The sequence below is a fragment of the Poromitra crassiceps genome (assembly GCF_964638095.1).
Source record: "Poromitra crassiceps genome assembly, chromosome: 7".
NCBI lineage: Eukaryota > Metazoa > Chordata > Actinopteri > Beryciformes > Melamphaidae > Poromitra > Poromitra crassiceps.
In genome coordinates, this window is record NC_139628.1 from 16,026,075 (window position 1) to 16,098,163 (window position 72,089).

The 72,089-nt window shown below is 43.3% G+C and overlaps 2 protein-coding genes across 2 annotated transcripts in view; both read right to left on the bottom strand.

Moving 5' to 3' along the window:
• Positions 1-20,478, bottom strand: part of rnf175 (ring finger protein 175) — a gene marked incomplete at its 5' end in the record, with an annotated part of 22,339 nt that extends 1,861 nt beyond the window's left edge. Inside the window, 7 exons of the mRNA XM_083639833.1 lie at positions 2,867-3,000; positions 9,465-9,585; positions 13,654-13,761; positions 16,680-16,834; positions 18,334-18,475; positions 20,064-20,101; positions 20,458-20,478. Of these exons, the coding sequence (XP_083495959.1) occupies positions 2,867-3,000; positions 9,465-9,585; positions 13,654-13,761; positions 16,680-16,834; positions 18,334-18,475; positions 20,064-20,101; positions 20,458-20,478 (719 nt within the window). The remainder of the gene's footprint in view (positions 1-2,866; positions 3,001-9,464; positions 9,586-13,653; positions 13,762-16,679; positions 16,835-18,333; positions 18,476-20,063; positions 20,102-20,457) is intronic.
• A 1,884-nt stretch (positions 20,479-22,362) lies between these two features.
• LOC310779438 (uncharacterized protein) lies at positions 22,363-59,060 on the bottom strand (the record flags this gene model as incomplete). The annotated part of the gene is made up of 19 exons (XM_083639971.1): positions 22,363-24,972; positions 25,262-25,351; positions 25,613-25,736; positions 28,059-28,183; positions 31,910-32,056; positions 36,549-36,679; positions 37,384-37,463; positions 39,957-40,097; positions 40,341-40,490; positions 40,700-40,820; positions 42,710-42,733; positions 43,334-43,471; positions 49,398-49,529; positions 49,786-49,874; positions 50,164-50,311; positions 53,092-53,180; positions 56,552-56,640; positions 56,882-56,945; positions 58,976-59,060. The coding sequence occupies 16 exons, from the start codon at positions 59,058-59,060 to the stop codon at positions 28,129-28,131; spliced, it is 1,683 nt and encodes a 560-aa protein (XP_083496097.1). The 3' UTR covers positions 22,363-24,972; positions 25,262-25,351; positions 25,613-25,736; positions 28,059-28,128.
• Positions 59,061-72,089: the final 13,029 nt, after the last annotated feature.

Below are 72,089 nucleotides of genomic sequence, written 5' to 3' on the forward strand. Positions count from 1 at the left end.
GGGGGGGGGGGGGGTAGTTTAAGCCAGATTATCTGACTGGTCAGACTCATTCATAACATGCAGAATTTGTGAATAACATTTTTCAGACAATACACATTCTGCCAACTATTTTATAAATGCTGTAACACCCCTGATGACAGTAAAGAACGACCCCCAGGGCAGTACTGTATAAAAGCCAGGTCACACACTCTGTATTTAGAAATGTGTTACACAGCCCGTCACCAGAGGGGGCAGAGTGCTAATAGAGTTTACAGATGATGACTAATGGCAGGCCTGCCTCTATAAACCCATTGCTCTTTCACAGCACTGCTCTACTGTGGGTAACTAGGGCTTTGTTCCCACGGTGATGCAGCGACCTGGATTCTCCTCCTGGGGGAGACAGAGGCATGGACAGAAATGGCACCCCAGGCAATTTGTCTCCTCCTCCTCCTCTCCATTTAAAAAACATGCATCTCTCCGTTACCCTCTCTTCACATCTGAGGCCTGTACTACAAAGCAAGATTTAGGTTGATCCTGATAAGTTTGGGTTTAAACCTGGTTTAGCCGTACTACAAAGCAAGTTAACTTCTTACCGACATATATTTCCATAGCAACTTATGCTTCACACTTAACCTGGTCCGCAGCAGGTTAAGTTGCAAGGATAAGATTAGACCTTAAATACACCGCCCACGAACCAATCGAATCAGCAGTTTGGAAAAATGGCCAACCCCTTTCTGGACGAGTTTCCCATCTAGGAAGGAGCACGAATTGTAATGTTGAATTAATCAAGGACTAAAGCCTTGCACTTGTTGCAGGCTACATTTTAATTAAGCCCTACTTACCACTTTGGAATATGTTTTTATATATTCATTTTTGTGCTCTCAAGTAGCCTAGATACGTTGTTTGACCCCGCTGATCGATTGCAGCTGAATAGTGAGTGGAGAAATATCACTAAACCGGCATAAAAAGGTTACATAAACGTCTCCAAAGTGCACGGTGCCGTGTGCGCAACGGAGCTGAGACTGACGTTGGGTGGGAATTGAAATGGTCATAGCCTACATGCTAGAATAGCCTACTACATCTAAGCAATTTAATATGGGATCACCTGCACACAGGCGATCCCATATTAAGATGATTCATATCTAGGCTACTCCTGCATTTTGCAGCTGCAACTGTGTTGCTTTTGGCCTGTATGATGTGATTCAACTTCATATTTCCAGCATCATTATATGAAATATGGAGATATGCGACTCTGCTGACAATAGCCTATAGCAGGGGCACTCAATTAAAATTCTAAGAGGTCCAGATAGAGAAAATGTCCTCAAGCGAAGGTCCGGAACATTGAGCTTGCGTTATGATTCAGTGCCATTGAACTTAGGCTACTTCAATGATTGCAGTAGCCAATGGTATAACGTCTGTATGTAGTCAGTAACTGACTATTAAACAGCTGTTTACAGCTGGTCAGGATCGCATCACACTTCACGAGACATACTGGTTTTGAACTGCTCGTGAGTCCAATGAATGAACATGAGTCTGCCTGCTCTGGATTAAAACTAAAGCTTTGTTTTCGCGGTCTACTCGTTTCTTTTCAGCACGCGATGTGAAATACCTCTCGCATTTCTCTGAGTCTCGCCTCTCCTCCGTCCGTGTGTCAACTCTCCCGCAGTAGCAGCAGGCAGAATCGATTCGCTTGTTGATTGGCTGAGTAGCATCACGTGTGATGATTTACAGCACATGCATTCGTCTGTGAGCTTCCTGACAGATAAACCAGTACCGTAAAGGCTAGAAAAGCATGTGCCGGTTAAAATAGAAATGCTCCGTGAAAATGTAACTATTCAGTGATTTGTAGGTTATAGGGCTCGGTCCGGATAGGACGGCGTCTGGGTCCGGATGCGGACCGGAGTCCGGACTTTGAGGATCGCTGGCCTATAGCCTATATGTGACCACAAAATAGGCTATTTTTTATAAATGAAATCTATGCCCGCACATACCGTGTCAATTCAGTTCAGAAGCATTTTATTTTATTTTATTATCATTCTTTTTTTTATTGATTAGCCTATAGGAATTATTCCATCAGTGCGAGTAAACACATCATGAGATCATTATTATTCATTGAGCCTAAATGGTCTATACGGATTTTGGACTGAGATAGATTACTATTATTAGGTAGAAACCGCTCTTCAAAGAAATTACTGGTGTGGATAAAAGTGGTCACTTTAGACAGTCATTCGGGAACAGACTAATAATATCCAACGCAGATTTTTATTTGCGGATTCATTCAATGAGGAAATAGACGTGTCGGGCGCTTTGGTGGCGAAATCAAGCAAGCTGAATAACTTACGCATTTAGACAATCTGCAATTTTTTGCCAGCCCTCCTTTCGCCGCTTATTATGTGCAACAGTGTTGCCCTTTGTTTTTATTAGATCTTTAAAAACCTCATATTTCGTGAATATAAGCGTTTGCTCCTCAAGCGAGAAATATGCGGCTCTGCTGCTGCTGCTGCCAGACGTATGTGCCAGACGCAGCCGATGACGTGTTTGGCGTCTCCATGTTGTGATTGGTCAGACGTCGGAGAGAACGCCCTTTTTATGTGCACGAGCTCATGTGCACGGGCATTTTCATGTGCACGAGCTCTAGGCTCAATTAGAAAAACCTGGTTCCACTAAACTAGTGGCAAATGAGGTTCGTAGTACAAGTTAACTACAATCGAGCTGATCTGGTTTAGACAAACCAGATCAAGGGACAGATCCTGGATCTTCTTATAGAACATTCGTAGTACAGGCCCCTGGACCAGCAATAATATGTTCGTTCAGTTCTTGCAGGAAATTTTGACTCCAAAAGTTAATAAAAAACATAGCTCACACACACACACGCAAACAAAGATACATGTGGTTACAGGAGAGCTGGTAGGTGTCTTCTATAATGCCCTCCTCATCGATGTCCACCAGGATCCTCTGACCGCACACGGCACAGATGTCATCAGTCAGACTCCTGCTGGGCATGCCGTCTCTGTTGTAGTACTGAGAACACATGGAAACATACACACACGCATAATGAAAAACACATGGAAACACACACACAACACACATACATACATAATGAGAACACATGGAGAACCACACACACACACACACATAATGAAAACACATGGAAACACACACACACACATAATGAAACACGGAAACACACACACACACACACATAATGAAAACACATGGAAACACACACACAGACACACACATACATAATGAGAACACATGGAAACACACACACATAATGAAAACGCATGGAAACACACACACAGACACACACACATACATACATAATGAGAACACATGTAAACACACACACACACACATAATGAAAACACATGTAAACACACACACACACATAATGGAAACACACACACACGCATAATGAAAAACACATGGAAACACACATACATAAACATACATACATAATGAAATAGATTTATATATGCAATAGATTTAGACCAATATATCGGGTTGATATTGGCCTTATATGAAATATTGCATATTTTTTTATTTTTATTTAGCCTTTATTTATACAGGGAAGCACTTGAGAGCGAGCTCTCATTTCCAAGAGCGCCCTGTTACAAAAGAACATATACAGAAGTTACAGACAGACAAGATTACAATATTCACACTCAAAAACACGAGCATTCCTCCTGCAGAGTGCTCTGTGAGAGCGCTTTGAAGGCTTCAAAGGAGACAAAGTGGTCCAATTTCAATGTGTTCTGAAGACTGTTCCATTTGTCTGGGGCATAATAAGAAAAGGCAGTCTTGCCTTGCTCCGACCTCACACGCGGAGTAAACAGTCTGATGTGAGAACGTGAGCGTGTTTGATGACTTATGTTGATATGGGTGAGGAGTGAGGACAGGTACAAGGGGAGCTTTCCGGTTAGAGCTTTATAAATGAACAATAAGCAGTGTTGCTCTCTTCGAATCGTCAGGGAGGGCCAGCCCACCTTATTATATAAAGTGCAGTGATGAGTACGAAAGCCGTCACCTGTGATGAAACGCAGCGCACTGTGATATACTGCGTCTAGCGGCTTCAAAATGGAGGGGGAGGCGTGCATATATAAGATGTCTCCATAATCGAAAACCGACATTATTAGTGACTGTACTAAAGATTTCCTAGTAGAAAGTGAGAAACAGGATTTGTTCCTATACAGAAAACCAATTTTTATTCTTAGCTTTTTTGTAAGGTATTCTATGTGAGTGTGAAAGGAGAGTTTTGAGTCCAGCCAGATGCCGAGGTATTTATAGGAATTAACGTGATCTATCTGTTCGCCCTGAAGTGTACGGATGTAAATGTTGTTGCTGGGAATGGGGGATCTTGTGAATGACATCCATTTTGTTTTCTTTGAATTTAGGACTAGTTTGAGGTCAAGCAGAGACCGTTGGAAGGTGTCAAAAGCAGTCTGTAGACTTGCAGCGGCCTGTGCAGGAGTGGGCCCGAAGCAATATAGAATTGTATCGTCGGCGTAATAATGGACAAAACTATGACCGGAGGGGGAGTAAATACTATTTATGTATAGGGTAAAAAGGATTGGGCCAGAGATAGATCCTTGCGGGACACCATTGTCAATTAAGAGAGGACTGGATTTGTTGTTACCGACAACAACAGCCTGCTTTCTCCCAGAGAGGTAGCTGGAGAACCACCTGATGGAGAGATCGTCCAGGCCGATGGAGGACAGTTTATTTAATAAAATTCCATGGTTCACTGTGTCAAAGGCTTTGGAGAGGTCAATGAATAGGGCAGCGCAATGCTGGCGGCTGTCGAGGCAATTCAGAATATTGTTTACAACTAATGATGTGGCGGTAATGGTGCTATGACCGGGTCTAAACCCTGATTGATGGGGATGAAGGATATTATATGTGTCTAAGGTCAGTGTCGTCCACCTCATATGATGGCACAAAATATCGCCTATCTGTTGTTTAAATATATCGGTATTGGCATTCAACATCTCACATAGTTCAACACGTATCCTGTATACTATATACTATACACCCCTTCACCATCGTCATCAGCACCAGTGGCTCCTGCATTACATTACTGGCTTTTCTGGGGAAGCTAAGCAGTGGCCTGTATCACGAAGCTGGATTTCAGCTTAGTGAGGTAACTTCAGGGTTAACCCTAGGTTTTCGGTCTCACGAAGGTGGTTTACTTTTTATCGGGGTACGTTGTCATGGTAACTTATGCTGAACAGCTAACCTGGTCCAGAGCAGGTTATGTTCGAGATTGAGATCGCTGGGCCGCCTCCCGACCAATCAATTCTGTTGGAAAATGGCCTGCACATACCTAGACCATCCCATTGATATCGGCGCGCAAATTGTTAGACGAGCTCTCAGGAGGGAGAGAATATTCCACGACAGAATCAATCCTTTTGATTTGCCGGACGAGGTGCTGTATGAGAGATACAGATTCTCGTCCGAGGGACTACAGTATCCACTGTGTAGTCTCGCTGGCCAGCCTCCTCTCCCTTCCGTCCGAGGAGTCTGGCGCCGCAGGTCTCCATAGTGGGATTGCGATGGGCGGCGCTTAGCGGCAGTGCCCTTGGAAAATAGTAGGGGTGCACCGATTGCAATTTTGTTGGCCGGTTCCGATTTGTCTGACTTGCCGATACCGATTTTTGCCGATTCCGATTTTCTTTCTAAGAACAACAATTGACAGCTTACACAAACGTTTTTGTAACTTTGTTTGAAAATTAAGATTCATATAGCAATTCTTCTTAATTTGCATGAAGTAGGACCATCTCACTCAAACACATCTCAAAATAAAAGTGTTCCAGGTTACTGGACAGAGCTTTTTTGTGCAAATACAATGAATACAAAAAATAAATAAAATCCAATAGCCTATATCCCACAGCTATCATGCATTTACTTTTCCAAAAGAAAACAGGTGCAACAGAACATCAAAATGATCCATGGACAAGGAGTTTATAGCCTGGCTCCAGACCAGTCCTCTGGAGTAGAGGGGAAATGAGTTTATGAGTTACAGTAACGATCTTCAGTCTGAATATCAGGCGAAGTTTACACACAGTCCGAAATTTCGTATGCGTTTTTTTTTATCTGCCATCCGAAAAAAGATTGTCACGCACAGAAAACCTTGCACACTTGTGAGTCCGATGCATTTTTATTATTATGTCCGTCGTTCTATTTGCAATACGAAACAAATAGTCTCTCCTGTATCAATGTTACAACATGACTGACAGGCTGAGGCAGCAGCGCTGATGTGGAATGGAGAAGGCAGGTCGGGGAATGGTTATACTGGACACAATGCTCACGTTCACCTCGCCAAGCCAGCTGTGTGCTGTGGCTGGGTGCAGCAGCACTGCTTCCCGGGTAGAGAGAGCAGAGAGAGGGGCCAGTGAGGTGAAGCGAGCCGCTCAGACTGGACTCCAGCCAGCGGGACTTGGCCGCACCTCTGTCTCCACAAACTGCGAGCTTTGTCTACTTCACTGACGGTGAAAAAATTCCACAGCGAGGAAGGTATGCTGGCGTGTGTGGTGTGGTGGCTGGGTGCCTGTCTCGGTGCTTTGGGGTGCGCGCACGTCACGTGAAAATCGGCTCACAGAATCGGCTATTTAGAGTGACCGATCACGTGAAAATCAGCGATTTCCGGTCATGTGCCGATCGATCGGTGCATCCCTAGAAAATAGTTTCAAACAATCCACCTTGCCGTTTTCAGTGTGTAGCAACGAGCTAGCGTGTAGGTTTCTGCCGTTAGCTTGCTAACTAGTTTAGCGTTGTTGTTTTCACTGCGGCGGCAGGGCACTGTTTACAGCGACACACAGGGAGGAGGGAGCGGAAGCCGCTCTGATTGACATGGTCGGAGCCAATGACAGAGCTTGTAATAAGCCGGGAGCGGACATCCGGCTGCCACCGAAACAGTCGCTCAAATGGGAGAGCAGAGTAGAGCAGGGGAGGGTTTATCCCAGTTATGGAGACCTGCTGCGACAGACTCCTCGGACGGAAGGGAGGAGGCTGGCCAGCGAGACTATCCACTGTGCAAAAAATAGGCTACATGTTACTTTCACAGTAAATAGAGAATTGTACCAGTACTCCACCAGAATCAGATATTACACCTCCTCCTGTTATTCGACAGGGCAAGTTCCTCTGCAGGAGTGTACCCCCCGCCCCCCCAGTCTTTTTTAATTCACATTTTTTCCTGTTGGCTGCAAACAATATCAAATCAATTCCATTGTGATCACCATACAACAAAGAGACAAGTGTTAAAAATGAAGTACAGCGCTGTACTGTAGGCTATATATATATGCAGCCTATAAGATATTACAGTTAGCCTATACTGACCACTTTGAATTATGTTCTTATATTTGTTTTTGACCTGCTCCCAAGTCCACTTTGCTCCACCGGGGTTGCATCTGAAATAATGGATGAAGTTAAAATCATCTAAAAAGCGCAAATAAATAAATAATCAGAAACATAAATTCGGAGTGGGGCTTTATTATAACTTATGCATTGACAGAGTCGGCGATTTTTTCCCAGCATTCTTTGCGGCTTCTGGCCGCTGCAACGGCGTTGCTTTTAGCCTGAATAATTGTTTTATATTCTTTGAATTTTTGTAATATCAGGGTTTGAACGTAAAATACGCTGCTCTCTGCGGCTTCGCCATGGTGCGAGTGGATCGTATGCAGCAAACACCGCCCATTTTATGTGAACGCGCACTGATCTAGATTGGAAACTCCTGGGTTCACTTAGCGAGTTGATAACCAGCTTCATGAGACCGCTTATCATGATTGCGGAGGTCTGGTTAAAGCAGGACTAAACCCAAAAACACTTTTTTTCAGCTTTTAACCAATATATATGACTTTGGGGGTGGTGTGTGAAGAATTCTGGTCACAATTTCCACATTTGAGACCAAACTGTTACCATTGTACCATTTGTATCATTTTCAGCAGCATAAGTTCCCTCTATGGGTTAAACACTGCTTTTTTGTGTGCCCTCAAATGAATGGGATATTTGGTACATCGTGAGGTCACGGTGGGGTTAGCACGCGCCCCACTCATGTGAATTTTTTTTTTTCCCCCATTGATTATTACTGTAGTTCACGCGGCGCGAGCCCTTTAAGACCAATGCATCCATGGGTAATGCCTACTGTGGCTAATATTAGCCGCTAGTTAGTTATGTTATATGGCAGTAAAACGCCACTGAATGACCAAATTGATATAACTTTTAACCATTTTGAGTAACACTGTTTCCATACGGATCACCAGCGTTAGTTTGTTGTTTATAACGTGGCTATATTCATAACGTTTTCTATCTCGGATGCGTTATTTCGAATCCCACATAGGTTACGCCAAAACCACCCCCAAATTGTGCTCTGGCGCAAAGCGAGTGGGTTTCAGGACGAAACAGTCTCGAGCCACTAACGTTATCTTTAGAGCACAATATTCCTGGAATGCAAGTTTAACTAAACAGTTACATGTCCTCTGCATTCTACATCAAATGAAGATATTACGGGTTGTTTTATTTTGTATGTTACATACTTATTGGCCAAGATATGTTACTTTATGGAGGAGGAATTCTGCCATCTAAAGGAGGGAGTATAGGCGGCCATCTTGCCTGCAGAGTTTTCAAATCAAGTAGAATACAGTTTTGCAAGAAATCTGGGGGGTTTAGTCCTGCTTTAAGTTAAGGTTAAGTATTAGCCTAGGTAAACCCAGCCCCCACGTGACCTGCTCTCTCAGTTCCCAGTCCCTAGTGACTGAGAGCAGGTCTGAGAGCAGGTCACCTGGGGGATGGGTTTACCCAGGCTAGTCAAGTATAACGAGATAACGAAGGGAAAACCCAGGTATGTTAATCCAGCTTCGTGATACAGGCCACAGGTCTGGCCTAGGATACTCCTTGGATGCGAGACTGGTGCTGGAAGTGGTGTTGGGAGGACCAGCAGGAGGTGCTCTTTCCCTCAGGTCTGAGTATTCATGGTCTGATGAATCCCCAATGCAGGGCAGAGACAGGGACTCTGTCCTGTGAGTGTGCACCATCCTTCGGATGAGATGTTAAACCGAGGTCCTGACTCTCTGTACCCTCCTTCCATCATGGCCACCTAATCCATCACTTGATACTTAATTGGCACATTCAGTCCTCAACTCTCCACTGTGATAGGCTGATGTGTGCTGAGCGTTCTGGGGCAAACTGGCTGCCGTGCATCACCCAGGTGGGTGCTACACATCACCCAGGTGGGTGCTGCACATCGGTGGTGGATGAGTTGAGTTCCCTCCCCTGATATGTAAAGCGCTTTGAGTGTCTAGAAAGGTGCAATATAAATCCAATCAATTATTATTATTATTATTATTATTATTAACACACACAGTCAACATGCATACATGGTTTTGCATACGTGATTTCATCTGTTTATGTTCAGCCCTGCCCCTCCCTCACAAAACAACAATAACAACAATAACAAACAAAAAACACACAAAAAAACAACATTTTACCCCGATGGTAGACGCCATGTAATCAGAGCAGATCTCAGCAAAGTCTCTGCCCATGACGCCGTAGTAAAGCCCGTAGAACAGCATGACCACCCCCACATCCATAGAGTCCTCTGCCTTGATCCTGATGGAAGGAAGAAAGAAAGACAGAAAGACAGAAGGAAAGAGGAAGACCGGCAGGCAGGCAGAGAGACAGACAGACAATAAAGAAAGAAAGAAAGAAAGAAAGAAAGAAAGAAAGAAAGAAAGAAAGAAAGAAAGAAAGAAAGAAAGAGTTTACTTATTGCTGAATTGGCTTGTATGATGGTTAGGGTTGCCAACCGTCCCTTAAAATACGGAATCTTCCCGTATTTGTAAACAAAAAGACGTGTTCCGTATTGAACTGATACGGGACGCGCTTAGTCCCGTATTCGAGAGACACTGTAGTACAAAGCTATTTGAGCGAGTAAACTTCACAGAGGAGTCTCGTCCGCTGGCAATGGCACCGCTGCCTCTCCCCCTATGTAGCCGGTGACACCAGCCCGGTGTCATGTTACAGCAGCCTAGCGAGAGGCTGTGGACAGTGTGCAGGACACAGGGAGCACTCAAAACAAGTTCCTCACTCACCAGGCATCACAATGCCATTGTTTTTTCACATTGTCAATATATTTAGATGTGATAATAAAGGCTTTGAGAGCCTGGTTTAGGTACCTTGAAAGTGCTTGAATTTTACTCTTAAAAGCTGTACAAACCCTGCTTACAACAGTAGGCTATTGCAGGTGTAAGACTTGTTACAGTAATCAGAGATATCCTCAGTCTATAATCCATATACTTTTCAATAGCCTAATTGTCCTTTTATTCAGAAGATTTCATCTGAAATCTAAAATATTTTGCACTAATGATGTAACGTCTTGCAGGTCTGTCTATTCAAAAGAATAGCTATGTAAAATTGCTGTTTGCACTGTTGAAAGAAATGTCTTGAATGAGTAGGCTACATGCCAATGTGAAGATAAATTAGGCTATCTCAAAATGTCATTTGCACTACGGTTTATTGTTTTCCTTAAAATGTTGAACTTTATCCATAGAGACACTGCGGAACGCGTCATCATTCAGAAACCACGCCCAACACGGGGGAAAACACAAAGGACCAACTATCGTGCCAACTTCTAGCAAAACAAACCGTGGCTAACCGGGCGAACAAAGGAACTCTCGTCAGATACAGATAGTTTTGCAGATATCTAGGAGCAACTGGCTAGTGTCAAATAATGAGACGACGTGTGCATTTGAACTGTGAACGAGACGTGAGCTGATCAGGTTTGTCTGCTGACTTTCTGCTTCCTGAAACTCCCCCCCCCCCAATCCTGGCGTTCTCCTATGTCGCGTGCTGCACACAAATATCTTATATACGGAAGATGAACACTCCAACTTACTTCATTGACAGCTAGATCCACATTTTTCTTCTCAATGGCTTCCTTGTTTTGCTCGGGGAGTACAAAATAAACTTTAATTGGTGATTATTTACATTTGTTGTGTGCGCAGCCCCACCACACAACAGCTTTTAGCTATGTTTAATTCAAGGAAAATGACGCTGGTCTATGGGAGTGAACGGAGCAATTTCCCCCATGATGGGCGTGGCCTATTTCATGCAGTGTCTCTATAGCGCAAAAAAACAACGCAAAAACTGATCAAAACCAGGTCTGTGTGTGTGCTTGTATTAATGGGTAGCCTAAATGGTTTAAGCCAAAGCCATTAGTTAGCAAACCTATATCAGTCAATGCAACCGTGCATAGCAACAGTGAAGTTCCGCTCAGCGTTATTGCGGTGTTTATTTTTTCGAACCACGGTCGATTTTTCAAAAATTCGCTTCCGACGTGTACACATCTGTGGCTGTGATTGACAGGTGGGTCAAAACTTGCATCGCAATTTCGTGCCGTATATTCGCATCGCTCTTGATGTGGAAGGACCTTTAGACAAAGGACGGCAGGAAAAGAATAGTTAAGGGACATGAGGTCCAACTGTGTTTAGTAAAGCAGAGAGGATCCCAGCTTGTGATGGCCAGGATAACCCTGTTCTAGATTAATCCAATGAAACCTGTCAGTACATGGTGGAAAAATAACACGTATAACTTGATTTAAGACATTTTAATACTTGTTGACTTGAGGCCTTAACTTTTGGACTATTTTAATATATTTTCAGACTTTAACTCATTGAGTGCCATGGACGAGTATGTTCGTCATTTCGTTTAGTAACGTAGAGTGCCAAGGACGAGTATGTTCGTCAATTGCGTTTTTTGACGGTGGGACGTGGATCAAAGCCTCAGGCATCTCCTGTACAAATATGGGAGCTATTGAAGGTGTATAACCTATTTTACGGACTCATCAGGTGGCGACAGTGCTCTCCAGATTAGAGAAATGTCCGAAATATAGCCTGAAAAAGCCCCCTGATCAAAGAGAAAGTGCTCATGCTGCAGCCCAGAGCCATGTAGATTGCTCTGACTGCAACTGACGGTGCCTGGCAACAGCAGTCAATCCGCTCCCACAACTGAGCTCCTCTGCCTCTGTCTGTCTGGCTGGATAGTTTCTTCACACGATTAGCCGCCAGAAAGGCAGCACCCGACGCCGAAGTGCCAACCCTTTCCCTGCAGTCCGGCTTGGCATTTCCTTGTCGCGCTGCCTGGGAGGCGGCGCACAAAAAGCACTCCGAAAATAGACGCTGGGTGCGTGAGGCTGTGTGTTACTAGTGTGGGGAGGAGTTTGTAGCTGAGGGGGGGAGAGGGGGGTGGGGCACCCAGGGCAGCACACAACTACACCACGTCACTACATCAGAAAATATTAGCTAGAGTCAGTGAATGTGCTTGAAATGCTGCATTTCACAAAAGGCTGAATATCTCAGCTTCTAGATAGAAATGCCTGTATTTGCTGTTTTTGACCTATCTTCTCCGGCTGATAACTAAAGAAGGAAAATGGTATCAATAAACTTTTTTTTGCTGATGATACAATAGAGTCTCCTTGTTCTTTTTGCGTGTTCGGTGTTTACATAGTAATATCACACAATATTCTGTGGGCCTCGAGAAATCACTGAAAACGCTCTGAAACTCTGGCACTGGGAGCGTCCGTTCTCCAAAAGTGGCTGGCACTCAATGAGTTAAGATTCAAGAAAATGCTTGCTTTGAAATCAATGGACCGCATTTATAAAGCGCTTTACAATGTGCCTACATTCACCCTTTCATACACCGATGGTGGCAAGCTTAATCACGCTATCAATCACAATAAAACTGTACCCACCTCTGACACAATGTTGTTATGTTATCCAAGATTTGGGTCCCATGGTATTCCCAAATATTGCATAGTTTCCAAGAGCCCTTATTCACATGCCAGAGCCGAAACTCAGAATTGTAACCAGTGCAGTGCACCCTCCCAACCACTGAGCACCCAACCGATTCACTTGATCTCAACAGTTGCATGTTTATACAGTGGAATCCGCTTATAGTGATGATCATACTAAAATGATCTATATAGGTGTATAATATAGAATAATGATATAATGAATTACAAGATATAGTCTACCATAAGTACCAAATCAATACCATATAAGATACAATACAATAATTATAGATCTATAGGATCTATAATTTATAGAACAGCTGCCTGTGAATAACAGGACGTGGGGAGGGGGGGTGAATAGCTATGTAGGCTACTGTATTGTATTTTTAATTGTATATTTTTGACTTTAGAGCAAGATCAAATGTCTGCTCTTGTTGAAGCTTGGGCTAAAAGGGCCTGAATGTTACATTCATCTTTTAAAATAAAGATGTGTTTAAAAAGCTATTGCGTGTTAAAAGCTATTGCGTGTTAAAAGCTATTGCGTGTTAAAAGCTATTGTGTGTTCCGTTTTCAGTGCTGTGCCTTTTCTCTAAACAAGAAGTGAGCTTGAAATGAACTGAGCTGCTCATGACTGTGAGCTATAGTTCAAAGTTCAAAATATGAGCTATGAACGTGAACTAGTTCATTTTAATCTGCGTGAGCTGAACTTTGAGCTAGCTCTGGTGAAGTGTGAGCTTGCACAACACTGACCATCGGGAGCAATTTGGGGTTCAGTATCTTGCCGAAGGACACTTGGACTGGAGGAGACGGCGATGGACAGGAAACCGTTTGTCCACGTGTGTGAGAATGTGGTGGTGAGACACCTGAAGAAGAATGTGGTGGTGAGTCACCTGAAGAAGACGTTGAAGCCAAACATGGTGAACATGATGGCCAGGTAGCCCAGGACGCCGACCGCATAGCTCAGCTTGTAGATCAACAGGAACCACTTATACACCATCCTGAAACAAGACAGTTTACATTACTATGACCAAGGACCGTGCTACACCAGGTTAAACACGCACGCACGCACACGCACACGCACGCACGCACACGCACACGCACACACAAACAAACACACACGCACGAGATTAAGCTTAGGTGATGCTTGAGGAAGCGCTTCAGAGGAGTGCTTTAGAACACCTCTTAGCCGTTGTGAAATCACAGCCTCACGGGGCTGATTGCTTTTATAACACGGTTACTACATATAGGGTATTCACCTATTGTAGCCCCGCCCACTTGACCCGTTTGTGTTACGACTTCCTGTTGGAAACGTCAACTGTTTTAAGTCCTCCTCTTCACCGTCTTTCCAACTGTGGTTGACGGACATGACCTCTGTTATACGGATGGAGAGCTTAGGTTCCTGAGGACCAACTCACTTAAAAAGTTCTCAACCATTTGGGAGCCGTTTCTAGCCTCCGTTGATGAGGTTAGTTAGGGGTGAGTCGCCTGGCTGGTTTCTCATGACATGGACCCCTTGTGTGAGATCCCAGGAACAATATCTCTCACAAGCACACAAGCTGTGATGCGGTCACAGGTGTGTGTTTATAGAGTATTTTACAACGGCTTCGAACGCGGCTCAACCAATCAGAATCAAGGACCGGAACTATCTGTTTCATAATGGATAATTATTGTCAGCCAGGACCAATTACAGACCTCTAACAGTGATTTCAAAACTTTTATTCTGGGGACTCACTTTTTAAAAATGACAATCCATCGCGACCCAATTCACAACAGGCCTATAAATCGTGAAAAAAAGCGAATTTGTGCATAAATGAACAACCATTTTTACTGCCAGTTCCGCATCACATTATCTTGAATAGGTAAAGCAGCCATTTCCAAGAGACCTACTGTATGTTTGGTCAATCATACTGTAATGTAAATAGTGACTCACGTCATCGCACCGGCCGCAGCTGATGGGACTGATGAGCGTCAGGTGCGAGTGATTGGCAGCCGTGGGTCGCTGACAAAAGGAGAGAGCCTGACACTTGCCTGTTGTTCTGGGAGCGCGCGGATGCTTTGCGTGGGGCTGTGTTCAAAGCGGGTGGGGCATTCGCAGCTGTTTAGGGCTGCCGGTGTGAAGAAAGTATATGTCAGCGTGGGTCCAGTCTTGTCCATGTAGGAAGGAGAGGGTTAGTTTAGGGCTCTTCTATAGGAACGTCAGCTCCACCGTCGCGCCCCAGCAATTATTCCGCCTTCGGCCTGCCGCCGTTGGCGTCTGCTACGCTACCTGTTGCAATCACAGACTTGGTTGCTGCATCGCCCAGCGAAGCTGTTTCCTCCCGGGGAGTTGGACGGTGCTTACAGCCTTGACCCCGGGGGGGGGGGTCTCGGTGACCACAAAAGTTACGTATCTGTTTTAACCTTTTGTGTATCGTCCATTCAATTAATGTCTTACTGAATGAACTCTATTGTATTTTCTATTGTATATTTATCCCATGTGTGTTATAGAGGGAACAGAGGGAAACTGAGTGGGGTTGAGGAGCTTGTGATAAAGGGGGGGCTATGTATTGTGCTCACTCTTACTTTCCCTACTAGATGTGTCATGTGATGTGACCCTCTGTGTGTAGTGTGACAGGGTTTACATATCGATGTGTGCAGTGGCTTGCAGTGACGTTATCTTAAGCAGTGATATGCTCGTATTTGCAGTGGCGTGCTCTTACTCGCAGTGAGGTGGTTTTCAGCAATGTGCTTTTACTAGCTGATGCTCTTATCCTGATGTGTTTGCATCCTTTGATGGTGGTGTGTACATTATGTGACCAGTTCTGTGTTAAGGTTTACATATCGTATGTGTGCAGTGGCTTGTAGTGACGTTCTCTTAAGCAGTGATATGCTCGTATTTGCAGTGGCGTGCTCCTACTCGCAGTGAGGTGTTCTTCAGCAGGAATGTGCTTTCACTAGCTGAGATATGCTCTTATTCTGATGTGTTTTGCATCCTTTGATGGTGGTGTGTACATTATGTGACCGGTTCTGGGTCCCCCCCGGAAGACAACAATTCTTTCTGAACTTAGTGACCCCCAAACTCCCTGTTTTAATTTGTGCCTTAAATAAAGATTGTTCTATTGTAACTGTACTCCTGGTGGTTGCGTGGTTGTTTTCCAGTACTGACATTTTGATCCTACATCTCGTTTTGGTATATCTGGTAGCCTTGGCCGGCTTAAAGCTAATCCAAACAATTACTACAATACCTTTGTTGTATGCACATGAAAACATGCACGTCAAATAGTCTCATTGTTTTTATTTCCTCTCAGTAAAACAATATAATTACCGGTACACAAAAGACTGGAAGAAATTCTGCAAATTTATTTGGTGACCCAAATTAAATGTCCTGCGACCCACTCGGGGGTCCCGACCCAGTCTTTGGGACACACTGCTCTAACAGGTGACTGTGGTTTATGCTGAACTTTTGTCTGTTTGTACACGCTTACGGTGCGACTGTGTGTGAGTGCGCGTGTGACAGAGATGCTCACAAGTCATTTTTTGCAAGTCATTGAAGTCTCACGTCTTTGAGGGGCAAGTCCAAGTCAAGTCTCAAGTCTCTTATGAACGAGCGTTCTATCATCTGCTGCATGCCATCTGGTCTGCTTAAAACACTGCATAGCTAAAGTAATTCAATGCATGTACTGCATTATCCTCACTCCTTATCTATTAGAACATAGCATCAGCATTGATTAGATGACATTAGTAAACATTTCCTTCATGTTAATGCACCAAAAGAATAGAAATAAAAAATAAAGATTGTTCACAAGTCCCAAACCTCAAGTCCAAGTCTCAGGTCAAGTCTCAAGTCACTGTGTGCGTGACTTAAAGTGCAACTCAAGTCCAAGTCTCAAGTCCAAGTCCCCATCTCTGGCGTGTGAGAGGTAATGGAAACACTTACCTGGGCGTCCTGCAGGACAGAGGTTTGCGCGTGGCTCTGAAGATGATGTAGCTGGTGATGACGGAGAACATGCCCCACATGGACAGGAACCTCCACCAGTACAGCTTGATGGTGAAGTAGAGGGGAACCACCCACATCTGGACCAGGGTCACCAACTGGAGGGAGTGGTAGACGGCAACTCTTTACAAAGCCTTTGTCGGTGTTACCTCCGGCTTGGTCGGGCGTCCATACAGGCACAATTGGCCGTGTCTGCGAGTGGCAAGCTGGATCTAGGTTAGCCCCTCCGTTTCTCTTCCGGGTATATGAGGTTATCATCTCCCCTCCAGAGTCCCTTATCCACCACCCATAGACTTCCCTGCGACTCTCGCTCTCAAGCTGTGTCTAAATCAGCGATACGCACGTATATACAAGTGTCACAGAAACATTTCAAAGCCACCTACTAGAGCAGAAGGGTTCATTGCTTCTTGACATCGGGGGTTTGAAAGCTCGATGCTGCTCATAAATGCCTCTTTTTATCCGAATTCTGTGCTGGTGATATTATTTTTACCGGGTTAGAGCTCCCAGCCATCACAGCACCGCCCCTGGTCGACAGGGAAGGGGGGGGGGGACAACGACCGGGAATGCAGGGGGAATTTGAAAAGTACAATTGGGGAGAAAACTCTAGCACAGATATTTACATAACGTGCTCCATAATTAACCTGTATAGGGAGATGTTCATTAAGAACGTGCCGTGTTCTGCAACTGCCTCCCCTGTACTGACTGTCTTGAGCTCTAACTTGTCTCTTTGATGCCATTTACACCTGGTATTAATGTGATCTGTATCAGGACACATTATCCGGATCAGGAAAAACGCATATTGTGTATTGTCGTGTAAGGTGTAAACGCATTGTGATCAGATCTGCCTGAGCACATCTGGAGGCAGTCTGGCTCGCATTGTGTTTGGATCTTAGCTTAGGACTGTAAACGCAATCCGTACTCCAGATGTACACAGATAGGAAGAAAGCGAGACTCACTAGCTACTTCCGCCCATCATCGGTGGGGGAAAATAAGCTGACCTCGGCACCGACATAAGGTTTATTTAAACATTTTAAATATGCTATTTATTAACTGAGGTCACATGCTTATTTGCATATCAACAAGTACAGTCTCGGAGCGGAGGCAGGGGGGCTGTGCTGTGTATGGGAAGTGCTGTGATGTGATTCAACACTTTTTTGCCATGTTTAACCCATCGATACCTGATGCAGCATTTGTGTGTGTATCCCTTTGAGACCGCGAACGGCGTTAACGCGCTTTGCGGTCTTAAAGGGATACGCACACAAATGAGGGATATACACGCAAATGCTGCATCAGGTATCAATGCGTTAAGCATGGCGATTGGCCTGAAGGTCCAAACACCGCCCAGCCGGGAAACTAGAGGCCTTCTCTGAATTACGCACAATAACGCAGCGTGGCTGTGGCGGTTACCTGCCATCCACCGCGGTTGGCTCGTCTATAGCGCGGTGTTGCAAATATTGCCGTTATTGTGACCGTGAGAAAGTAGCCGTCTGGAAATGTTTGAATGTCCGGTCATTTAGCAGGCAGCCGGAGCTTACGGACAAACCCCGATTTGCGTCTACTACACCCATGATGGCCCTAGTAGCCCCCAGTGACTCACATTGTAGGACCTGTTGTGCCGCTGCTTCCACTGCACCAGCACGATCTGAGCCACCACCAGGGTGGCCACGAGGATGAGCACCATCTCCGCATGCATGGCCTCATGACCGCGGTGCTTCACATGGAGACGCTCGTGCTGCACCCTGCCCCGCACCGCACGGGGTGGGCACGGGGGAGGAGAGATGGAGAAAGGAGCACGGGAGAGCCAAGGGGGAGGGGTAAGATGAGGAAAATGAAGGGAGGGAGGGGAGAAGACAAAGACAGTGTCATCGTGTAACACAGTGGTTCTCAACCTTTCTCATATCAAGGAGCCCTCATTAGCCTGGGTTGAAAAAGCTCGTTCCGAGGCTTCTGGCTGTATGGGCGGAAGACCCGGAACCAAAGTGCTGTACTCCAGGAAAATATTCCGCTCAATTCTTGCGTTCCGTTCAGAAAACATGGGCGACGCCAGCATGGACGTGAGTATCTCTATCGTTTGGTATGTCCATGCTTCTTACTTTTTCTCTAACTCGTAGCGAATGGCGAGGTTAGGCTGCCTACTGCCGCATTTCTACGAGGGAACAAAAACACTGCGGACCACCGGAAGACGCGGCGGGTCTTCTTCTGTCTTCCTGCTTGTAGTCACACGTACCAGGCTCTCTCTCCAGGGGTTCAACCCATAATTTAGTCCAGATTAGAGCAACGGACCTCTATTGGATGATATAGTCTCTCGGATGGAAATCGGAGAATATGCTCTTATTCTTAGATATGTTGTCTTGACTATCTGTAGATAGATAGATAAGATAGATATTTTTTTGTTTCTGTGTCATGCACCATATTCATGGACCATGAATCATGGTGCCCAACCTGTCTGGGCTTACAAGACACAAATCATTCAAGTTCAACAATACAAACAAATCAGCAAATAAATCAACAAACAAGCTAAAAAAGATCAAACATAAACAAGACAAGACAGAGTTGTATATTCCGATGAACAACTTCTCCATTCTGAGTTTCCAAGCCCTCCCAATAAACCTGGCCAAACGGAAGACTTCATCTCTGAATAACCATTCCAACTTAGCATCATCTCCTGACCAAAATAGTTCAGGTTTCTTATTTTGCATTAACTGAAATAGAGACAATCTTGGTTCCTCATATAGCGTACAATGAAACAAAAAATGAAATTCATCTTCCACAACATCTAATTCACATACAGTACAAAGTCTCTCCTCCTCAGCAATAGAATTGAACCTGCCAACCTCAATAGCCAAAGGGAGGGTACCCGTTCTCAACTGGGCACATAAAGATCTTCTGGATCTATCCAGGGGTAAAGTAACATAGCTGGGTTCTGGAGTAAACATATTTTTAATTTGAACAAACATATGTTCTGAGTTTTGGTTTGAGCCAGATGTCATTAGCCCATTTTTCTTTATACTCAAGAAATAGCCTATGTTTAATATAGCGAACACTACAACGTAAACTGTTTCTGAAAATAAATGGCAATCTGTATTGTAGGTAGAGCGATAACAGAGAAGCTACTATCAAAACACCTATTATTCTATCTACATTCTCTACTTGTGTGTGTTCTTGTAAATGAAATAATGAAGTTTAATACTTTTTAAGGACTACTGGGTGGTCCCCGTTGTAGCCCGGACCACACGTTGAGAGAACCACTGATTTAACACAAGCCTGAGTTTTACACAGCTGCTGTCCTTTAACGTGAGATAATGAAATGAAGTGAACGCTACTTACTTCCAGTTTTCTCTGTGCGTCATTTTCAACAGATCGTCCTGTAAGAGACACAGACAGGGACAGCTGTTTGGGTCTGACTGCTGGCTTTCAACTTGACATAGTTGTATGCAGTTAATTTGCATGTAACGTTACATATGATCATTGCAACGTTTTGTTTTTACGTATCGTTTCTTAACGCCTCAGTGTGTGCTGCCACGTCTATTGACCATTCATAGCCGACCTGAACCGGCTAGCATGCTACTAGGCTAACTAGCTAGCCTAGTAGCTAGCTAGCTAGCTAGCAGCTGTTTTCTGTTGATTTCCACATGAAGCTACGGGGCGGTGGGTTAATGTTTAGCTAAAGGCTGGCGGGCTGTTGGATCATTCATAAGGAATGACCAAAGCCGTATCTCACCTGAGGCTGCACACCTGCCATGGCTTTATTATTCCCCCTGAACGCTCGCTAGCCGGGCCGGCTAACAACAGCTAGCACTTTGACAGCTTCCCATTTGAACTATTTGACAGCTGCGTGATGACGTGGTTGTCGGCGTGTACGGAAAGCCCAAAGGATTAGAATTCCTACTCAACCGGTAACGCGAAACGAAAACGTTGAGGTAAACCAGTGGTTCTCAAAGTGGGGTCCTTGGTTGGGGGGGATTCCAGGTGGTCCCCAGCAAAATGGGGAATACTTTATTTCCATCCATATAGGTAACACAATGACAATGTATGAATATGTTGGGTCATGGGTTAATATTTCTGTAATAAAACAAAAAGAAAAAAATACTATCAGATGGGGGGGGGGCCCTGGGACATCTTATCAAATAGAAGTCCGTGGTCTGATTTGTGTCAGTTTAGGGGTCCTTGACGGTTACATGCTGCCACTCCGACGTGCTGCCACTCCGACGTTCTGCCACTCCGAAATATCGGCACTCAGAAAGGGATCATATCTATGTTCCCCGGGTTCTATATTCCCCGTTTTTCACGCCAAACCTAACCTCCCCCCATGCCTAAACCTAACCTCCCCCAGACCCTAACCCAAAACCTAACCTCTCCCACCCCCACGCCTAAACCTAAGGTCGGCATTGCGGCTTCTAAGGTGAACGACCGCCAGTCCGAATAATGAAAGTTAACGTTCGGAGTGGCAGGGCTTCGGAAAGGCAGTCAGACACCGTCCTGGACGTAGAGTCAGTCACATATAGATTTGTGAAATACCTCAATCATTTGATAAAGATGTGCAAAACAAGAAGGAAAAAAGGTTAAATGTATACATTCCAGTGCTTAATGCCAGGTGATTATAATCAGTTGTTAATTCCACACTAGTGCATATTAATTCACATGGCACATTTAACCAACTCTTCATTTGTACACACACACACACACACACACACACACAGTTAAATAGAATGGCAGATGCATTAACATATTCAAGAAATGGTTCCCACATCTTGTTGAAGTTAGCTCTCTTGGAGTGTAGGCTACTACTGCTTTTCTTTACATTTTGGACACATTTGGGGAGGCCATGGATGGACTTAAATTTGGAGAGGCGAGCAGGTGATAAATGCACTGTGTAGAATGTTCCATTGCAATGCCCTGGTTCAATTTGATATTTTTTTCGTATTGTCCCAAATATCCTCCCACATCTTCTCTATGCTCAGTTCTGACTCCCAGGTCAGTCTTAGTTCCTGTAAACAGTGACTGAATGGCTCCTTAATATAGTATACAAGGCACTAATTGATGAATCTCCTACTGCAGTGGTTCTCAAATTTTTTCACATGGACCCCTAACCGGACAGAAATTTGACCACGGACCCTTATTTGATAGGATTTTGTCCCATGGTCCCAATAAGATTGATGCTTTTAGATGTTTTATTACAGAAAGTGTATACAAGCCATGACCAAAATAGTCATTGTGTTACTTATGAATGGAATTATAGCGAAAATAAATTATTTTGGCTGGGGACCCCCTGGTGGTCCCCGGACCCCCATTTCTGAACCACTGTAGAAAACACCCGCCTTTCACTATCAGACATTAAGATCAGTTAACAAGGATGTTTTTTTTGCCCTTAATATAATCTCTTTCTATCTGAAAGAAACTTTTAAAAAGGTAATGTTTACATAGCTCATATTTCTGTTTATTCACCTTTTAAGAGACATTTACTATAATGTACACCAAGAATGTACTTCTACACCAGCTGGACGCCTAGTTCACTCAGTTACCACATCAATGCTGAGATGCCACAAAAGGCAGTTGAGGGACCCAGTCATAAGCCCATTTCACTCAATCACAAAGATGACAAGACAGACAAAACATTTGTGTTCATGTTTTTATTTCATTCACATTTAGAAAAAGAAGAATGGAGAACTATTTTCCCCCCAAGTCAGGTTACATGTAGGTTCCACATTTGACACTAGGGATGTAACGATAACCGGTTTTAATGATAACCGTGATGAAATTCCTTATGATAACCGTACCGTTTCAAATTTTCATTATCATTAAAACCGTGGTAACCATGGTACCGTGATTACAGTGCTTTGAAAAACATCGTAAATACTGTCCATCATCAAGCAAAGTTGGCAACAGTCTCCCAGATGCAGACTTGGAGCAATGATTTCAGTGAGTGTATCAATCCTTTTTGGGTTGGAGTTTTCAATATAAAACGTTGTAAAATGATTTCAGTGAGTCTCAGTACTTTTTGAACATTGTCAGCAATGTTTTACGAATACCGTGATAATACGATAACCGTGATAATTTTGGTCATGATAATCGTGATGTGAAATTTTCATACCGTTACATCTCTATTTGACACACTGGCTAACGGCAATTCATTTGACAATGTGTTTCACGCAAATCGGGAGACCTGCGTGTTGTGTTATGCGTCACATCGGTTGTGGCTGCGTCTTTAAGGCAGGCACGGCAGCTTTACCAAAGTGTGTTGTTGTGAAATGGAGCCAGTGACAACATGCAATATAAAGTTAAGTCACGTTGTGGGCCGCAAGTTATTCAACTTAACGCTGAATTAAAACGGTCGAGGCCACTGAATGGATGGTCGTCGGCGCAGGTGGGCCAGGCGAATGCGGCGGTGGGCTGTCGGTGGCGGGAGCAGACCCCGGGCAAAACGGTTCTGCTTGCCACCTGACACCTCTGCCTCCTGGCAGGGCAGTTCAGGGCTCGGTTGGGGTGCGATGAGGAGTCACAATTACCACAGGCCCGGCGTGCTGCAAAGTTCACATCGAGGCTGTCTGGGAAAACAGACTCTGTGGGCGGTGCCACTGTCTGAGTAAGTAGTAGCATGGGCTTGGCGGGAAAGGGACCGAGGTAGAGCCATACGATTTCCGCAAAACGGAAAAAAAACGGGACGGAATCATGGGATTTGGTCATAAAAATGGAATCAAATGTAAAAAATTAAATTGCAGAATTTTCCATAATTTGTCTGAAATGGGTAAAAGTAGGCCTAATTATCAAAATCAAAAGTAGATTTAATTAATGTAGTAGCTAAATATGATTTCAAAATTGTAAAATTGCCCTAGTGAAATGATTCCATTTTCGATTGGGGTGTTTTGAGAGAGAGAGGGGCGGGTTTAGTCTTGCGTGGGACCCTTCCATCACCTCACAACTTGGTTTTCACTATGAGAATCATGTCGAAGAGGCTGTCAGAGAGAGACAAGTCATCAAAAAACAAAATAATTGCGACCCTAACCCCTAAATTAAGTAGCAGCATTGTTAGTAGCGTGGGCTCGGAGGGGAAGGGGCTGGAGGGCTCTAGCTGCGATGCTAAACCCGCTGCTGCCTCGAGCTGGAAAGCTATATCCACAGCCTTTGCCAAGGTCAGCTCGTCTGGACACCTCAGTAGCAACTTCTCTCTGAGCTTCAGGTTCTTAGTGTGCTCAGCTAGCTGATCCCGTATCAGTTCATCTTCCAGCGCTCCAAACTCACAGAGGCTGCATGGCCAGTCCCCTTCAGATCGACTACGTAACGGTGGACAGACTCACCCACGTGCTGCCGACGTTCTGTGGAGCAGCAAAATGTCCAGACAGCAGTGTGACACAGTCCACGTATTTAGGAGCGGGTCAGAGAGTACGAAAAATCCGCTGTTTCTCGTTGCCCAGATTGTGTATCAGCAGGGCTTTCTTCCTTTCAACGTTAGCACCAGCTAGCCCGACGGCTACTAGGAACGTTTCAAAGGATTCTTGCCAGCGAACCCGCGGAAACGGCCGCTCGTCAGGCAGGTGCGAGGAACAGAGCAGAGACTCCATTATCCTCTTTGCCAATATTCTGTTTAACACATTCACTGCCAACAGTTTTTTTTTTACTGTAGGTAGCTTCTGCCAAGGGTTTTTTTGAGGATTCTGGCTCATCTTTCAAGAGCCGAGGATTATTTTCTGTTTGGCGCGGCCGCTCGTCGGGCGAGTCTGGATTAGACTGTAAAATCGGGCTCGTTCGTTTCTGGGTTTTCAGTTCACCCATAATCTATTATGCAAATTTGCAATCCCCCACCGCCAGCTCCCAGCGCGAAAGCGAAAGCGTTTTCGCCAATCCATTTTCATGAGAATGGCTTCCTCACGCTGCTGTTTTTTCTTGGCTTTCTGCTGCTCTGGAGAGCACTGTTGCCACTTGGCTCCATTTCACAACAACAACAACACACTTTCCGGCAGACTGTCGTAAAGCGGCCGTGCCTGCTGTAAACACACAGCCACAACTGACGTGACGCAGACACGCCACTGTGTTGGAATCCCGGCAGAGACGCTTCCACAAAAATGCAATGTTGCGGGGCTGCTACGCTCTCATTTCCCCTTTATAGAGATTCCAACCTTTGCAGTGCAGACCAAAAGGTTTTATCAAATACGTGGGCAGGAATCCAGTGGATTCCACAGTCCTGAATTGAAGGAAGTGAACCAATCCAGGCCCACGACGCGCTTTCCCCCAGGTCAACCTGTTGGAACAATACAGCATTAGTGAAAGTAGTAAAACTCTTTGTCCGTGGTGCTGCTGGCCACAACAACCAGATTGTATTTCGCTCAGACATCCAAGGAAGGTTTGGGCCATCTTTGGTCTTTCGACCTCTGGTGGAAACTACGAATGGCAGGAAAAGACTTCATCACAGCGAAACGTGGCGAGCAGCTCTACAGACAAAGGCTGGTTGGATTTACAGATTCACCAAAGACATATTTCAACAAAGCCAACGTTGAATGGGCCTGCCTCTAGTCCCTCAAGACACATACCAGCTTCACAGGTGGGGGGGCCGCCATCATGGGTCTGCGCTTCGGCTGAGTTGTTGCTTACGACGGATACATCCACTCACACTGGTCCTTCTAGAAGAGAGGAGACGTATGGAGATGAGACGCATCTACAGTTATACTGCAGCTTCAAAGCAAACAGGAGACCAAAGAGGTTCCGTTTTCACTGACATGCAGATCATTTGTCAGTCGGTGAAGGTCTGGGGGATCTGGATCAGTTGGATCAGATGGTCACTTTAAGGTTTCATTCATAATGGATCAAGTTCTGTTGTGTCATCATCTCCAGAAAGTGGGGCGGGTCTGACTAAGACAAAGACAGTGGCTGGCTCTGCTTACCTGCTGCTGTCTCACTCCAGGAGGTAGTGGTGGTCATCAAGCCCTGGCTACCAGACACAGTGGATCCTTCTGTCATGTTCCTCATAAAGGGATATGGACCTCAGGAAGAGAGGGGGGGGAGGACCTGCACAAAGTGACAGAAAGGAGATTGCTTGTTCAGAGATCTTCAAAAGTGTTGACATCATAGGCTTCACAATAAACCACACAGGGCCTTCACAATAAACCAGTGTCTGTATACTGTACAGTCTGTAGTGTTACACATGTGTCTGTATACTGTACTGTGTGTAGTGTTCAGAGATGGGGACTTGGACTTGGGACTTGGACTTGAGTCACACTTAAGTCACCCACACAGTGACTTGAGACTTGACTTGAGACTCATCCTCAAAGACTTGACTTGGACTTGAGGTTTGGGACTTGTGAACAATCTTTATTTTTTATTTGTATTTTTTTGGTGCATTAACATTAAGGAAATCTCTACTGATGTCATCCAATCAACTGCACACGGTATGCTAATAGATAAGGAGTGAGGATAATACAGTACATTAGGGCTGTGGCGATTCACTTATCTCCCGATTCGATACTATCACGATTCTTGGGTGCCGATTCGATTTATATTGCGATTCTTAAGTATTGCGATTCTACGATTATTGCGATTCGATATTACGATTTATTGTGATTTTTGTTTATTTTTTTCTTTTCTTTTTTCAGTTTGTTTGCTTTTTTACACTAGATTTTACATAGATAGAACATGGGAAAAGTTGAATCATACACTAGAGACTGTATATTATATATCATGAGTAGGGCTGGGCGATATAGTTAAAAACAGGGGTGGACTGGGATCATAATTCAGGCCGGGCATTAGATACCAAGCTGGCCAGGCCGATATGGGCCGATGCGCGTGAAATTTGGGCCGTTTGAAGCCCAATTTGGGCCGTTTGAAGCCAGATTTGGGCCGTTTGAAGTCCAATTTTACAATGAGATGCACCCACTTTAACCCTGAAGTGTAATTATTACTTCAGACTAACTAATAAAGTAATAAAACCACTAGTAAACCAGTAGGCGGCGCCTGGCCTGCTGTTCAGTGAGTGGCCTGACTGCAAGCAAAAAAAAAAAAAAAAAAAAAAAAAAATTGAATCGATTTTCCCCCCCACCCCTACAGTACATGCTTTGAATCCCTTAGTTTTAGCGCTGCAGTGTTCTAAGCAGACCGGATTGCATGCAGCAGATAATAGAATGCTCATCCATAAGAGACTTGGACTTGTGACCAAAGACTTGAGACTTGACTTTGACTTGTGACCAAAGACTTGAGACTTGACTTGCAACAAAAATGGCTTGTGAGCATCTCTGGTAGTGTTACACATGATGTGTTCAGTATCTGTATACTGTACTGTGTGTAGTGTTACACAATATGTGGCAGTGTGTATACTGTACTGTGTGTAGCGTTACACACGATGTGTGTTCAGTGTCTGTATAGTATACTGTACTGTGTGTAGCATTACACACATGTGTTTGCATTGCAGAGGTGGGAGGAGTCGAGCGGCATGCAGCTGAGGGCAGAAGGGGAGCGTGGAGCACAACGTTGTGTTTGCAATGCAAAAGCTCATTGAAAGTGTCCGGGTTAGTATGGCGTGTGCGGCCCCGCACTAGGTCTGCCCTGCGAGGTTGATCAGGACAGTCCACTCTCACCGGGCCGAGCTCCACAGCCGCTCAGAGCAGCAGACTCCAGAACAGAGCCTGCAGAACCGAACAAGCCGAGAGCCTTCCTCTACCAGCTCTGTAACACTGACCAGGCACACACAGCCTGGACAGCTGACTTAGAGCTGGGCACTAGGCGGCGTGCACCCCGATATCGGCATGCGCTTGGAAATCAAATATCAATACTTTGACGATATGACAGCCGGATAAAATGAAGCTTTAATTATGCCTCCCTCTGCTCCATGCTTACATAACGAGAAAGACGGCATAATGTTCTACATGAGCGAAGTTGGAAGTTTTCTTACTTTGCTCATTCAATGTGTACATTTAGCAAAGCATTGTATTTATCTGAGCCATCACAATATGTTGTGCAACATGCACTGTCCTGCAAATAAGTTCATAATGCAGGACCCTTGTGTAAACATTCTCATATTAGTTACTTTAATAAAGCGATATTTTCTTTAAAGCAAAATACTTGGGTTTGTTTTTTTGATGGGCCATAGTACATAACGGCAGAGAGAGGGGGGGGGGGGGAGACGACTCCGTAAACAATATTTTGGTAGATGATGTACTGTGAAATTTCATACCATTACAGCCTTATAATAATGTAAACGCTACGGCAGTGAACCAAGCGGGTTTTAATCAGTTTTATATTTTATGGTCATTCATAATGGATCAAGTTCTGTTGTGTCATCATCAAAAAAGTGGGGCGGGTCTGACTAAGACAAAGACAGTGGCTGGCTCTGCTTACCTGCTGCTGTCTCACTCCAGGAGGTAAGTGGTGGTCATCAAGCCCTGGCTACCAGACACAGGTGGATCCTTCAGTCATGTTCCTCATAAAGGGATATGGACCTCAGGAGGAGAGGGGGGGGGGACCTGCACAAAGTGACAGAAAGGAGATTGCTTGTTCAGAGATCTTCAAAAGTGTTGACATCATAGCCTTCACAATAAACCACACAGGGCCTTCAAAATCATTCAAAGCAGGATTTATAGATCTAATCTACCCATAACAGTTTAGCAAAAGAATAATCGACACTGACTGGGAACCTGTCCCTGCCCATGACACCGACTATGAATACATACATGGGTATGGAAAAATGAACGAATACATTAATAATTGACAATTTTACTCTATTATAGAGTCAAATTGTCAATCGTCTATAGCGAACTTGGAAAAAGCTAGGAAGAAGTGGTAGTAAAATCTGGGGACCAGAATGACTGGCTTTCACTCAGGTCACAAGGGATATGGACCTCAGGAGCAGAGTGAGCAGGTGTACTTTACTGTGGACAAATTTAGCATAGGGAACCCGAGTAGCATAGCTGCTAAGGTTAGCACAGCTGGCCTTCCCAGCATAACGGATGCTGAAATCAAGTAGGACATGTTTTCTGAATTTACCAAGTAACGTTAGTCCAGGTTCCTCAATGACTTATCGAATCCCCCTCAGATTTTGTTTTGCGTGCGTGCGTGGGAAACCAATACAACCAGAGAGATTATATCTACTTGGTAAATTTATTTAAACATAAAATGTGTTTTTTTCCCACCCCCAACAAACTTTTTTTCATATTTATTTCAGTCAGTACTAGGGATGCACCGATTGCCATTTTCTTGGCCGATTCCAATTTCCGATTTTTGAATAGTCTGACTTGCCGATACCGATTTTTGCCGATTCCGATTTTTTTCTTCTAAAAACAACAATTGACAGCTTACACAAACTTTTTTGTAACTTTGTTTAAAAATTAAGATTCATAGAACAATTCTTACATCTAATGGGGATCCAAATAAACAAATAAACAATTCTTATCATTTGCATGAAGTAGGACCTTCTCACTCAAACACATCTCAAAATAAAAGTGTTCCAGGTTAGGCTACTGGACAGAGCTTTTTTGTGCAAATACAATGAATACAAAAATTAAATTAAATCCAATAGCCTATATCCCACAGCTATCATGCATTTACTTTTCCAAAAGAAAACAGGTGCAACAGAACATCAAAATGATCCATGGACAAGGAGTTTATAGACTGGCTCCAGACCAGTCCTCTTAAGTAGAGGGGAAATGAGTTTATGAGTTACAGTAACGATCTTCAGTCTGAATATCAGGCGGAGTTTACACACAGTCCGAAGTTTGGTATGCGTATTTTTATCTGCCATCCGAAAAAATATCGTCAGGCACAGAAAACGTTGCACACTTCTGAGTCCGATGCATTTTTATTATTATGTCCGTCGTTCTCATGTCGTTCTATTTGCAATACGAAACAAATAGTCTCTCCTGTATCCACGTCACGTTACAACATGACTTGACAGGCTGAGGCAGCAGCGCTGATGTGGAATGGAAAAGCAGGTCGGGGAACGGTTATACATACTGGACACAATGCTCGCGTTCACCTCGCCAAGCCGGCTGTGCGCGGTGGCGGGTTGCTGGAGCACCGCTTCCCGGGGAGAGAGAGCAGAGAGAGAGGGGCCAGTGAGGTGAAGCGAGCCGCTCTGACTGGACTCCAGCCGAGCGGGACACGGCCGCACCTCTGTCTCCACGGCTTATTTTCGACTTGCATGTGTGACAAACTGCGAGCTTTGTCTACTTCACTGACGGTGAAAAAAATCCACAACGAGGAAGGTATGCTGCTGGCGTGTGTGGTGTGCTGGCTGGGTGCCTGTCTCGGTGCTTTGGGGTGCGCGCACGTCATGTGAAAATCGGCTCACAGAATCGGCTATTTAGAGTGACCGGAACAGATCACCGATCGAGGCCGATCACGTGAAAATCGGCCATTTCCGGTCACGTGCGGATCGATCGGTGCATCCCTAGTCAGTACTAGTATAGTGGTTGCCTACACTTTTCTCTAGGGATGTTCGATATTGGCCTTTTTACCGATATCCGATAATGTCCAACTCTTAATTTCCGATACCGATATCAACCGATACCGATATAAGCAGGCTTTTTTTCCACCAAAATTTCACATAACAAGTTACATAATGTAGCTTAATGTAGCTGAAGAGTTTAATATATAATATGCATGTTATGTTAAAGTTGTAAGTGTTAGAGAAGCGAGCTTGTGACCAGAAGGTCGTCGGTTCAATCCCCGGGACCGGCAGGATAAATCTGGGTGGGGAAAGTGAAAAGGCAGCGCTTGCCCCTCCCTCATTACCACCACTGAGGTGCCCTTGAGCAAGGCCCTTAACCCCAACCGCTCCAGTGGAGCTGCTCAGTGGCCAACAGATCAGACTGTGGTTGTACTGGTCAGCTTCCAGGTATGAATGTGTGTGTGAATGTGAACAGGGCACTCCTGAAAAAAAGAGCATTGCTCTCAGTGAGACTCCCCCTGTATTTATTTATTTATATACCGGTATATATATATATATATATATATATATATATATATATATATATATATATATATATATATATATATATATATATATATAGGCATGAAAACCGATACCGATATTTTCCGATATCAATTTTTTATGCTAATATCGGCAGATAATATCGGTAGGCCGATAATATCGGACATCCCTACTTTTCTCTAATGTTTTTTAGGGCTGACCCAAAAGCTTCTTAGCGTCAATCGATGCCATTGGTAATCGATTTCCAAATCAGTATTCGAATGCTTCGTTTTTCTTCTTAAATTTATTTTTAAATAGTAATCCAACATTATTCATTACGCAGCAACATTATTATTACTTATTCTCTTAGACAAGAACATTCTGCCTCACAGCTCTCATCTAACATTACTTGCCAGCACTGAAACTGCGACAGTTTGACCATGGAGCCACAAGGGCAGGGCCTACGAGCTATGGCTGTAATTTATTTGATGTGCTTAATGCACTTTTTTATCCATTTTCGTTTCAATAAAAAAGGAAAATCCTTGAAGTCCGATTTTTCTCTTTGCCTCCCATTATTACTACTGTAGTGCCCCGCACTCCCGTCGAAGCTTCCAATCTATTCAAATACTTGTCACTGAAGATTCGAAGCCCAAAAATGGTATTCGGGGACAGCCCTAATGTTTTTAAATAACCAGACATTCAGATTTTAAAGCACTTTCTAAGTAAAAAAGGGAGTTGATATTTATCTGACTGCTTGTATTAATTGATGAAAAAGTAGCCATGTGCAGTAATAATAGAGAAAATACATACCAGGGCAGACACAAAACCACTGAAAAATCATTCAGTTAAGTCTCTATTTTGGGATGAAAAAGGTGACCATCCCCTAAAGGTGACTTGTTTGCATCCCTGCTGAGTAGAGGAGTCATAGTTTAGACCCTATATAGATCTATAAGCTGCTGAGTAGAGGAGTCATAGTTTAGACCCTATATAGATCTATAAGCTGCTGAGTAGAGGAGTCATAGTTTAGACCCTATATAGATCTATAAGCTGCTGAGTAGAGGAGTCATAGTTTAGACCCTATATAGGTCTATAAGCATTTTAAATGTTTGACCGGTGTCTGAGACCAAGCGTCCCCGTCTGTCAGGGAATTAGACAAGCGGGGATAGTAGGAAACATGTTTCTGTTAGCAGGGGGAACGACACCGCAGCACCACACAAGCTGCAATGTAACTTATCCTGCTATGACATCATTATGACATCATACAAGAGTAGCAGAAACTCACTTCTCCAGGGCAGGGTTGTTCTCCAGGTGGCCACGCCCATCAGCACCACAGCCTCTCCACGCAGAGACAAGTGAATGGACTGCATCTGCTAGGAGCCATGTTGTCTGCACCCACAATGAGGCTTTGTAGATGATCATCCAGAAGCTGCTGCAAAGAGGAGGACAAGAACATGAAGACAGGGTGGTCTTGACACTGCAACATCTACTCATGTGGTTTATCAAGAGTGTAAACGGATGAGGTCTAAATGTGAAGTACATGTAAGTGTGACAGGTAAGAGATGGGACTGACTGATGTCGCTGATTCAGATTCCATTCATAGCTTGCACTGGACCATGAAACCACCATAACATAACAGTACTAGTAGTAGTGAGCTAATGATAGCAGGTGGATTAAAAACAACATGTCCTTAGTTTGGAGATACATTTCAGTTTTCAATGACATGCCAGCACAATAATGTTAAGGCCTGTTGCCGCGTTGTAGAATACATTAGCGACTAGGACTGTCCTCGGATTTGACTGTCAATACGAATATTCAACTATTCTATACTAAGAATATCTTCAGTGATCAGTCAATGCAACAGAGTGATGGAGACATATTGTTGAGCATTTAGAAATCTATAAGAGACTGTTTATGATCATGCAAGAATTGAATTGCCGATGCCAGGCTATTATTGGATAAAGGATTTGTCTGAATAATGAGGCAGTACACTTTTTATTTTATTAAGCTCTTATGTTTTCTGAATTTACCAAGTAACGTTAGTCCAGGTTCCTCAATGACTTATCAAACCCCCTCAGATTCTTTTTCTTTTTTGGCGTGCATGGCAAACCAATACAACCAGAGGGATTATATCGATTGGTATATTTATTTCAACATAAATGTTTGTGGCTGTGAAGTGGCACAGACTCACTTATGTAGTATTTGGACTCGGAGCGCAGCGATTCAACATAATATTTGAGTCTGGGGAGAGACTAGTAGTACTAGTATAGTGGTAGCCTACATTTTTCTCTAATGTTTTTAAATAACCAGGCAAACGATGTATGTTTATGTTGCCCTCTTCGCCAGGTATTTTACCTGGTTAAATGAAGAAAACAAAACATATACTGTATATAGAGAGAGAGATTAGAGATAGATAATAGATACCATAGATAGATAGAAAAGGAAATTATTTTTTCAAATATATATTCGAAATTTGAATATCAGCCTATACTGATATTGATTGGTAATATCTGCCGACTGATAGATCGATCGGGCTCTGATGTAAACTCATCGAGAGTGGAGGGGGGGAGTGACATACCAGGGCGGACACAACACCACTCAAAAATCATTCAGTTAAGTCTCTATTTTGGGATGAAAAAGGAGACCATCCCCTAAAGGTGACTTGTTTGCATCACTGCTGAGTAGAGGAGTCATAGTTTAGACCCTATATAGGTCTATAAGCTGCTGAGTAGAGGAGTCATAGTTTAGACCCTATATAGATCTATAAGCTGCTGAGTAGAGGAGTCATAGTTTAGACCCTATATAGGTCTATAAGCTGCTGAGTAGAGGAGTCATAGTTTAGACCCTATATAGATCTATAAGCTGCTGAGTAGAGGAGTCATAGTTTAGACCCTATATAGATCTATAAGCTGCTGAGTAGAGGAGTCATAGTTTAGACCCTATATAGATCTATAAGCATTTTAAATGTTTGACCGGTGTCTGAGACCAAGCGTCCCCGTCTGTCAGGGAATTCGACAAGCGGGGATAGTAGGAAACATGTTTCTGTTAGCAGGGGGAACGACACCGCAGCACCACACAAGCTGCAATGTAACTTATCCTGCTATGACATCATTATGACATCATACAAGAGTAGCAGAAACTCACTTCTCCAGGGCAGGGTTGTTCTCCAGGTGGCCACGCCCATCAGCACCACAGCCTCTCCAGGCAGAGACAAGTGAATGGACTGCATCTGCTAGGAGCCCATGTTGTCTGCACCCACAATGAGGCTTTGTAGATGATCATCCAGAAGCTGCTGCAAAGAGAAGGAGGGCAAGAACATGAAGACAGGGTGGTCTTGACACTGCAACATCTACTCATGTGGTTTATCAAGAGTGTAAACGGATGAGGTCTAAATGTGAAGTACATGTAAGTGTGCCAGTTAAGAGATGGGACCGACTGATGTCGCTGATAGAGCTGCCGAAAATAATCGATTCAGAGATGCTTAATAGGACGATTCTGAATCGATTAACAAATATCAAAAATCGATTATTAAAAAAAAAAAATAATAATAATAATAATAATAATAATAATAATAATCAAATAAAATAGAATGTAAGTACATGCAGTTGTTTATTTTAATTATGGATCATAATACAATGCAATTCCAAATGCACTTTTATTTTAAAAGTAGCCACACAGTGAGAAAAAAGAAAGTGAGAAAAAATAAATCATGTATTGCGGAAAAAGTGATGCATCGATTTAAGATGCATCGCGATGCATCAAGATGCATCGTATAATCGAATCGAAGACTTGTATAATCGAATCGTATCGAATCGTGAGATCAGTGAAGATGCACAGCTCTAGTCGCTGATCCAGATTCCATTATTAGCTTCTTTTTTTTGCCGTGTATATTTTCCTTCGTTTTGTCAGCCTTTTACGAGTGGTATTTTTTCATTTTCTTCTTCAACTGAAGTTGGGTTTGTGCACTGCATGGTTTGTCTCCCCAGTCACGGCCCAAAGGACTCAGGGAAGGTCTAGGAATATACAGGATGCCCGTCCTCGCCGGCCCGCAGGGGGCCGGGGACGCAGCTTTCTCTCCGACATTGTGGAACGGGACTGTACGTCACAGAACGACGCTCCCATACGCCACCAGGACAGAGCCAGCAGTTGCTGGGTGCCCACGTCGAGTCACAGCTACTACACGGCTTTAATACTCGCTTCCGATTGGCTGATGATGGCACTCTGAGTTCGGTTGTTTCTGAACGGGCCACTGTCTCATATAGGAGTCCCACACATTTTCATGGATAAAATTTCAACAACAACAAAATTACAAACTTTTCCAAAGGATCCATAATAAAATGTCCATGTGATGTGAGGCGGTGACTGACAATAGCAGAAATTATTACTACACTGGACAAATAGCACACACCTCTTTATATAGGATTTATGTTGTCAACATCCACAAAATAAATCTGCAGTTATGTTAACACATTCACTGCCAACAGTTTTTTCCAATCAGTAGGTAGCTTCTGCCAAGTTTTTTTTTTGAGGATTCTGGCTCATCTTTCAAGAGCCTAGTCCTAGCCTTTCTGCTAGGACTTTGTGAACACAAAATATCTCAAAAGAACTAATAGAATGTGTGCTTTCTCTGTCTAAAAGAGATAGTTTTTATCATGTTCTGTTATGTAGGCATTAGCAGTTGAATACAGCATGGTTTCAGAGATTTTCAGAGAGTTTTGAGATAAATGGATTTTTAGAACCACCTCACGTGCCTGTGATTATGGGTGCCCTTGGGCAAGTGTGTATACTGTAGGGCTGTGGCGATTCACTTATCTCCCGATTCGATACTATCACGATTCTTGGGTGCCGATTCGATTTATATTGCGATTCTTAAGTATTGCGATTCTACGATTATTGCGATTCGATATTACGATTTATTGCGATTTTTGTTTATTTTTTTCTTTTATTTTTTCAGTTTGTTTGCTCTTTTACACTAGATTAGAACATGGGAAAAGTTGAATCATACACTAGAGACTGTATATTATATATCATGAGTAGGGCTGGGCGATATAGTTAAAAACAGGGGCGGACTGGGATCATAATTCAGGCCGGGCATTAGATACCAAGCAGGCCAGGCCGATATGGGCCAACGCGCGTGAAATTTGGGCCGTTTGAAGCCAGATTTGGGCCGTTTGAAGTCCAATTTTACAATGAGATGCACCCACTTTAACCCTGAAGTGTAATTATTACTTCAGACTAACTAATAAAGTAATAAAACCACTAGTAAACCAGTAGGCGGCGCCTGGCCTGCTGTTCAGTGAGTGGCCTGACTGCAAGCACCCAAAAAAAAAAAAAAAAAAAAAATTAATTTGCGATTATCGATTCTGGAATAAAAGATCGATCCAAAAAATCGTGACATTAAAAATCGCGATACTTAGGTGAATCGATTTTTTCCCCCACCCCTAGTATACTGTATTGTGTTTGTGTTTGTGTGTGTGTGTGTGTGTGTGTGCGCGTGCGTACACTTATTCCACAGTAAGCATAAGCTAAGAGAGAGAGAGAGAAAGAAAGAGAGAGAGAAAGCGTTTTCGCCGCGTTTTCCTCACGCTTTTTTCTGCTTTTTTTGCTCGACTTTCTCTAGTCTGGAGAGCACTGTCGCCACTTAGTGGGTCGGTGGAATGGGTTGTACACGTTCGGGCGCTCCCATATTTTGAGTTAACTCGTCGACGGCAGTCAACCGTTGTTGTTTTTTTGACGAGTTAACTCGTCGACGGCAGTGAACGTGTTGAGACCATTAATTATTAAAATTGATTTTAGCCAGTCCAAACATTTATACAAAGTAGCCAAGTTTGTGGCATGCATCAAAAGGTTCAGGAACACCAAACCCACCAACTGTACATGTCACACTTGTGTGCAACGCCGTTTAGGTTGTCATGTGTACTTACGGGTTGATCTGTGTGAAGGCAACTGAAGTGCAGGTCTTCCTGTGCACCAGTCTGCCCAACCTAGCCTTGCCCTTGATGATGCAGTAAGGGACGCCCATCTTACGGCACAGAGCGGGCAGGAAGACGACCAGCTAGAAGAAACACAGGACCCAAACCCAAGAGGCTCCTTTTTAGACATATGCATTTATTAGTTAATTTGACAACCTGTCATAACATTTATCAGGGAACTGTGGACCCCAGGAAGAGTAGCTGTGTCTGGGACTCATCTACCAGCTAAGATGTAGATGCTGGAGAGCTCACAAACTGGATTACTAAACTACCTGAGAGGAGAACTGACTACGTTTGCCAGCGCCTAGTAAAAAAATCATTGAGGTTTGAGTGAGGCTGCCGTCACGAGTCCGTTTATCAGCAAGCTTGGAGCTTTTCTGATGAGATTTGCTTTTCTCTGCTTCCTGGTTTTGGTGGACCATCACAGTCACTTCTTTGTAACCCTGGAAATGCTGTATTATTTCAGAAGGTGCGTAAGAGAACCATCTATCATAGGACAGTGAAAACACAGATTGCCATAGAAACATGATTGGCGGGGAAGTGTCGTCTCGGAAATGACGTTAGATCACCTCAAAGCCAAGGCAGGAAAAGTAAAAACGAATAATAATCCTTGGTTGTGGTTTTTGCTCAGGGTTAAAAAGCTCGTATGTTTTAATCCACATAGAGGATTCAGGTGAAGAAATTCAGACATCATTGCAAGAGACCACGTCTTTAGATTGTACCAAAACAGCAGGTCCCCAAGTTGACATTTGTCATGGCGAGGCTGAATGTATGAACTGATATTTACCTCAATTGGGTCCACGTCATGGGCAATGACAACCAGCTGCGCCTTCTTGCTCTCCACCAGGGTGGTGACTGAGTTCACACCTGAAGGGAATATAAAAACCTGTTAATTTCCACTCACCAAGTATTCTTCCCCCGACAATATGAATATAGGATTTGGCCAATGCTCAGGGTTAAAAAGCTCGAAACCATCATTAAGAATTTCAGGTGAAGAAATTCAGGTCATCACTGCATCGAGGCCAAGTCAGTTAAAGCTACACTAGGAAACTTCACAAGGTCCGTGCCAAGTGGCAGACAGAGGCAACAAATATATCATATCTCACATTAGTCGAGTTCAACTTTTTCTGGATGGAGTCCTAGCTCACTGCCGTTTAACAATGTTACCGATCAACTACGCAGCCGTAACACATCTGGTGTACACTGGGTTTAGTCTCTTCACGGTGCAGCCGTAACACATCTGGTGTACACTGGGTTTAGTCTCTTCACGGTGCAGCCGTAACACATCTGGTGTACACTAGGGCTGTTGAAACGAATTTTGATATTCGAATATTATTCGAATTTAATAATTATGAACGAAATTCGATTATTATTATTTTTTAAAAACGAATATATATATATTTTTTTTTAATTTAATTTTTTTTTTTTTTTTTTTTTTTTAAGAACACTAGAACAGTGACAAGTTCTGACAACATACTTGAAGAAAAGAGTGTTAACTGAAGTTGACTGTTGAAGCTGCTATACTGATGTAAACCTACCTGTAGCTCTTAAAATGTATGTTCATTCATTGTTAACTGAAGTTGACTGTTGAAGCTGCTATACTGAATGTAAACCTGTAGCTCTTAAGTGCAATACGTGACTGATTTTTTTTTGTTCATGGCTCATTGTTGTTTTGGCAAAGTTTACTTATTTGTTTATTGATAAGGAGCTCAAACAAAGGCTGTGTCTTTTTTTATTATCAATTATTTTATTTTAGCATTTCAGACAGCACCAACACATCACTGATGAATATTAACTAAGCTCTGGTTATCTGACCTATTTTCTAATGCAATGAATGTACGGTATGTACATTGTGCAAGGAACATGTTTTCTTAAATAAACATCATTGCTGGACTATTTGTGATAAGCCTAATATTATTTTGAATATTCATCCACCATTCACTTTTCCATCTACATTTGGTAAAATGCTTAGAAAAAGTTTTACTTGGTCAAACCCAAAGATTCAGCTATATTTAGAATCAGAACATAACATAAGAGAAGACAACAATTCACTCAGATCAAAAAAAAAAAAAAAAAAATTTTTTTTTTTAACACCTTAAGTGCCATAGCCGAAATAATTCGTCTTACATAATCCAACGCTTAAGTGCCAGAGCCGAGTTTACTCGTCTTACATAAACATTTTTTTTTTTTTGACGGTGGTACATCAATCAACAACTTTTACATCTTCGAGATCACTATTGGAGCAAGATAATGTGTATAATCTATTTTACCGACCCACTAAGTGTTGACAGTGCTCCCCCAGACGACCGAAATCAAAGAAAAAACTGCCGCGGGACCAAGCCGTTCAAGGAAATGCCGTGGCGATTTTACAGTAACAGACTTGTCTTGCCTGAGAGCGGCCGCGCACCGGCAGCAGCACACAGAGAGCGGAGAGCGATTTGCAAAATAGATCATAGGTGAAACACACTTTGAAACACCTCAGAAAGGCCAGAATCAACATCTGCCCATCGCCCACGCATTCCCCGGCCCATCTTGACTCGCACAAGGAGCGTCTGCACGCAGGCAAGCAGGCAGGCAGGCACACAGGCAGGCAGCAGCAAAAGCGCTTCTGACACGCCCGCTGTACAGCCAGGAGGAAGGAGGAGAAGACACACGGAGGGAGGAGTTTAAATGAGAGGGGTGAATGAGAGGGGTGTTTCCTGTTGTTATGGAGGAAATTACTGTTCAAAACTATTGTTTAGAATGTCTGACGGTCTTACTGATGCCAAAAATGAATGGTTAAAGTGACTGTTTCACAAAAAGCCATTTATCTCTGAATAAATTTCCAGACGCTGAAACCATGCTGTACTCAACGGCTAATATCTACATAACTACTAACTCTGCAAACTAACTCTTTTAGACAGAGAAAGCACACATTCTATTAGTTATTTTTAGATGATTGGTGTTCATGAATTCTTAACAGAAAAGAATCCTCGGCTGTCTCTAAAATGAGCCAGAATCGTCAAAAACACCCCTGGCACAACTTACCTACAGGAATGAAAACATGGCTGGCATTCAATGTGTTAAATTCAATTAAAAATTAATTAAAATATTCGAATATAATTCGAATATTAAAATGTATAAAGCACTGAAATTCGAATTTGATTATAGAGGGAGATTGACAGCCCTAGTGTACACTGGGTTTAGTCTCTTCACGGTGCTCCACTCAACGTGTTTCCTTGCCGGACTGTAATGATGTCACTTCCGTCACAGCCCAGCTAACCAGTTTTCTTCGTCATTATCTGGACGTCTCGTGATTCAGACCCTCCGTCGCTGGAACCTTGCCGACGGTGGGTCTGACCACTTGAGACTATGCCTCACCTGCACGGAGCACAGGGGGCCTCCTTGTAGGAGTATCTCCCTTCCCAGCAGCCTTCTGGTCAGCACGGGCCAGCAGCCTCTGCTTCTTCTCCTGCTTGGTCTCTGGCCTGTACTTGTGGGCCAACTTGAACAGCTGTGTGGCTGAGGAGGAAAAAGTGAATGGTCATATTACAATCAAACTGTCAGCCACCCTTTTAACGGGTGCCTGCTCAATCTGGTCTAAAAGGCAGAGAACTGAAAAATATTTCAGGTAGTTGCATCAGTGATCTTGGTGGAATGTCAGCATTGCTGTTATGATAGCAAATATTCTTTCACATCATTTGCAACAGTTGCAATCAGCCATAGCTCCGAGGGAGGAGCACAACCCCCAACCCAGCAGCTTACCCGTCTGGCGGTCCAGAGCCTGGGTGAACTGGTTGATCGCAGGGGGAACCTTCAGACGCTTGTAGAGGATGGAACGCTGTCTCTGCAGGCGGATGTAACGCGGCCATTTCACAAAGCGTGTCAAATCACGCTTGGGCTGGATGTCCTGGCCTGTGGGGAAGGACAAGACAAGTGAGTGCTCCCCATTCGGCATGAAACTACGGTTATGATGTTTTTAATCTCAAGTGCATCAGCGATCTTGGTGGGGTTGTCTGCATTGTTGCTCAGTTAGCAAATATTCTTTACATCATCTGCACTGTGTTGGAGATGGCGCCACCACAAATACTTCATGTTCTCAAATTCCATCTGTGGCTTCTTACCAATGCCAAAGTTCTTCGGCCTCTTCTCAAACAAGGGGTTGACCACTTTCTTGGCCTCATGCTTCTTGGCCACAGAAGGGGCAGGTGCCACCTTCTTCCCCTTAGCCTTCTTTCCCTTCGGCTGGCAAGAGAAAAATAAAGTGTATTAGTTACGGATTGGAGAGTATCAATTGTTTTTTTTGAAAACCAAAACCTACATGACCTCGACAGTGGCTTTAGCTCAGGGTTAAAAAGCTCGTATTTTGAATCCACATGTGTGATTCGGTTGAAGAAATTCAAATCATCATTGCAAAAGCCAGTGCATTTTAAAAGTTGTTGCCAAGCTATGTAGACTCACAATATTACAGCTGGAAAACACTTCTAACTTGAGTTACTTTTTTAATGCATTTAAGCACTTTTTAGGTTCTGTTGGTTACAAATTTACATTTGATGACACCACCATAATGTCCAATTTGAAACAGGGCTCCTGCTTCTAAACGATTACCTGAAATCTCACCAAGTCATTTGGGATCTAAGAGAAACTCCCAATAGTAACTACAATCTCAGGTCAAATGACTGAAGTAAGGCTAGTCATTTGGCACATATAAGTAAGGGATAATGTATATTGAGGCGGTGATTACGGGGGAAATAATGACCGACAGGTGGATTGAGCCCGACGCGCCAGCAGAGGGCTTTAATCGTTCACCTGAAGGTCATTATTTCCCAGTAATCACCGCCTCAATATACATTATCCCGCTTAGAACACGGCCTACAACTAAATCATTCAATAATCTGACAAAAATAATTATTCAAATAGATTTTTTAATAGCGTTTTCAACGACAAAGCGGTTTCATTCGTAATTGGCACACAAGACACCACAGCTGCAACTGGTTGGCCTAATTAGTAGTGTCTTGCTGACAAAAAGCTCTTATCAACTGATTAATCCAGGTGTGGCAGAGCAGCGGTCGGTTGTCGAGAAATAATGACCGGTGAATATTGTTGATTGACCAATCAGAATCGAGTATTCAAGAGAGCCGTGTTCTAAAGCAAGTTTAGCAACACCATCCATCTTCATTTACCTAACAGCATGTCACACAAACCGAAAAGACGACTCACGTTAGCTACTTGGCTTAGCTCCATCACCGATGCCTCCCATAAATACCATTATCTTATTTGAGCCACAGACATTTGCACATCAAATTTAGATATTGTACTGTGTCAGTGCATTCGAGTTAGAAGCACGCTATCGTAACGTCAACATTTCTACAACGTCGCGCTAGGCACAGGCACTGCCTGGCCCCGTTAAAGTTACACTACCGAGACAGCAAGCACCCATGTCAAGACACGGGTGTATTTTAACACATTCACTGCCAACAGTTTTTCCAATACCGTAGGTAGCTTCTGCCAAGGGTTTTTTTGAGGATTCTGGCTCATCTTTCAAGAGCCGAGGATTATTTTCTGCTAGGACTTTGTGAACACAAAATATCTCAAAAGAACTAATAGAATGTGTGCTTTCTCTGTCTAAAGAGTTATTCGTTTTTATCATGTTCTGTTATGTAGGCATTAGCAGTTGAATACAGCATGGTTTCAGAGTCTCAGAACGAAAGCTGAGAAAAAGGCATTTTTAGAATCGCACACACACCACCTCACGTGCCTGGGATTATGGGTAAAAAAAATTTTTTTTAACGAGTTAACTCGTCGACGGCAGTCAACCGTTGGTATTTTTTGGACGAGTTAACTCGTCGACGGCAATGAACGTGTTAAGATTACGTGGAATGTTATCCGCAGAAAATTATTCCAACTTATTTTCATTACACACAAGAAGATTCCATGACGTTTCCAAAACTTAGTTCCATTACTGTACTTTTCCAGGTCTGGAAAAGTTAGATTTTGAAATTCCATTACTTTTCCAGGTTTTCCAGGACAGTGGGAACTCTGGGTCTATATGGCAAGGTTGGGTTTGAGTCACAGGATTCATATAAGGATATTTTTTACAAAGCGAAAAGTGAATCAACCCTAAACTCACATACCTGCTTCAGAGGCCGGGACGGACTTTTCCATCAGGGCGGACCTGATGAAGCACTGAGACCAGGACTGTCCAGTTCAGATCCATCCTGAAAGAGATATTCAAGTTTAAATTACTTCTGAAAGCAACAGACAAAACAAGATGGATGATATTCGATATTTATTTATTTTTTCGCTCAGACATCCAAGGAAGGTTTGGGCCATCTTTGGTCATTAGACCTCTGGTGGAAACTACGAATGGCAGGAAAAGACTTCATCACAGCGAAAATAAAGTGGTGAGCAGATCTATAGGTCAGAGCTGCACTGACTTTCAAAGCAATCAATTCAGGAAGACTTCATTCAGGAGACATTCATATCTAGCCTAGTCTGAACACAGGCTGCACCATTAATTGTTTGTGATTAGGATTCATCGTTTGTGATTATGTTGTGAGTTTAGCTTTCACATTAACTGCAGAGGTTCAGACAAATAGTGCCATTAAAATATTTAAAATATTCAGCAAAATAAGGAACAACTGTGCTGCCCTATGATGAGTTTCAAAATGGTGGTTTAATTGAATTGTAAGCAGGATTAGACCCGGCTCTGTAACAGGAACACTAGCATAGTAAATCAGAGAAACTGATGGGCTCACCGGGCGCTCACTGATGAGGTCAAGCTTCTTCTCATGGAGGAAGTCCTGCAGCAGCTTCTTCTTCTTCTTTGGGGATGTGGTGAGAGCGCCTCCTCCAGGCTGGGTGACAGCATGGCATGCCGCCGCCCGCATGTAAACCTGTTGGTTTGATACATTAGATTAGAAAACCAACAAACTTCTCTTTTGAACACTGACGTTAGTACGCAACACAAGTCAGTGCGTCATTTGCAAAGTTATAAAAGGCAACATGGCAGCATCCGGTCATCACTGGAGACATGCGTGGCTCTTTTATGCCAACTGCCAGAGTTCAAGTGTATTTTCCGTTCAGGATGCGTTCATTAACAAGTGGCAGTTGTACAGCCACAGCTTGTCCCCACTTCTGATATCTTAAATATAGATTCTGCAAAAACGATTTGTTTGCGTGAGCGCTCAGACATCCAAGGAAGGTTTGGGCCATCTTTGGTCTTTCGACCTCTGGTGGAAACTACGAATGGCAGGAAAAGTCTTCATCACAGCGCAGGAAGTGCTGCAGTCAGCACTTTAAAATGAGTCAAAGCTTTTCTAACCTGTAATACAGCGACAGCAGCATTCGAATACAAACCTGAGCAGGTTGAGCGTCCTGAACGCTCTCTGAGCTGCTCGCTCAACATGACTGGAAACATGTTTCTGTTAGCAGGGGGAGCGACACCGCAGCACCACACAAGCTGCAATGTAACTCATCCTGCTATGACATCATCCTGCTATGACATCATACAAGTGTAGCAGAAACTCACTTCTCCAGGGCAGGGTTGTTCTCCAGGTGGCCACGCCCATCAGCACCCACAGCCTCTCCAGGCAGAGACAAGTGAATGGACTGCATCTGCTAGGAGCCATGTTGTCTGCACCTACAATGAGGCTTTGTGGATGATCATCCAGAAGCTGCTGCAAAGAGAAGGAGGGCAAGAACATGAAGACAGGGTGGTCTTGACACTGCAACATCTACTCATGTGGTTTATCAAGAGTGTAAACGGATGAGGTCTAAATGTGAAGTACATGTAAGTGTGACAGGTAAGAGATGGGACCGACCGATATCAGACTGATGTCGCTGATGCAGATTCCATTCATAGCTTGCACTGGACCATGAACCCACCGTAACATAACGGTGCTAGTAATAGTGAGCTAACGTTAGCAGGTGGATTAAAAACATGTCCTTAGTTTGGAGAAACATTTTAGTTTTCAAAATGACATGCCAGCACAATAATGTTAAGGCCTGTTGCCGCGTTTGGTAGAATACATTAGCGACTAGGACTGTCCTCGGATTTGACTGTCAATACGAATATTCAACTATTCTATACTAAGAATATCTTCAGTGATCAGTCAATGCAACAGAGTGATGGAGACATATTTTTGAGCATTTAGAAAGCTATAAGAGACTGTATATGATCATGCAAATATTGAATTGGCGATGCCAGGCTATTGGATAAAGGATTTGTCTGAATAATGAGGCAGGACACACATTTTTTTTTTTTTAATTAAGCCCTTATGTTTTCTGAATTTACCAAGTAACATTAGTCCAGGTTCCTCAATGACTTATCAAACCCCCTCAGATTATTTTTCTTTTCTTTTTTGGCGTGCGTGGCAAACCAATACAACCAGAGAGATTATATCTACTTGGTATATTTATTTCAACATAAATGTTTGTGGCTGTGAAGTGGCACAGACTCACTTGTGTAGTATTCGGAGCGCAGTGATTCAACATAATATTTGAGTCTGGGGAGAGACTAGTAGTACTAGTATAGTGGTAGCCTACACTTTTCTCTAATGTTTTTAAATAACCAGGCAAACGATGTATGTTTATGTTGCCCTCTTGGCCAGGTATTTTACCTGGTTAAATGAAGAAAAAAACATATATAGAGAGAGAGATTAGAGATAGATAATAGATGATACCATAGATAGAAAAATAAATTATTTTTTTTAAATATATATTCAAAATTTGAATATCGGCCTATACTGATATATTGGTGATTGGCCAATATTGGCCGATAATATCTGAATATCTGCCGACCGATAGATCGGGCTCTGATGTAGACTCATCGAGAGTCGAAAGGGGGGGGGGGGGGGGGGTGTGGGAGTGACATAACAGGGCGGACACACCACTCAAAAATCATTCAGTTAAGTCTCTATTTTGGGATGAAAAAGGTGACCATCCCCTAAAGGTGACTTGTTTGCATCCCTGCTGAGTAGAGGAGTCATAGTTCAGACCCTATATATATATATAGGTCTATAAGCATTTTAAATGTTTGACCGGTGTCTGAGACCAAGCGTCCCCGTCTGTCAGGGAATTAGACAAGCGGGGATAGTAGGAAACATGTTTCTGTTAGCAGGGGGAACGACACCGCAGCACCACACAAGCTGCAATGTAACTTATCCTGCTATGACATCATTATGACATCATACAAGAGTAGCAGAAACTCACTTCTCCAGGGCAGGGTTGTTCTCCAGGTGGCCACGCCCATCAGCACCACAGCCTCGCCAGGCAGAGACAAGTGAATAGACTGCATCAGCACCACAGCCTCTCCACGTAGAGACAGACTGATGGACTGAATCTGCTAGGAGCCATGTTGTCTGCACCCACAATGAGGCTTTGTGGATGATCATCCAGAAGCTGCTGCAAAGAGAAGGAGGGCAAGAACATGAAGACAGGGTGGTCTTGACACTGCAACATCTACTCATGTGGTTTATCAAGAGTGTAAACGGATGAGGTCTAAATGTGAAGTACATGTAAGTGTGACAGGTAAGAGATGGGACTGACTGATGTCGCTGATCCAGAGTCCATTATTAGCTTTTTTTTTTTTGCCCTGTATATTTTCCTTCGTTTTGTCTGCCTTTTACAAGTTGTATTTTTTCCTTCAACTGAAGTTGAGTTTGTGCACTGCATGGTTTGTCTCCCCAGTCACGGCCCAAAGGACTCTGGGAAGGTCTAGGAATATACAGGCCGCCCGTCCTCGCCGGCCCGCAGGGGGCCGGGGACGCAGCTTTCTCTCCGACATTGTGGAACGGGACTGTACGTCACAGAACGACGCTCCCATACGCCACCAGGACAGAGCCAGCAGTTGCTGGGTGCCCACGTCGAGTCACAGCTACTACACAGCTTTAATACTCGCTTCCGATTGGCTGATGATGGCACTCTGAGTCCGGTTGTTTCTGAACAGGCCACTGTCTCATATAGGAGTCCCACACATTTTCATGGATAAAATTAAAAAAAAAAAAAAATTACAAACTTTTCCAAAGGATCCATAATAAAATGTCCATGTGATGTGAGGCGGTGACTGACAATAGCAAAAATTATTACGGTACTACACTGGACAAATAGCACACACCTCTTTATATTGGATTTAGTATGTTGTCAACATCCACAGAAAATAAATCTGCTGTTATGTTAAGATTACGTGGAATGTTATCCGCAGAAAATTATTCCAACTTATTTGCATTACACACAAGAACATTCCATGACGTTTCCAAAACTTCCAAGTATTTTACCAGTTCCATTACTGTACTTTTCCAGGTCTGGAAAAGTAAGATTTTGAAATTCCATTACTTTTCCAGTAGGGGTGTCACGGTACACAAAAGTCACGGTTCGGTACGTACCTCGGTTTTGGGGTCACGGTTCGGTATGAATACGGCACGGTACGAAAACGGGGAAAAAAAGCAACAAATCCCAAATTCTGTTTTTTTCCCTTTGAATATGTCTCAATTCTGCTTTTTACGCTATTTTTACCATCAGAAATAGTGTCTAATATGTGGGAATGAATAAATGTCCACTATTTAATAAGATCTAGGGCTAGGCAATCCACACAAAAAGGTTTTACTCTAGAGCAGTGATTTTCAAAGTGTGGGGTGCGCCTCCCTCTCAGATGTCTGTATTCCAGCTGTTTGACAGGGCAAAGGCATTTCCCCCCACTTTAAATCTTTATTGTACACAAGTTTGTAAACAGAGTGCATGTGTGGAGTAGCCTAATACTCCCACCAACCCCTCCCCCTGTTGTATTTGTTTTATGTAGCATTTGCGTTTGATGTAAGCACTAATTTGGAATCCTATCTAAAAGCGGCCACTAGGCGGCAGTATTTCTTTAGTCAATGTCAAAATACCTACCGTACATGTTAAGTAGAAGAAGAATAAAACGGCAGAAGAAGAAAAACTTCTAAACCCTGTTGAAAGATACCCCCACTGTCTGACAGACAACGGGGTGGGTTTCACTTTCCCAGTAAGTACGGGAAAGAACCCTGTCAGCGCCTTAACGTTATTGGATGTCAGTTTTGTTTAGCATAATATGATTACGTTCGGTCATCTAATGGATTATTGGAACATAACAAGGAGTCATCCCCTCTTCCTTGCTTGTCTGCATCCGCAGATGTCTGGTTGAGTCTGCTTGACCGCATCACTCATCCCACACGATGTAAGTTGCTTGTTTACAAGTTAACAGCTTTGTCAGTGTCAGTGTTATGTAACGTTTAAGGCCTAAACATGGTCGTCCGTCCGCCTCGAATTGGAGCCGTCTCGCCGTCTGGCGGCGCCAGCGAGCCCCACATGCTCGGACGCCACTACGCCCCCCCTCCACCCCCCCCCCCCCCCCGCGCGGAAGCTCCGTGTGAAAATGGCGGAGATTGTGTGCCAGGCAGTCTGAATGAAATTGAATGTAACGTTCCCAATTCTATGTATTAAATTCTAAAAAACGACCCTCAACATTTGGGAAGGCTAAGCCACACAACTACCGGTAGTTCGTTATAATCTAACGTCATGCTTTAAAAAGGCGACTTTACAACGATGAGCCAAGGCAACGGCCAATCACAACTCTCGTGCAGCTGCCGTCACGCACGTATCGTCGCCGTTGAGTCACATTTTGGAGCAGCCCCCGTCAGCCGACGGCGCCCCCTCCCCGTAGGACGGCGCTCCACCCGCCGTCCTACGGGAAGGGCGGGGCGAGGCTCTGACAGACGACCATGTTTAGGCCTTTAGCCGCAACGCGCAACTATAAAGGACTTTGTCGCGGCTACGTAACGTCACATTGGCAAGCTTACCTCGTTGGCTTGATGTTGACAGAATTTGCAAAACAGCTTATCGCCACAAAACGTCCCATTCTGTGAACGCGGATTTCTATGGCCCTTGTGTTGTTTTGGTGTGTCTTCTTCTGTGGCGTTTAATTCAATTCAATTCAATGCCGTTCAAACAGCGTTTAGGTGGTTCTGGATTTGACGTATTCGTCGTGTCGTTTCACATACCATGAAACGACGTACCGTGAGGCTCATACCGTAAACTCACGGGACGAATACATGTACCGTGACACCCCTATTTTCCAGGTTTTCCATGACAGTGGGAACTCTGGCTCTATATGGCAAGGTTGGGTTTGAGTCACAGGATTCATATAAGGATATTTTTTACAAAGCGAAAAGTGAATCAACCCTAAACTCACATACCTGCTTCAGAGGCCGGGACGGACTTTTCCATCAGGGCGGACCTGATGAAGCACTGAGACCAGGACTGTCCAGTTCAGATCCATCCTGAAAGAGATATTCAAGTTTAAATTACTTCTGAAAGCAACAGACAAAACAAGATGGATGATATTCCATAATCTATTTATTTTTTCGCTCAGACATCCAAGGAAGGTTTGGGCCATCTTTGGTCATTAGACCTCTGGTGGAAACTACGAATGGCAGGAAAAGACTTCATCACAGCGAAAATAAAGTGCTGAGCAGACCTATAGGTCGAGCTGCACTGACTTTCAAAGCAATCAGTTCAGGAAGACATTCATATCTAGCCTAGTCTGAACACAGGCTGCACCATTGACTGTTTGTGATTATGATTCATCGTTTGTGATTATGTTGTGAGTTTAGCTTTCACATTAACTGCAGAGTTTCAGACAAATAGTGCCATTAAAATATTTAATATATTCAGCAACATAAGGAACAACTGTGCTGCCCTATGATGAGTTTCAAAATGGTGGTTTAATTGAATTGTAAGCAGGATTAGACCCGGCTCTGTAACAGGAACACTAGCATAGTAAATCAGAGAAACTGATGGGCTCACCGGGCGCTCACTGATGAGGTCAAGCTTCTTCTCATGGAGGAAGTCCTGCAGCAGCTTCTTCTTTGGGGATGTGGTGAGAGCGCCTCCTCCAGGCTGGGTGACAGCATGGCATGCCGCCGCCCGCATGTAAACCTGTTGGTTTGATACATTAGATTAGAAAACCAACAAACTTCTCTTTTGAACACTGAAGTTAGTAAGCAACACAAGTCAGTGCGTCATTTGCAAAGTTATAAAGGCAACATGGCGGCATCCGGTCATCACTGGAGACACGCGTGGCTCTTTTATGCCAACTGCCAGAGTTCAAGTGGATTTTCCGTTCAGGATGCGTTCATTAACAAGTGGTAGTTGTACAGCCACAGCTTGTCCCCACTTCTGATAACTTAAATACAGATTCTGCAAAAACGATTTGTTTGCGTGAGCGCTCAGACATCCAAGGAAGGTTTGGGCCATCTTTGGTCTTTCGACCTCTGGTGGAAACTACGAATGGCAGGAAAAGTCTTCATCACAGCGCAGGAAGTGCTGCAGTCAGCACTTTAAAATGAGTCAAAGCTTTTCTAACCTGTAATACAGCGACAGCAGCATTCTAATACAAACCTGAGCAGCTTCAGCGTCCTGAACGCTCTCTGAGCTGCTCGCTCAATATGACTGGAAACATGTTTCTGTTAGCAGGGGGAGCGACACCGCAGCACCACACAAGCTGCAATGTAACTCATCCTGCTATGACATCATCCTGCTATGACATCATACAAGAGTAGCAGAAACTCACTTCTCCAGGGCAGGGTTGTTCTCCAGGTGGCCACGCCCATCAGCACCCACAGCCTCGCCAGGCAGAGACAAGTGAATGGACTGAATCTGCTAGGAGCCATGTTGTCTGCACCCACAATGAGGCTTTGTGGATGATCATCCAGAAGCTGCTGCAAAGAGAAGGAGGACAAGAACATGAAGACAGGGTGGTCTTGACACTGCAACATCTACTCATGTGGTTTATCAAGAGTGTAAACGGATTAGGGCTGCCACAAACGATTATTTTGATAGTCGACTAGTCACCGATTATTTTAACGATTAGTCGACTAATCGGATCATATCGCACAATTACTCAATCGCTCTGATTTAGCTATCATCAGCTTCTAAATTTAGCTTCAAGTTGTTTTAAGCATGTGCCAAATAAAAATAAAGACAATTAATGATGATAATTCACTCAAAATTAATATTTTCATGAACTTTAAAGTTTAGAGCATGTCAGCATATTTATTTCTGGCATCAATGTACTTGCATGTAATAAATGTAATATAGTGCAAATTGCAAAACTGCAAAATAGTACACATTGAAATTGAAAACATATAGGCTAGTGCAATGAAATATGTACCGGTAGCTACTATCCATTGAATGAATAATGCAAAATAAAATTAGGGCACTACTACGTGGAATGGAAATGTAACCAAAAACTATTCACTATGTATGCAACCAAAATATCAACAAAAATAAATTGTTTCAGTCTTCTCAGGCATCAAACACATTTTTAAATGTCGTAAGTAGAGTGCAAACTGCGGAGTAAAATGAGGTTTCCAGTATTCCCGTCAGCAACACATGATCTTAACGTTGCTATGATGACAACGTTACAGGAGGCTTTTAACGTTAATATCGTTAGCAGCTAAAACTTAACGTTGCGGTTGCCAGTGAGCTAACAAGCTAATTAGCCTTCATCTGCATTCGCCACAACGTGCTTCCTTTTGAGATGCTCGTGCATCATACTCGTGCTTCCATGATAAGCGAGTTCAGCTTATTTAGCAGATTTTGCACTTCACATTATTGTGGGTGAAATGCTCCCACACTTTGGATGTACATGTATGAGGACGGCTAGACATTTTTTCTGTTGAGAAAGCACTGGGAGCTGCTTGTTTTTCCGGTCACGGTGATGTCACGTTTTCCCCGGATGATGGGTACTGCGCATGTGCATCAAAGACAGGACGGAGATGCCTGGATACCAAGCCAGCCAGTGAGGCCATCGCAGGCAGCAGCTTCGCAGAAACAAAACAAACGTTTTTCAGCTCCAAAAAAAACATGCGATTACGTCGACAACCAAATTCGTCGGCGACGATTTAAAGGTCCCATTCCGTGCAAAAGCTGTTTTTACTTGTAAATGCATATATACGGCTGTCAGCCCTCCCTGTAATGAGTGGTCACACGCTCAGAACTGCCACAGTTGGATTTGTCCCTATCCAGCGTCCCCCTGCAGTCTCCTCCAAGCCACACCCCCAAATGCTTCGTTTGCCCAGAGGGGAATTGGGACGTCACTAGCTTCCTCCTGCATACTGCGCGGGTCTCTCTCACACAAGCTACCTGCACCATTTTGTCTATAGCCACAAAATTAACACTTCTAGCTGGAGCGACGCCAACTGTACGTGATCCAGCAACTGCAGAGGTGCATTCGGTAAGTCTAGGCATTTTGAGATGTCCTCTTTAGCGTAGTACTGTTAAGTTAACGATAACTCGCAACCTAGCGTGCTGGTCCACAGACGCTAATCTGATTGGGTGACCCAATGGGAACTGTTAGTTCTGAATATATTATAGAAACAGGCCATTCTTGGGAAGCGACGAGATGAGGAAGTGAGAACTCCGTCACAACAAACGGGGTTGCTATATTTGACAGATTAATCCAGAATCATGTTTTATGGACCAGAGACACACGTTTTTAAGAGGTTACAGCTGCACGAATTGGGACCTTTAAATCGTCGACGTAGTCGCGACTAGTCGACTAATCGTGGCAGCCTTAAAACGGATGAGGTCTAAATGTGAAGTACATGTAAGTGTGCCAGGTAAGAGATGGGACCGACCGATAGACTGATGTCGCTGATTCAGATTCCATTTATAGCTTGCACTGGACCATGAACCCACCGTAACATAACAGTGCTAGTAGTAGTGAGCTAACGTTAGCAGGTGGATTAAAAACAACATGTCCTTAGTTTGGAGAAACATTTTAGTTTTCAATGACATGCCAGCACAATAATGTTAAGGCCTGTTACCGCGTTTGGTAGAATACATTAGCGACTAGGGCTATCCTCGGATTTGACTGTCAATACGAATATTAGACTATTCTATACTAAGAATATCTTCAGTGATCAGTCAATGCAACAGAGTGATGGAGACATATTTTTGAGCATTTAAAAATCTACAAGAGACTGTATATGATCATGCAAGAATTGAATTGCCGATGCCAGGCTATTGGATAAAGGATTTGTCTGAATAATGAACATGTTTCTTTTTTATTACTAGGTGACGTCAGCAAACTGTAGATTACTGTTATGAAGGAAATCTTGAAAAATGAACTTTTGATGTGAAAAAGTGTGAAAAACTAAAGGAATTAGATTTTTGTGATTTTTTTTAGCATACATTATTAAATAGGTGCACTGCATACACAGGTATTTGAACTAAAAGAAAAGAAAAGTCATTTTTAGGTTGAGCTCGACTTTAAACTCCTGGGCTGGCAGCCTAAAACTGGTAGGATGTTCCCAAACTGGTGTACAGTTATGGCAATTCCAACTGATTCACAGAGTTTTGATCATTTTAAAGTGGGTGCACACTAGAAGGTTCTGACACAGTTAAGGCAAAATTACAGCTGCGGAACCTGACGAATCTGCAAGCTCATGTTTTATTTGCTGTGGCAGATGCATTTGCGAAGTGGTCTGGCCCTCACCAGTTCCCTCAGCACCGTCGTTGCCATCCGTTTCCCATGTGTCGTGGCGAGCTCCAGAGTTCGCTGTGTAGTCTGATGGATTGAAGATACTGGAAGGAGGAGAGGGTGAGAAGAAGAGGGAGGAGAGATGGAAAGACAGGTAGGCAGGTCAGCAAAGGCGAGGGAATGTTCTGACCACCAATAATAGAAAAAGCAGATTAGGTCTAACTTTTCCAGGAGATTCAGAAATAGTGATTCCACAAATTTAAGTATTCAGCTATGTGCTTGTAACCATCATCATCTCCTTGTTCTGTTACAGGCTTAGGGATTTACACAACGCGCACACACACTCTTACCCCATTCCCTGGGAGGAGAACCTGTTGCCAACAGCTTCTCTTCCTCTCCCACGGCCCACGACCCCTAAGGACACACACAAAACAACCAGATGACCTGTTTTTATCAACTTGCTTTTAACCATTTAACTGTTAACTGCATTTATGTACGGTATTTCCATCTGTCTTTTTTTTTTTTACTATGGTTTTATAAAATGAGACCGCTTTAGAATTATGCTCCATGAATAAACCTTTATTAACACAGGGCACAAACATCATTTGGAAGACTTCGTATGATAGGTGTTAGTAACTGTTGCATAGGTCTAAATAACCCAACAGATTTGTTCTTGGTGAAAGGATTTCTTTTTAAAAGTTTAAATACAAGTTTTATTTTTTAAGAATCACTTTGGGCTCTGGTAACTTTAGATGGGCATTCTTTTTTACATTTCATAGACTAGATGATTAACCCTAATCTTAATATATGGGGGGGGTCGATATATTAATCGATAATGAAAGCGTTTGTCGCAGCCCTGCTATGAATCCTGTTCAATGCTGCTACTTTCATTCCTCGATCAAGCCCCTCCCATACACACTCAAGCCCCTCCCATACACACTCAAGCAGCTGCAGGACTTTATGCATTGCACACATTGAGTGCTGCTATACCCCAATTGCCAGCAGACACAAATAGATATGTTGCCAGCTACATCACTTAAACCATGAACCCACCGTAACATGAAACGGTGCTAGTAGTAGTGCGCTAACGTTAGCAGGTGGATTAAAAACAACATGTCCTTAGTTTGGAGAAATTGAAAACATATAGGCTAGTGCAATGAAATATGTAGCTACTATCCATTGAATGAATAATGCAAAATAAAATTAGGGCACTACTACGTGGAATGGAAATGGAACCAAAAACTATTCACTATGTATGCAACCAAAATATCAACAGAAATAAATTGTTTCAGTCTTCTCAGGCATCAAACACATTTTTAAATGTCGTAAGTAGAGTGCAAACTGCGGAGTAAAATGAGGTTTCCAGTATTCCCGTCAGCAACACATGATCTTAACGTTGCTATGATGACAACGTTACAGGAGGCTTTTAACGTTAATATCGTTAGCAGCTAAAACTTAACGTTGCGGTTGCCAGTGAGCTAACAAGCTAATTAGCCTTCATCTGCATTCGCCACAACGTGCTTCCTTTTGAGATGCTCGTGCATCATACTCGTGCTTCCATGATAAGCGAGTTCAGCTTATTTAGCAGATTTTGCACTTCACATTATTGTGGGTGAAATGCTCCCACACTTTGGATGTACATGTATGAGGACGGCTAGACATTTTTTCTGTTGAGAAAGCACTGGGAGCTGCTTGTTTTTCCGGTCACAGTGATGTCACGTTTTCCCCGGATGATGGGTACTGCGCATGTGCATCAAAGACAGGACGGAGATGCCTGGATACCAAGCCAGCCAGTGAGGCCATCGCAGGCAGCAGCTTCGCGGAAACAAAACAAACGTTTTTCAGCTCCAAAAAAAACATGCGATTACGTCGACAACCAAATTCGTCGGCGACGATTTAAAGGTCCCATTCCGTGCAAAAGCTGTTTTTACTTGTAAATGCATATATACTGCTGTCAGCCCTCCCTGTAATGAGTGGTCACACGCTCAGAACTGCCACAGTTGGATTTGTCCCTATCCAGCGTCCCCCTGCAGTCTCCTCCAAGCCACACCCCCAAATGCTTCGTTTGCCCAGAGGGGAATTGGGACGTCACTAGCTTCCTCCTGCATACTGCGCGGGTCTCTCTCACACAAGCTACCTGCACCATTTTGTCTATAGCCACAAAATTAACACTTCTAGCTGGAGCGACGCCAACTGTACGTGATCCAGCAACTGCAGAGGTGCATTCGGAAAGTCTAGGCATTTTGAGATGTCCTCTTTAGCGTAGTACTGTTAAGTTAACGATAACTCGCAACCTAGCGTGCTGGTCCACAGACGCTAATCTGATTGGGTGACCCAATGGGAACTGTTAGTTCTGAATATATTATAGAAACAGGCCATTCTTGGGAAGCGACGAGATGAGGAAGTGAGAACTCCGTCACAACAAACGGGGTTGCTATATTTGACAGATTAATCCAGAATCATGTTTTATGGACCAGAGACACACGTTTTTAAGAGGTTACAGCTGCACGAATTGGGACCTTTAAATCGTCGACGTAGTCGCGACTAGTCGACTAATCGTGGCAGCCTTAAAACGGATGAGGTCTAAATGTGAAGTACATGTAAGTGTGCCAGGTAAGAGATGGGACCGACCGATAGACTGATGTCGCTGATTCAGATTCCATTTATAGCTTGCACTGGACCATGAACCCACCGTAACATAACAGTGCTAGTAGTAGTGAGCTAACGTTAGCAGGTGGATTAAAAACAACATGTCCTTAGTTTGGAGAAACATTTTAGTTTTCAATGACATGCCAGCACAATAATGTTAAGGCCTGTTACCGCGTTTGGTAGAATACATTAGCGACTAGGGCTATCCTCGGATTTGACTGTCAATACGAATATTCGACTATTCTATACTAAGAATATCTTCAGTGATCAGTCAATGCAACAGAGTGATGGAGACATATTTTTGAGCATTTAAAAATCTACAAGAGACTGTATATGATCATGCAAGAATTGAATTGCCGATGCCAGGCTATTGGATAAAGGATTTGTCTGAATAATGAACATGTTTCTTTTTTATTACTAGGTGACGTCAGCAAACTGTAGATTACTGTTATGAAGGAAATCTTAAAAAATGAACTTTTGATGTGAAAAAGTGTGAAAAACTAAAGGAATTAGATTTTTGTGATTTTTTTTAGCATACATTATTAAATAGGTGCACTGCATACACAGGTATTTGAACTAAAAGAAAAGAAAAGTCATTTTTAGGTTGAGCTTGACTTTAAACTCCTGGGCTGGCAGCCTAAAACTGGTAGGATGTTCCCAAACTGGTGTACAGTTATGGCAATTCCAACTGATTCACAGAGTTTTGATCATTTCAAAGTGGGTGCACACTAGAAGGTTCTGACACAGTTAAGGCAAAATGACAGCTGCGGAACCTGACGAATCTGCAAGCTCATGTTTTATTTGCTGTAAGTGGTCTGGCCCTCACCAGTTCCCTCAGCACCGTCGTTGCCATCCGTTTCCCATGTGTTGTGGCGAGCTCCAGAGTTCGCTGTGTAGTCTGATGGATTGAAGATACTGGAAGGAGGAGAGGGTGAGAAGAAGAGGGATGGAAAGACAGGTAGGCAGGTCAGCAAAGGCGAGGGAATGTTCTGACCACCAATAATAGAAAAAGCAGATTAGGTCTAACTTTTCCAGGAGATTCAGAAATAGTGATTCCACAAATTTAAGTATTCAGCTATGTGCTTGTAACCATCATCATCTCCTTGTTCTGTTACAGGCTTAGGGATTTACACAACGCGCGCACACACACTCTTACCCCATTCCCTGGGAGGAGAACCTGTTGCCAACAGCTTCTCTTCCTCTCCCACGGCCCACGACCCCTAAGGACACACACAAAACAACCAGATGACCTGTTTTTATCAACTTGCTTTTAACCATTTAACTGTTAACTGCATTTATGTACGGTATTTCCATCTGTCTTTTTTTTTTTTTTTTACTATGGTTTTATAAAATGAGACCGCTTTAGAATTATGCTCCATGAATAAACCTTTATTAACACAGGGCACAAACATCATTTGGAAGACTTCGTATGATAGGTGTTAGTAACTGTTGCATAGGTCTAAATAACCCAACAGATTTGTTCTTGGTGAAAGGATTTCTTTTTAAAAGTTTAAATACAAGTTTTATTTTTTAAGAATCACTTTGGGCTCTGGTAACTTGTGATACCAAGTAACGTTAGTCCAGGTTCCTTAAGTTAAGTTATCCTTTATTTATCCCCATGGGGAAATTCATCCTCTGCATTTGACCCATCCTCTACTAGGAACCTTCCTAGAACTAGGAGCAGTGGGCAGCCACTGTGCAGCGCCCGGGGACCAACTCCAGTTCTTTTTGCCAGTGCCTTGGTCAGGGGCACTGACAGGAGTATTCTCAGTATTCAGCTATGTGCTTGTAACCATCATCATCTCCTTGTTCTGTTACAGGCTTAGGGATTTACACAACGCGCAGACACACTCTTACCCCATTCCCTGGGAGGAGAACCTGTTGCCAACAGCTTCTCTTCCTCTCCCACAGCCCACGACCCCTAAGGTCGTGGGCTGTTCTGAATCCTCAATGTCTTATCAAACCCCTCAGATTCTTTTTCTTTTCTTTTTTGGCGTACGTGGCAAACCAATACAACCAGAGAGATTATATTTATTTGGTATATTTATTTCAACATAAAATGTTTGTTTTTTTCCCCAACAAACTTTTTTTTAAATATTTATTCAGTCAGTGCTATTACAGTCTCAACGCCAGACCCATGAGAGTTATTACGGTGATACACTACGTTACTGCATGCTGCAGAGCTCTCTCTGGGTCTGGGACACTTTTCCTCAGCCGGCTGGTTATGGGAGGGAACCGTTCACTTGGCCACTTGGCCAGTGATTGGCCAGTGGTGGATTCAGTCCTCCCCAATCAGTAACGACTTTGCGATCAGAAGACATGGGAGGCGGAGCACATTTTTCGACCCGCTCTCTCATCGGTGCTACGACCTGTCACTCATTCAATTTCAACCCTGCCTTCAAAAACCAGCAGGGGCTGTTAAGTGGCACAGACTCACTTATGTAGTATTCGGAGCGCAGCGATTCAACATAAGATTTGAGTCTGGGGAGAGACTAGTACTAGTATAGTGGTAGCCTACACTTTTCTCTAATGTATTCAAATAACCAGGCAAACAATGTATGTTTATGTTGCCCTCTTGGCCAGGTTTTTCACCTGTTAAATGAAGGGAAAAAAAACATATATATAGAGATTAGAGATAGATAATAGATGATACCATACAGTAGATAGATGGATAGATAGATAGAAAAATAAATTATTTTTTCAAATATATATTCGAAATTTGAATATCAGCCTATACTGATATATTGGTGATCGGCCAATATTGGCCGATAATATCTGCCGACTGATAGATCGGGCTCTGATGTAAACTCATCGAGAGTGGAGGGGGGGTGTGACATACCAGGGCAGACACACCACTCAAAAATCATTCAGTTAAGTCTCTATTTTGGGATGAAAAAGGTGACCATCCCCTAAAGGTGACTTGTTTGCATCCCTGCTGAGTAGAGGAGTCATAGTTCAGACCCTATATAGGTCTATAAGCTGCTGAGTAGAGGAGTCATAGTTCAGACCCTATATAGGTCTATAAGCTGCTGAGTAGAGGAGTCATAGTTTAGACCCTATATAGGTCTATAAGCATTTTAAATGTTTGAGACCAAGCGTCCCCGTCTGTCAGGGAATTAGACAAGCGGGGATAGTAGGAAACATGTTTCTGTTAGCAGGGGGAACGACACCGCAGCACCACACAAGCTGCAATGTAACTTATCCTGCTATGACATCATTATGACATCATACAAGAGTAGCAGAAACTCACTTCTCCAGGGCAGGGTTGTTCTCCAGGTGGCCACGCCCATCAGCACCACAGCCTCTCCACGTAGAGACAGATGGATGGTCTGCATCTGCTAGGAGCCCATGTTGTCTGCACCCACAATGAGGCTTTGTGGATGATCATCCAGAAGCTGCTGCAAAGAGAAGGAGGACAAGAACATGAAGACAGGGTGGTCTTGACACTGCAACATCTACTCATGTGGTTTATCAAGAGTGTAAACGGATGAGGTCTAAATGTGAAGTACATGTAAGTGTACCAGGTAAGAGATGGGACTGACTGATGTCGATGATCCAGATTCCATTATTAGCTTCTTTTTTTTTGCCCTGTATATTTTCCTTCGTTTTGTCTGCCTTTTACAAGTTGTATTTTTTCCTTCAACTGAAGTTGAGTTTGTGCACTGCATGGTTTGTCTCCCCAGTCACGGCCCAAAGGACTCTGGGAAGGTCTAGGAATATACAGGCTGCCCGTCCTCGCCGGCCCGCAGGGGGCCGGGGACGCAGCTTTCTCTCCGACATTGTGGAACGGGACTCTACGTCACAGAACGACGCTCCCATACGCCACCAGGACAGAGCCGGCAGTTGCTGGGTGCCCACGTCGAGTCACAGCTACTACACGGCTTTAATACTCGCTTCCGATTGGCTGATGATGGCACTCGAGAGTTTGGCTGTTTCTGAACGGGCCACTGTCTCATATAGGAGTCCCACACATTTTCATGGATAAAATTTCAACAACAACAAAATTACAAACTTTTCCAAAGGATCCATAATAAAATGTCCATGTGATGTGAGGCGGTGACTGACAATAGCAGAAATTATTACTACACTGGACAAATAGCACACACCTCTTTATATTGGATTTATGTTGTCAACATCCACAGAAAATAAATCTGCCGTTATGTTAAGATTACGTGGAATGTTATCCGCAGAAAATTATTCCAACTTATTTTCATTACACACAAGAAGATTCCATGACGTTTCCAAGACGTCCCAAGTATTTTACCAGTTCCATTACTGTACTTTTCCAGGTCTGGAAAAGTAAGATTTCGAAATTCCATTACTTTTCCAGGTTTTCCAGGACAGTGGGAACTCTGGCTCTATATGGCAAGGTTGGGTTTGAGTCACAGGATTCATATAAGGATATTTTTTACAAAGCGAAAAGTGAATCAACCCTAAACTCACATACCTGCTTCACAGGCCGGGATGGACTTTTCCATCAGGGCGGACCTGATGAAGCACTGAGACCAGGACTGTCCAGTTCAGAACCATCCTGAAAAGAGATATTCAAGTTTAAATTACTTCTGAAAGCAACAGACAAAACAAGATGGATGATATTCCAGAATTTATTTATTTTTTCGCTCAGACATCCAAGGAAGGTTTGGGCCATCTTTGGTCATTAGACCTCTGGTGGAAACTACGAATGGCAGGAAAAGACTTCATCACAGCGAAAATAAAGTGCTGAGCAGACCTATAGGTCGAGCTGCACTGACTTTCAAAGCAATCAATTCAGGAAGACTTCATTCAGAAGACATTCATATCTAGCCTAGTCTGAACACAGGGTGCACCATTGACTGTTTGTGATTAGGATTCATTGTTTGTGATTATGTTGTGAGTTTAGCTTTCACATTAACTGCAGAGGTTCAGACAAATAGTGCCATTAAAATATTAAAAATACTCAGCAACATAAGGAACAACTGTGCTGCCCTATGATGAGTTTCAAAATGGTGGTTTAATTGAATTGTAAGCAGGATTAGACCCGGCTCTGTAACAGGAACACTAGCACAGTAAATCAGAGAAACTGATGGGCTCACCGGGCGCTCACTGATGAGGTCAAGCTTCTTCTCATGGAGGAAGTCCTGCAGCAGCTTCTTCTTTGGGGATGTGGTGAGAGCGCCTCCTCCAGGCTGGGTGACAGCATGGCATGCCGCCGCCCGCATGTAAACCTGTTGGTTTGATACATTAGATTAGAAAACCAACAAACTTCCTCTTTTGAACACACTGAAGTTAGTACGCAACACAAGTCAGTGCGTCATTTGCAAAGTTATAAAGGCAACATGGCGGCATCCGGTCATCACTGGAGACATGCGTGGCTCTTTTATGCCAACTGCCAGAGTTCAAGTGTATTTTCCGTTCAATATGCATTCATTAACAAGTGGTAGTTGTACAGCCACAGCTTGTCCCCACTTCTGATATCTTAAATATAGATTCTGCAAAAACGATTTGTTTGCGTGAGCGCTCAGACATCCAAGGAAGGTTTGGGCCATCTTTGGTCTTTCGACCTCTGGTGGAAACTACGAATGGCAGGAAAAGTCTTCATCACAGCGCAGGAAGTGCTGCAGTCAGCACTTTAAAATGAGTCAAAGCTTTTCTAACCTGTAATACAGACGACAGCAGCATTCTAATACAAACCTGAGCAGGTTCTGCGTCCTGAACGCTCTCTGAGCTGCTCGCTCGACATGACTGGCAGGATGTGGTGGTGTTCTTCTTCTGTGGTGTTTTATGGCAGCTGGCCACCTTTATGTTGCATTATCGCTTCCTTCTGGATCCATCCACCGTTTCCCTACATTCTGTCATGTGGTGTGCTGTTGAGAGGGAAATGTGTTGACCCAAACGCAATAGAAAACAACCCAACTCAAACATTAACTAGTCTCTTTCAAGCAAATCATGAATATGCCAATATGGCCAACTTTTCTTCTTCTTCTTTAACCGACGGATGCAACGTTAACGTTAGTACCCCTAACATCTCAGACCTGAAACAAAATCATACGTCGTATGATTTCCATTAACAAAGTTAGCTCTTGAATGAACTACGTTAGCTAACATTAGCTAGTTACGTTCCTTCTAGCGACAAACAATAAACGAGCGATCGGCTGGTGAGTTTTATTTTTTCTGATTCCTCCCCCCCCCCCCATTTTCTCCCCAATAGTACTTGGCCAATTCCCCCTGCTGCCCCGGTCGCTGTCCCGCCCCCTCTGCCAATCTGGGGAGAGCCATAGACAAACACATGCTTCCTCAGATACACGTGCAGTGCAGTTGCCCCCCAGCCGCTTTTCACCCGACAGCGGGGAGCTTCACTGGCAGGACGTAGCACGTGGGAGGATCACGCTATTACCACCAGTTCCCTTCCGACTTCAACGCGACATTACACTTATTTTTTATTTCACCTTTATTTAACGAGGAGCTAAGTCATTAAGAACAAATTCTGTATTTACAATGGCGACCTGACACAACTTTTACATGGCTTTGTTGAAAGGCCGGTGTGTTTCCACAGATATACCAGGACTCCAAACACAGCAGGGCAAGGAGACCAACGATGCCAGATGTGGAGTTTCTCTAGCACTGACTAATGAACAGACCAGTTAAAGCAGCAACTGGCTGCAGATACCATGCAGTGCTTTCAATATGACAATGACAATATGATGCTATGACAATATGCTGCTATGACAATATGACATCAACCATGTCCAAGTTACACCCCACAAAGTACTCACCAGTGCATCAATCCACTTGAAGCTGCAGCCATGTGTAGTAAGACCTAAACCACAATGATATCCATCCATTAGAATAGTGCTTTTCAAACCGTTTGTGGCCAAGGCACACCTGTATTCTTATCCATGCTAAATAGTCTATACATGCTTTTTATTTACTTAAAATAATTCAAGATTGAATGCATTTGAAACTTTGTAAAATTACATCAAAGCACCAACAACACACCATTTAATCAATCCAATTCATTGTTTAAGTAGAATATCATTTTTTATGTTCATTCCAGCTCAACAATTCACTATATCCTATATTCACTATATAACTTACAGAGGAACAAAACAATTGTTCCATCTGTCAGCAGTTAAAAGCGACGGTAAACATAAAAGTCTTTCGTCTATTTTTAAAAGTATTATTTTTATATACCGTAATTGATATATAAATTAGTTTAAATTTTTGTCCCACTGATGACATCAGTGATGTCATAAGTGATGTCATAAATCACTGATTATTTCATCAGTTATGTCATAAATCACTGACATGCAAAGTTGTGACATCAGTGATGTCATTCATCAGTGATGTTATAAGACAAGTGAGCCCGCACATCGGTCGAGCTGCAGGGCAGGCTCGGCCGTGTCATTGTGACATCTGTGATGTCATAAGAGCAATTGTGATACGAAGTTGTGACATCATGATCATCAGTCATAAGAGCAAGTGAGCCCTCACAGTGGTTGAGGCCACGCAGCGGCCGAGCTGCGAATGTGAGCTGCAGGGCCAGCTCGACGAGCTGCAGGGCGGGCGAGGCTGAGCTAGCGAGCCTAGGAAGCGAGATGCCTAGTTTTCTAAATTGGTTCAAAGCTTCAGACAGCCTCGTTTCTAGAGGTGGGCGATACTGCAAAATTTCATGTTGATCCGATACCAAGTAATACTGGCCCACAATTACCAATATCGATACAGATACTTTTTATTATTAAATGTACGTGGAAGGATCACGCTATTCCCACCAGTTCCCTTCCGACTTCAACGCAACATTACTTATTTTTTATTTCACCTTTATTTAACCAGGTAAGCCATTAAGAACAAATTCTGTATTTACAATGGCGACCTGACACGGCACAACTTTGACATGGCTTTGTTGAAAGGCCGGTGTGTTTCCACAGATATACCAGGACTCCAAACACAGCAGGGCAAGGAGACCAACGATGCCACATGTGGAGTTTATCTAGCACTGACTAATGAACAGACCAGTTAAAGCAGCAACTGGCTGCAGATACCATGCAGTGCTTTCAATATGCTGCTATGACAATATGACAATATGCTGCTATGACAATATGACATCAACCATGTCCAAGTCACACCCCACAAAGCCTAAACCACAATGATATCAGTGTTGCCAGATGGCAAATGTTGAATTATCGTACCAGAGGGTCAAAATTATCGTTTTTGGAGTGAAATTATCGTACGCCCCCTCCCCAGCGCGGCGCGTCTTCGGCGCACCTATGTCCGGGGGGCTGCGGCTGATGACAGGCTACTTTTTGGACTTGGCATGATTTTTCAACACTGTGATCTCAGCCTGCGTTGCAACAACAACAAAACACCCTGCAACAGCTTTGAGCCAGCCCAGCGAGCATTTTTCGGTTGAAAAGACGTTTAAAAAACGTTTAGGGTCAACGTTGAAAAAACGTGCAAGGAAGGTTTGAAAGTGAAAGTTTTTTCACCCACTATTTGCAGACGTTTATTGAACGTTCAGATTTAGACCATATTTCACCAGGAAATTAAATTAAAAATTTAGCAGCGCACACGGGATTCGAACCCCGCTTTCCCACATTCAAGCCAGTCCGCTCTACGCGCTGAGCTATATATTTTCTTATACTCTGTAGAGAGCTGGGCACATATATACTCTATCTCGCACACAACTTGTAGACTACATGATTGTCGACATCGGAGGACAAGTTATTTTATGTGATGTGTGTACGAGACTATTATATTAATGTAACAGACTAAAATTATGTTGTGTGTGTGTGTTGTCTATAGGCTGTAGCCTATGGCTTCAGAGGTTAACTTCATTTAACACCAGAGACTGAGGAGGTACACAGAGCCTCCTATACAGTCTGTACAATAACATAGCGTGCCCAGAGCACCTCGTTCCGCACTTGGTGCAGACCGGTGCAGACTTGCTTGGTCTAGTCTAGTCAGTCACGGTTAGTATAGCTAGCAAGTAAGTACTTGCGTTACTGCGTTGCTGCAGGAACTGAATTCATTATTTTATAGTATTGCGCTAAACTATTAACCATAGTTGTGTCCTGGAAGCTTTTTGCTGGCACCACATAGCCTATATAGTCCCATATTTATGATATTTCATGTGACATAAAATGCGTTGAAATGTAGTTTTCGTATAGACCAGATTTCAACTCTCAGTTACACAATAAAATGGACAAATGCCAATTCACACACTATCAATATTGCCTCTATTCCAAGCTACAACAAATGTTTTAACAATATGATGCACCAAATTGTGTTTTTTTACACGTTGACGTTGTAACCGCATTTTAGCCGGTTGAAAAGAGGGTGAAATTAGGTCTTAGACGTTCAAACCCAATATCACCCAGATTTCAACTAAAAATCAACGTTGAAAAAACGTTTTGTGCTCGCTGGGAGCCAGTGAATAAAGCGTTGCTTTCCCATTCAGTCAGGGTACATTTGTTTTCTGTGCTTACTTTGTATAAACAGATAGAGTGATAGACGTAGGATTCGACTGAGTGTCACAAAATGATGAAATTATCGTACATTTGGGGGATTTTGGGATTATTGATCGTACAGAGGTCGAAATTATCGTACAAATACGATAATTATCGTACGTCTGGCAACGCTGAATGATATCCATCCATTAGAATAGTGCTTTTCAAACTGTTTGTGGCCAAGGCACACCTGTATTCTTATCCATGCTACATAGTCTATACATGCTTTTTATTTACTTAAAATAATTCCAGATTGAATGCATTTGAAACTTTGTAAAATTACCATCAAAAGTAAATGGCAGATGAAAATCTTGTTGTAGGCATAACCAGAAATGGCCGCCATGCTGGTTCGTCGGGGGGGAAAGTCTAATGGGATTTTAGAATGGGTATTTCACTTAAATGCATCAAATAAGGTCTGTGGTTAACAAAAGTTTATGGGAACACGAATTTGGGTTCAGCAGGATAATCTTCATAAACACTTTTATGCCTCTTGAAGCATTTTCTAAAAATCATGTTCCAAAGTAGTAAAAGTTATTCAAGTTTGTGAAGATTATCCTGCTGAACCCAAATGTGCACTCCATAAACTTTTGTTAACCACAGACCTTATATTATGCATTTAAGTTAACATCTCATTCTAAAACCCCATTCACTTTTCCCCTGACGAACGCAAGCGCAATCCTGCCATGCTCCATGTTGCTGCCACAGTATGCTACTCTGTCTGCTCTGCTGATTGCATAACGGGCCTGCATATCGTTCAAGCCATAGTCGGTTCAAGCGCTAGGCCACATGTCCTCATCGTTTCAGTGCACACGACAACAGCAAATGCGAGGCGGAGAAGCACTGCATGGCATGCACAAACGCTGTGTTCAGTATCGATCGTTTTGACGCCAGGATCGATCTTCAAAACGAGACTGGCAGTATCAATATTTATGGGTTCGATCTGCCCACCCCAGTCGTTTCTCCCATCACATCAAAGCGATCTCTCCTTAATATAATAGTTGGAATTACCTCAGGCGATTGTTTTTTTTATAACCAGTAAGACAATATTAAAATACTAGTGCTTCAGGCTTAGTAGTACCAAATTAACTTAGCACTTCCTCAACCTACACTAACCAACTGTAAGATTTCCGGCATGTAGGCTAATCTGCTACTGCTCTCTGAAGACCGATACAGCGGTTAAAGAAATAATCACATTTATTCCTACAAGTTTCTGAAACGTCAATAAATACAGCTACAGTTACCAGACAAGTTAGATGCAGTAACATTAGAAAACTCGGAACTGTGTGGGCGAAGGAAGGACGTCCACCATACGGTCTCACAACGGTGCTGTGACAATCTGCCATCATCCTTAACAACACTTCATAATCGAGCATTACTATTGGCAAACATATTTGTATTCATTTTCGATTAATGCGTGCAATGTGTTCTTGACGTGCTAAAGTGCGTTTTTAAGCGATATTTACCGTTTCTAAACAGCAGTGGGCTCCGACGACACACACGCGTCTTCCTCACAGCAGCAGCAAGCAGAAATGGGACTGGAGGAGGTACGGATGTCCGGTATTAAAAGCGCTGCCGCTCTGCTTGGGGAGGAGCGTCTCTCTTGCCTCGGCCAGGGGCCAGTACAGAGCACGCCCCCTAAGTACAGAGCACGCCCTCTAAGTACAGAGCACGCCCCCTAAGTACAGAGCACGCCCCCTAAGTACAGAGCACGCCCTCTAAGTACAGAGCACGCCCTCTACGTACAGAGCACGCCCATACGTGAGAAATTGTGAATTAAAATAATAAACAACCGTTTAAATTGAAATGTGGGAGCTACGTTGTCACCATAATAGCCAGAGTGCATATAATAATACATGACATGCATATAGATAGATGCATATATCAGACGCTTAGGCCCTATTTAGCCCAATGTTTTTAATCAATTTTTGCTTTTAATCAATCACCTAAATTATGAATTACATTATATTATACTAGGCATCATATACTAGGCAGGGATCTGAAATAATTAGATCAGTGGTTGTCAAACTTTTTGGGCTTTCCGTGATTTCTGAAGTATCCCCTACAGACTACAACCACATAGCCTACAACTAGGCCTACAAGAGAAACGATAGCATGATGCAATGAATAACCCACCTTTTTGAAGAATATAACATTACAAAATAAGAAATGGAGTGAAAGAGTTGCAATTAGTGCCTCCCGAGCAGATTTATTTGAGCATTTTATTTATTTTCAGGATTTGTGGACATTTTTCCATTTGGCATTAGTGTTTTAAAAACATTTTCAAGATCAGTAGGCATAGGCTACTGATGTCGTCATCCTGCATTGAAATATGTTTGTATGTTTGAAAAGTCTTACAGCATTCTTCCGGCGGCGCGTGACGTAAGCGCGGGGGAGGAGCGCTTGCATTGTGGTCCAGTATGACAATCGCGGCTAGGCTAGTATAGCAGCCACACCAAACTCCATTCATCTGGCAACTAAATGTGGCCCTGTCTATCGGTAAATAGACCAAATCACCGTGACGTCACCATGTAAACAAATTTACTTCCGGGTACCACTTGGGGAAGGCGGCAGGTTTAAATGTGCGTGTTGTCAAATAAATGCTGTCAAACCCTCTCGTTGTTTTCGGCCGACTACTTTCAATTTAAATGGTTAAACGGTTGGTAAACATGCTTGTCCGACGTATCTAGCCTTTCTTCTGTGTTTGTTTTATGTAGTGTTAGCTAGCTTATAACGTTTGTTTGTCTGTCAAACTCGCTGTTTTTTTGCAGAGTCGTTAACGTTACAGACAGAGTAACCTCGCGTCACCAGGCTCTTCTCGGCGAGAAAGAGCCTGGTACAGACAGAGCTACTGACGCCACGTCAATTTAATTTAGCTTCAAGTCTACTCTAGTCTGGTCCAACAGGTAAATTAGCTAGTCTGGTCTCCACTAACGTTAGTGAAAGTGTTGTTATGAATGATATTAAACAACAACACAACACGGACAAACCATTTTTGTCTTCTTTGTCTGTTTTTGTCTTCAACACGTCAGTTTGTGCCGTCCACCGCCATTATAATGTGTGGACCTCAGGGGTACCCGGAAGTAAATGTAAACATCCCCGCTGATTTGGTCTATTGAATACCACCAGAACATAATTTACAAACCTTATCAATTGTTAGATGCCACTCTACAATTCGGCATACATATTATCTCCCAAGAAGCACTTTGTGATGTAAAATCTCATGTTTGGAAGTGGTTCGCTCTGCTGCTGTATTACCGCCCTCCACTGTGTATTTTGTGGGTATAGAGCGATGTGGGAATCACCGGCCAAACATTTGAATATATTTGGAATGTGTGCTTCTTATTGGAGTATGTGTATGTATGTGTCTCTATGTGTCTGTATGTGTCTGCCGAATTAGACACATGCTTACAAGTATTCATAAAATGTTCATGTTTCCATAAAAAGTCTCAACTTCTATGTTTAAAGTAACCGTAAGTCGCCGACTTCAAAAGCCTCGACGCAAGACTCATTCTTCATTCGGAGTCTTGAAAGAGCTATTCTGTAGTTTCCAATACCGAGCCCTTATTCACATGCCAGGCAGACAGCGGGATCTAACTAGGTCACTAGGGACATGAGTGACATTACCGAAGATGGATCAAATGACTATTTTCGATGTATCTTGCCCAATCTATGGCCGGCGAAGTTGTAATATATCATCATGTCATGCTGTCTTTGGGTCATTTATAAATTCAATTATTTCTGTTTTTTTATTGATTTGTTTTTTGTACGGCTAGTTTCCGTTGAAGTAAACGGCGAGTGGCACTAGTGTACAGGAGTCCGTACACATTTACCCACAATGCCTTGCGTTGCTCGCCCAGACGTGACGTAGTTGCCCCAGCTCTATAGAGAGCCGCAGGAATGAGTCCGGAAAACATCGATGCTAACACGCCTATGGGATTTTTGAATGGGTTTTTGGCGCGATGCTTCAAATAAGGTCTCTGGGCAATGCAAGCTTAATCAAACGCGAGCCAGTGTTCAGCGGGATAATCTTCACACATGAGGACCACTTTTATGAATGTTTAAGCTTTTACGTTCCGTTAAAAGGGCGGCTAGCTAGCAAACGGCTAAACACTGTTGAGTCGACGGGGATATTATACGTCAATAACGTCATCACTTCAAAAGACAACACGAAAATTCTCTTTCCCTCACCTGGTTCAGCCCGGGGTAATCAGTGCACAGCAGCGCACACATCAACAACACTCCAGGTTGTGTGGTGACGTGACGTGGAAGCCTATGCGACACTGTGTGTAGTTCTGGATTAGCTTAGCACGAGCTTTTTACTTCTAGGGCTCGCATTTATGCTTCAAAACTCATGAAAGTGGTCTTCATGTGTGAAGATTATCCCGCTGAACACTGGTTCGCGTTTGATTAAGCTTGCGTTGCCCAGAGACCTTATTTGAAGCATCGTGCCAAAAACCCATTCAAAAACCCCATAGGCAGAAACAGTGAAGACAGCAAGGGAATAGCGCGCACAGCTCCAGGTCTTAAGCAGCTCAAGCGGTGCAGGTTGCAGGGAGATCACAGTAACAGAGGTAGGCAACAGCACTCGAATTAGAGTTTTTTTTTAATTAAGGGCAAAACAGACGCGTTTCAGCCTTAGGCCATCATCAGTGTACAATCAGTGTAGAAACAGTGAAGAACCCGGAAGTCCGGGACTTCCGCGTTCCGACTACAAAAATATGTCATCCCTGGGGCTCTCTATAAGATCAATCATGTACACACCAGAGTTAATCTGTGAATCATCATTATCCAAGAGAACAAACAATACATTCCTGCAATATAAATTAAAAGTTTCATAATTTTTTTCAGTAACAAAGACACAATGATTTTTTTCCCAGAATTTCTTAACAAATGGGCAGAGCCAAAACAAATGCACAACAGTTTCAGGACAAACATTACAGAAGCTACAATTCACATCAATCTCAAATCTTTTTGTTAACATAGTCTTTGGCTGGATATAATTTATGAATGAGTTTAAACGAGATTTCCTTTACCTTATTGGTAATTAAGTATTGTTTAGGTAAAAGCCCAGGCCTTCTTCCACACCATCCCATCCACAAATTGATTATTGAATATGAAATCACATATGCTACAGTGTAACCTTTCTTTGAAAAATGGCTCTTATAGATCTGTTGTTATTGCCAGAACTGGTGAAACAGGTTTTGCCTATAATATTAAAGTGCTTGCTGGAGATAAGCGGGGTAACATTTGGCTCATAACCCTTATGGCTGAGATCTAAACATCATACAGACTCCAGAGGGTATTGTACCAAACACTTTTGCATAATCCCCAGGTGTCACAGGGATATTATACTTTGCCAGAAACTCTCCATAAGTAAAGAGAAGACCATCCCTATTAAAGAGCTAGATCTACCAACACATTATTATTGTGACACCAGGGAGATGGGTGTTTATATCAAATGTCCAAAGGTGTGTTCGTGCTCAGAGTTCAACACACCCCTAATAATTCTTGTACTGTTTTGGGCTTATGGGCACAGTCAAATTGGAACACCCCCATCTTGTGTGAGAGAGTGAGAATGTGACTCAGGTACTACATGTATATCTGTTATTGTTTTATATTTTAATTAGCTTAATTACAACCATCTCCTACCAATTATTTTTGTGACCGGCTTCCTGGTCATTGTCCCATGCTTATGCTAGGGCACTAACTAAAATGACTCGCCCTAGAGAAGACTGAGCATATTGTAATGTGTCGGCTAGTTTGATCTGTCTCGGAGGTCAGACAGTCTTCCCCACCTGCTCTTCAGTTAACCATGTCCTCTGCACAGTCAAATTGGAACACCCCCATGTATTCTACTTCCATCTGAACATTTCCAGCCTGAAAAGCTTGTTTGCTGAGGGAGTGCTGTTCAAAGTTCGTTACGCTGTGGTACCGAGCCCCAGAGGTGCTGCGACTGATATGAGCTAGGAAATTGCTGACTAAGATAGGAAAAACCTTAACATTAGAGTTTATTCATCCCCACAGTTCCCAAACTTTTCCACGTCAAGGACCCCTAAATTGACACAAGTTAGACCACGGACCTCCATCTGATAAATTTTTGCTTTTCGATGTTTTATTGGCTACAGAAAGTGGATGACCCATGACCAAAATAGTCATATTTTCTGTTATTGTGTTACATATGGGTGGAATAATAAATGACTAGGAATTGATTCCTAGGCTCGTCCGCTCTGTGGGCTCGCTTGGTCGGCCGCCTCACGGCCTCGCCCGTCCCGCAGCTCGCTGAGCTGCCCCTGCAGCTCGCCAAGCTGGCCCTGCAGCTTGCATTCGCAGCTCGGCCGCTGCGCGGCCTTGCCCGCAACATGGCTGCTGTGTGGCCAATGAGACCAGCATCACTGATGATGTCAGATTTATGACATCACTGATGATGTCATCAGTGGATTTATGACATCACTGATGATGTCACAGTGGGATTTATGACATCACGGATGATGTCACAGTGGGATTCATGACATCATGGGTGATGTCACAGTGGGATTTATGACATCACACTGGGACAATCACAGTGAGACAGAGAAACAGAGCCCGAGCTTCCATTTATATGTGGGATATAGTGAAAATACAATATTTCCCTTTTTGCTGGGGATCCCCTGGAACCCTCTCAAGGACCCTGGGGGTCTACGGACCCCACTTTGAGAACCACTGATCTAGGCTATTAGGCTACTGCAATGTTGAATCAGTGCTAAGAAGCTACGTACATATAGGCTAATCGGTCCCACAAATGTCATTGTCATAGTTTGCATGTATCCACAGCCATACAGGCCTAATATTAGAGTAGCCTACACTATGCCATAAACAATACAATATGGAATACAATTTGGAAGG